Source organism: Phodopus roborovskii, unplaced genomic scaffold, assembly GCF_943737965.1.
Source record: "Phodopus roborovskii unplaced genomic scaffold, PHOROB, whole genome shotgun sequence".
NCBI classification, from domain to species: Eukaryota; Metazoa; Chordata; class Mammalia; order Rodentia; family Cricetidae; genus Phodopus; species Phodopus roborovskii.
Window position 1 is genome coordinate 9,057,560 of NW_026126410.1, and position 72,089 is coordinate 9,129,648.

General features: G+C 37.4%; 1 protein-coding gene across 1 annotated transcript; it reads left to right on the plus strand.

Moving 5' to 3' along the window:
• Window positions 1-7,363: 7,363 nt before the first annotated feature.
• Window positions 7,364-38,074, plus strand: Hpgd (15-hydroxyprostaglandin dehydrogenase). Its single transcript, XM_051182440.1, has 7 exons — window positions 7,364-7,492; window positions 7,716-7,839; window positions 12,005-12,111; window positions 18,381-18,477; window positions 34,246-34,322; window positions 35,515-35,678; window positions 37,138-38,074. The coding sequence occupies exons 1-7, from the start codon at window positions 7,400-7,402 to the stop codon at window positions 37,274-37,276; spliced, it is 801 nt and encodes a 266-aa protein (XP_051038397.1). The 5' UTR covers window positions 7,364-7,399; the 3' UTR covers window positions 37,277-38,074.
• The last annotated feature ends 34,015 nt before the right edge of the window (window positions 38,075-72,089 follow it).

A 72,089-nucleotide genomic window follows, 5' to 3' on the forward strand; every position in this document is an offset into this window, starting at 1 on the left:
TCATATTCTGGACACTTAACCTTTCCTCCATGTAATATTTGGTTGTTCATTTGAGCAGTCTAAACCATGGGTTAGTGTTACAAGGACCTTCAGAGATCTTCTCATCTGATAAGGATTCCAGAACACCCTCAAAATGAATGAAGACATTGTTTCTACCAAGCATCAGAAGGTCTGAAAACAATATATGTAATCCCTCAAATGTGGAAAACATGCATTTCTTTTCCTTAATCATACTGTAAAATTTGGAAAGAGTAATGTGATTATGCATCTCTGACCAAGACAGTTGAATTGCCAAATAGAAAAAGTGCCAATCCAAAGAAATTTTTCTAGGACACTGCCTAACAGTTCAAAAGGGATAAATTACTTCCCAAAGATGGAACAGCTCAGCCAAGCACAAAGAAATTGCCTTCCTCAGTTCTAAAAGGCAAATGTATGAGCTTACTGTATTATACACAGCATACTGTTTCCATTATTGTGAAAACTATGACGAACTCAAAGGCAGAATATGCAGATGTGAGTGGCTGATGATCCTCCCTTGCCTCTGCCCTGTCACGTCAATTTTTATGGTTGGCATCCTGTTGGTGCTTCCCACTGCCTTGCTTCTCTCCTGGATTGCAACTGAGTAAATAAATCACTCTGCTGCCTGTACCTTGATGGCAGTTACTTCCACAAGGGCCACCAGCATAAACTTGCAAATAACCAAATATGAGAAAGTTCTCTGGCTTTAAAAAGCCATTGGGTCATCTTCAGCTGTTGGCAGGTGAAACTCTGGAATCCATTTTCTTGACTCACACCATTCTTAGTGTGTTGGCCCTTGTTTTATTCTCCAGCACCATCTTACTATCCTCCAAACCCCCTCCAATTTTGCAATATTCTCTCACTGTCTCCAACACTGTAACCTTAGACTCCTGTTTGCACTACCCCTCTTCTGTCTTTCCTAACATCTGTTCCACTCATCTTTCCAGTTTGAGAATAAATAACACTTGCAAAGAACTGCCTCTCCCCCTTGCTATATTGACCTTTCCTACACAAAACCTAATGACATTTTACATGATATACTAAATCAATGTTGCAGCTGAGTCATTGTTTGCAACAGATAGTTAATACAGGGACACAGGTTAAACAAAATTATTGTGATAGTACTCCAGGTTACTTATAGTAGGTATGTTTCTTTTTCTCTTGATTCCTGTCAATAGATTAACACCATACAATCAATGGCTAATGGTGACTTTGACCATTCAGTTTTTCTTCTGTTTCCCCAACCTTCTGGTTCTTATTATTCATAAGATTATGTAATGTTTTGTTACTTTCAAACCATAAGATTAGTTTAATCATCAATGAGACTCTTTTTCCCAATAAATATTTGTATTGTTAAACAGATTTATAATTCCAGATTGACATTTGAGAAATTTTGTGCCTGCTATCTCAAAATTTGAAGCCTAAATCGCCAAAAACATAGAAAATGAGTATAAAGTTTAAATATGGGGCTTGTTTTTGTTTTCCTGATGAAATAACTTAGTAGCTCTTTAGGAAATCTACACAAAATATTTTTATTAAATTATATGTGTATCCCATTTCCTCCTATAACTCTTCCCAGATCCACTCCCACCTCCCTAATCCCTAATTGCGAGTACTCTGTTTATTCATTCTTACTTAACTCATAAAGCAGATTTTGAGCTCCTCATGTACTTCTGGGAACCAGGCCACAAACTTCATGGAATTCAACTCATCTTGGGCCATACCCTCAAAGAAAATTGAATATCCTTCTCCTAAGACCCATTCATTACCTGTCCATAGCTCCTCGGGTACAGGTGGGCCTTTAAGTTCTTATGTTCAATGCTGGAATCTGTACCAAGTAAATAAATAAATAACCAGCTGCTCTGAGCTGCAAGTCCCATGAATGTGGTGCCTCTGCTAGGTCTAGAAGACATCTTCTCTCTACCACCACCTCCCAACTTCTGACTCTTGAAAAACTTTAGAAAGGTGATTGATTTAAAATGAAAGCATTAGGACAGCCCCTAATCCAATATGCGTGGTGTCCATATATGAAAAAAAAATTGGCCACAAAAGGAAACATCAATAAGATATATACACTGTAAAAGGCAGCTGTCTCAAGCCATGTCAGTAGGCCTCACAACATTTTGACCTAGAACTAACAGCCTCCAGGACTGTGAAATGTAAATTTCTTCTGCTACTCCTCCAAATCTGTAACACTTTCCTATATAGTCTAGCAAACTAACACAGTGTGAAAAATTCGGAGTATCTTATTTGCAATCTGAACTTGAAACCTACCATTGTTATATGAACACCAATTTATTTAGAGTTTGCAGCTAATTATTGCCTCTAAAATCCAGAAATAAATATGACCATAAAGTGAGAAACGTGATATAAATAATTCATCACTAAGTAAGTGCCAGGCATGGCAGTGAGAGATTCAAGAAATGACTGTTTGTTTTCCTTTTAATGACTCCTGAAGCAAAATCGGAGAAGCTCTCAGAACTAGCAAAGGGAAGAAGAGGCTACATAAAACAACAACAACGAAACAAAACAAAAAACCTGGATGTAACACAGTGAGCACTGCAGAAAAGCAATGGCTTTGGGGCCACGTGACTTGTATAAGGGTCCAGATTTGTGTCAAACTTCAGGGTGACATTGAGTCAGGTCTTTGCCTTCTCTGGGCCTCAATTTCTTCATCTATAAAATGAAAATAAAGTTAATGTGATACGTGGAGATCAGGATTCACTAGACTAGTGTTATTAAAGTGGAGTTTATTTAGGGAAAGAGCTTACACAAAACAAGTGACTGTTGTGGAGTCCTGCTCCTGTGATGCCGACCCTGCCACCCTGAAGCTCACAGCGCAAAGAAGGGCCTCTGAGACCTGCTACTATTCCTTTTAACCGGTCATGTCTGCACCTGTGACCACCCCCTTATATTTACTTTATAAGGTTGATCTATGGATTAAATGGGGTATCTTACAAAAGTGCAGGAATTTACTAGATATTGAAAAGTAGCTTGTATCTGAATCCATTTTTCTATTGCTGTACCAAAATAGAAGAAGCTGAGTATATTATAAAACAATTTATTTAGCTTATCTTCTGGAAGTTCAAGGTTGAGAAGTTGCATCAATACAGGCCCTCTTGGTGGTTAGGACTCTGCAATCAAGAACAAGCAGGATCTCTTTTCTACTTATAGAGCCACCAATGCAGTGGTGAGGGATCCACCCTCATGACCTCTCTGGATCTAAATTACCTCCTGAAGGTGCTAACTACACATACTATTAACATATGACTTTGAGAGCTAAGTTTCCAACACAAGGATTCTAAAAAGACAAATGGATGCAGGTAGAAGAAGAGCCAAGCTGCCAGAGGTGTCCCAAATTGCCTTCATGTTTTCGCTCTTGATGTTGCTGCTTGTCTATTCAGTGACTAAATAGCCTCTTTCTGTACTTATTTGCATTGAACAAATAAAATGAAGCAAATGTATTTAGACATGACTAAATGCACTTATGATAATTTTATCAAAACAATTTTTTTTCAAAATGAAAGATTATCTACTCAAGAATCAGCCAGACCCAAGTCAAAGCTTTCTCCTTCAATTTCTAAATAAGTGGTGTTGCTATTGGACAGAGTTCTCCAGACTCCCCAAACCTGTTTCTCACATCTATAAAATAATCACAATAATAACTACCTCATATTTTTGCTGTAAATAATAGATGCAATTATACAGGTACAGTACTTAAGTATAATAGCATTTATATAACATGTGTTTGTGCACCAGTCACTGGCTTGTGCCCTTGAATTGTATTTAACTTACTATAGTCTTCACAACAGCTTTATGAAGTAAGTACTATTATTATCCTTGTTTTGCTGGTGAGGAAGCTAGGAATGGGAATGCTAAATAATTTGCTGAGGGTCACAAGTTGACAGATGTTGGACATGGCCTCAGGAAATCTGGGCTATTTGCTATTTTGAGATTTCTACCCCACCCTCCCTCTGTAAATGGTAAATATTCAATACTTACATTTTCCATAGGGGATAATTATCCTTTTTTGAAATTTCACAGCATTGTGTTTTTATTTTAAGAAATTTTGGTTAAAAATTAAATAATCAGGAGTATTCTCACAAAATTACATTAATGATAAACCTCAGATTTTTCATCTTTCTAGCCATGACTTAAATTTTTAGTAGCAACTCACTGTGGTGGTAGAACTATGTAGTTAATGTAAACACAAGTTAATAATGCAATTCACATACTTCATGGGGAAGTAGAAACACATTTATCAAAATCCACAGAGGAGGCAGGATATCTTTACAGAATAACAAACATTTTGGTATTTTTATTTTTTAGACAAGAATCTACCATGGCCTGTAGATATTTTTAAATTAAAATGTACCTTTCTTATAAAATATATTAAATTTTGTAAGTATTTTTCTAAAAATACTAATATTTTCTGATTTTAGTATGTGAAGAAAATCACCATGGTAGCTGAAATCGCAACATTCAGGCAAAATTTTCCATCTTCTCTTGACAAAACTCATGTTCACCTCTGCTTTTTCTTCACTCACCATACACTGAGAACACACACACTTGGGCCAGATAGGAAGATACTCAAAGAAAAAGACATAGCCTTCTTCTGTGCAGACACTCACATTGTCAACTAATTACAACCGGTGGAAAGCTGGATTTTCCAGAATAGGGATTTGACAGCTGAACATGAAAGCAGGAGAAGAAGATGGGAGGGGAAGGATATTGCAGTGAGCAAGCCTTGCAAGACAAGGACTTGAGGGTGGAGATTGGAATATGTTGTAACTGATACTGATTCCTGGAACATAGTAAGAGGCCAGCAGATAAATACACACCATTGATTACATCATGTACAGGTACCCTGGAGTTAAAGAATTTTCATCCCAAGAGTGGGGAAGAATGAGCCCATCCATGTCTTTAGAACTTTTCCTGGTTTTGCACAGAAGCCAAATTGAAGAAAATTAAGGGCAGATAAATTCAATACCCCTAAGTTCTGTTTGCTATCACAAAAGACAAAGTTCAAATGAAGCAATTGGCAATGCAAAATTGTAAATTGATTAAGGAGGCATCACAGGTCCTGATTTTGAAATCCTAAACCTTCTTTATGAAAATGAAAAAAAAAAAGTTCTTGTTTTCCCCGATCTTGCACATATGATTTATGAACAATCTAGAAACAATTTGTTAAGATTAGTATTTATTGTGCTATTATTCTGTGCCAGGCCCTGTGGTAATACCTCACATGCATTGCCTAATTCTTACTTAATAAATAAGGAATCTAAGGCGTGATAGAAGGAGCAACACCCACAAGGTCACTTTAAAACTCATCCATAGACCCTCAAACTTTTCGTCCTTGACATGGTCTTTGGTCTAAATCAACCCTGTGCTTTTCTTAAAGGAAAAATTCACTCACCTTCTAATCTCTCCAATTACAGCCCAGTCCATGTTCCATAATGATGGTCTTGGCTCTGAAACAATCTCACCCCTACTCATCTACTTTCTCCTAAAATTTCAGCTCTTCATACTGGGCCTTTTAAAATTATTCATACTAGCTATTATTGTGCTAGCAAATTAAAAAATCTTTTGTCAAACTCCACCCACCCACCCTATGTTCATCAAAGCACTGGGCATTAGTAACCACTTTTCTCTTCTTGGAAAATTTTTCTCCCTGTTGAGCATAGCAAAGCTGTTCTTCAGACATCATCACTCGTATTTCAGTAGTTCTTTTCCCATGCTGGCTAGTCTTTCCTAGGGAAAGGCCTGCTCTGCTCCTTTTTTTCTTTCTTTCCTTTTTTCTTTTGTAGCATGAATGTCATAGGCCACTGGTGCTGACTTTCTTTATCTGTCTTTCTTTATTTTTTTTTCCTTGTCTCTGCTTTACTACTTCAACATGAGCCCTCACGTGGCAAATTGGGAGTTTGGGAGTTTCCTGTGTTTCAGTGCCTGGTCTCACACCCATGAAGATATGGAGATATGGGAAGGACTAACTGGACTTAGTGGGTTACTTGAAAAATAAGAGGAGTGTTGATGGAACATGAAGACATTTAGAGGGAGAAAATAGGGGGTTGAGGTGGTCATATTCCCTTGTATACATGCATGAAGTCCTCAAGAATAAAGAAAGAAATGTAAAATAAGGTCCCTTCACTTCCTCTTAGCAGTACAACGCTGGAATATAAATATCTACCTATCTTCTCTTCTCAACACCTTTTTTCAAGACCGAGTTTCAAGGCAACTTTGAAACCAGTTGGCTCAATACCAACTCGGTTTTATGCAGCCTTCCCAAACACTTCCCTGAGGAACCAGCCGCATTCCCTAAGAGTTCCTTCTATAAAGAGGCAAAGTCCACACAGAACTCATTCTGCTGTTGATCTCCAGCTGCCTGGAGTGCTCAGATTTCTTTGTTTAGGAAAATAAATGTCAGTGAATTAAACTGACAGAATGTACTTTGAAGCCTACCACTGTGAACGTGGTGATAAAGGGAGAGGCTTAGTCAGTGGACCTAAGTTCTGGCACACAGTCACCATGACACATTGTGCTCCAGTTCCTGCAGAGCTGGGGAAGCCTCCATCCCAAGCCTGTAAACAGAGCCTCGTGGACCAAAACTTCCCAGTTGCATTAAAGCCACAATATACTAGGCTATCAGCGATGATGACAGTTTAAGCGAAAGAATGACTATGGACCATTTAAGATACCACACAATTGACACTAATCTGCAACAGGAGCCCTGAGAAGATTCTTAAAGCTCTAGCGCTGAAATATGACTCAGGGTTCTTTGGGGTCAGAGCAAAATTAAACTCTCATGTCCAATATTTGTACAAAACACCAGTAAAGATATCACTCACTCTTACCCTACAATAGTATTCGTTTATGAGATGTGAAGTTATGCAAAAACCTTAATACACACACACACACACACACACACACACACACACACACACACAGCATCGTCCCTAAAATTTTGCTTTTGTTCGTTCCTTTGCTTGCTTGTGGTTTAATATTGTTGAGGATGGGAGGAGAAATCTAAGTTCCCCAGTCCCTGGATTAGCTTTTGAGTAGTCCAAGAAACTTTTTTGAAAGTTTTTCTTCCTTCCTTTCTGCCTTTCCTCTGTCAGCTCAGCACCTTCAAGCAACCAGAGTCATGAGAGCAAGCAAATGCTACAACAGCTGAAAGCCTAGAGGGCAAAACTTGCCTCGGGTCTACCCGGGTGCTTGGGGGCAGGTGACACAGTGTCTGTTTCCTAGGCGCTGGTTTAAGAGTTTCATCCCCGCCCACTGGCAAGAGAGCTCCCAGCACTGGCGCACGAAGGGGACCATAAAAGCTGCAGTAGAGACGCGAGCGAGCAGAGCTCGCCCACCACCCGCGGAGCCGCGACCCACCATGCATGTGAACGGCAAAGTAGCCCTGGTGACCGGTGCAGCACAGGGCATAGGCAGAGCTTTCACAGAGGCTCTGTTGCACCATGGTGCCAAGGTAAGGACTTCTCTGTCCGCCCACACTCTGGAGCCCCTAGGGTGCAAAGTCCCAGATTTGCTAGCAGACGTCTAAGCCACTGGCAGAGAACCCGAACTTGGATGAATGCATTCTGAGGTCTAAGAAGGGAGCGTCTTGTTTATTCTATTCGTTGTTTGTGCGTCTACGGCTCTGTAGCAGGAACTGCACACAAGACCTGCTCCCTCTCTGTTCTTATTTGTAGGTAGCATTGGTGGATTGGAATCTCGAAGTAGGTGTAAAGTGTAAAGCTGCCCTGGATGAGCAGTTCGAACCTCAGAAGACCCTGTTCGTCCAGTGTGATGTGGCTGACCAGAAACAACTGAGAGGTAAGACATGGGAAATCTGTCCATAGACTGGGGAACACGCCTTGGGCAAACAGCAACCAAAGATTGCCAGGTAAGAGCCTAGGAGGCTGAGCTCCAGCATTACTCTAGCTCTCTGGAGAAACTGTGACCTTCTGGCTCCAAATGGATAGTTTGAACTGTTGTGTTTCTTTCTGATAATCCATGGCTGTAAAAACTAAGGGAAGACAGGACTGCCTAAGAAATGCTTTTATTTTAGTTACTTGGCAGCACATAATGTAATCAAATGTCTTTTGTGTATTCGAAGACAGTGCTGCTACAATAATTACTCAGTGAGAGGACAGACTGAGGAACTGTGGCAATAGCTCTCAGAAAGCTGGAAGTTGCAGAGTCAATGACAAGCAAACGTGGCATGATTTTCTCTTAAACATCCCAGAGTACAAGCACAAGGGTCACAGGCAAATTAAATGCCTTGAGCCAGATGTTTTCTCTGGGTGCCCCACCCCCACCGAAGGTGGCTCTTAAAATAATAACTGCGTGGTGTTAGAATTAAAGAAAAGACGCTATCGCCTTTCCCCAATGTTTTCCTGTTTTTCTGTGATCTCTTAAAATAGACATGTGATATATCAGGAAGAATATTGGCGTCAGCAATATACACTGGCTATGTATAGAGGGCTCAAGGAATTTCCATAAAGAAAATTTCCCAGGGGGGGAAAAAAAGAAAAAAAATATATTGTTGTTTCACAAGGTATTATTTAAAGGGATGGAGTAAATTGGTAGGCACATTTTCAATCCAGAAGTCAGAAAACTTCCACCAGATTCACTCTAGAGTTTCTATTGAAGGCACACTGAGGTCCTAGTTTTCTTAAATCTTAGTATATCTTGTGAGTAAAATGGACTGACCTGTTAGAAGATAATGAATCTAAAGATGTGGGAAATTGAATCAAATAGAATATCATTAAAATGTGAAAGTGATAATGTATCAGGCAATAGAAAATATGCATGAGTGGGACATATTTTTAAGATTAGTCATACTCTTAGTCTTACTCAAAGTCATAGAACATGCTTTGCCAGAGAATAGTTTTATTGATAGCATATTAATGACATTTAGGATCAAAGAAGACCCACCATTCATACTGCTGGAATCTGGACCAGTATAGATAGTTTATATAGCTTCATATGTAACATTTAATGTAAGTTACTTTGCCAGTATTTAAATTGAGTACCATGGCTATGAACATATTTATTAAGCATAAGTAATTGTAAAGGGAACTCAGACACATAAAACATAGAATTATAAGAAGTCCACTTGTGAAAGGGTGACAGATTCTCACAACTTCAAAACTTAATGCTGCCAGGAGACCTTTGAAACTGTTTAGATCAATTGTAAGAATATGGAGCTGAAATGGTTCTTCATCTAGACTTGTTACTGTACAAATTAACAAATGGAAAGAGAACAGAAAGTATAATAAAGAATACCATACCTTGTAAATTTCAGAGGGAGCTAAACTTTGAAGTCACAAGAGCCAAGATCTCAGTGACACATCCAAACGTAGATGGCAGATGGAGAGATGGCTCAGTGGTTAAGAGCACTAGCTGCTTCCATCAGCTACTAGATGAAGGCTCTAGAATGGCATATAAAGTAGTCATCAATCTCATTATTAAGGAAGGGCATTTAAGTTAGACAAGACCAGGCTGGAGAAACCCATAGAAACTACTGACCTGAACAAGGGGGAACTCATGGACTCCAATCTGATAGCTGGGAAACCAGCATAGGACCAACCCAGATTCCCTAAATGTGGGTGTTAGTTAACAGGACTAGGCTGTCAATGGGGCCTCTGGCAGTGGGTCAGTATTTATCCCTAGTATACCAATGGACTTTGGGAGCCCATTCCACATAGAGAGATATTCCCTCAGCCTAGACACATAGGAGAGGGCCTGGGCAGTGCTCCAAATGGTATGACAGACTGAAGAGACTCCCTATGGAAGGCCTCACTCTCCCTGGGAGCAGAAAGGGGATGGGATGGGGGTTGGTGGGGGTAACAGGGGAGGACAGGACGGTGTGGGAACTACTGGGATTGATATGTAAAACAGACTTGTTTCAAATTTGAATTTAAAAATTATATTTAAATATATATTTAAATATACATATATATATATATATTGTCTAGCTGCTCTTCCAGAGGTCCTGAGCTCAATTCCCTGCAACCATATGGTAGTTCACAAAAAGTAGATGGCACAGAACACTTTGGTAAACTTAAAACAGAAAAAAAGAAAAATCAGACATATTTATTTCATAACTTAATTGCCCAGAAAGTGGGGCTGTCCATGTAGAGGAAAGATCATGAAATCTAAGATAGAAGGAGTGGGGCAGATTAATATTCCTTGAGCTTTTCTGGAACCAATAAGACTTAAGAAATGGTTTTAAAATTCCACTAAAAAGTAAAACGCTTTCTTTTATTGCTATTATTCTTTTTGTTTTCCAACATGGCCCAATGAGTATAAAATGGTGCTTGAGCAAAAACTTTGACTTAGCGATCAACTTGCATGCTAATTGCTTCCAGCAGCATATTTGATGGTTGTTAATAACACAATAAATTTACTTCATTTAAGATAAAATTTGGATTGATCTACCTTTAAAGAAGCCCATTCGTTCACCTTCAGGTCTGGAAATACATTTCTGCCATATGAAAGAATAAACACAGTTGTTGTTTATAGTATGAAGTAATAGAAGTAAAATGAAAATGACCAAAGAACTTGTTAAATCTATAGAACTATATAAAAAGATGCTTTAAGAAATACGAGCTTTTTGTCAGGCTGTGATGATGCACTCCTTTAATCCCAGCATTTGGGAGGCAGAGGCCAGTCTCAAAAAAAAAAAAAAGAAAAGAAAGAAAGAAAAAAAGAAAAAGAAAAAGAAAGAAAGAAAAAACAAAAGAAAGAAAGTGAAATGAGTTTCCCAATACTAAGGTTACAAAGCCAACTTTGAATTGGCTATAGAAGGTTTACAAGACTTTGATATGTGCTTAGATAATGCAATGAGTGAGATTCAGGTCTTGGTGTGTACATAAACTTTCTCAATTCAAACATAGTTTGATACAAAGCCATAATATAAAGTAGTAATGATAATAGGAAGGAAGGATGAAATAGTAAACATGAATATAACATGAACATGATGACATAAACTGAATACAAAGTAAACTTCTACTTATTAGGACATCAAAGATTCCTGAAATATTGTTATAATGGATTTAAATGCATGAGTACTTGAGTTAGTTTAATGCTTCATATATAAAGTATAGCTTATTGACATGGGTTATTTGAGGGGCTAGGGGCATAATTCCTACGGTAGAGCAATTTTCTATAATGAATAGGCCTTGCTGCAAACAAACACAAAGAATGTGTGTTATAGTCTATACCAAAGAGTTACAATAATTTCTTAAGAAAGAAAGATATTAGCTGCATAAAACTGACCTCATGAGAGTTCATAGTTTGGGATGCTCACTTCTCTAACTCCATCAATTTATAGAATGCTAATATAAATTCAAATTATCTAAGTCAGATTCTGATTTAGTAGGCATGCAATAACTATAATGTTTCTAACATTTAGTTAACTAGGTGACAAAATTGATATACAGGCCATGTATGGAGAACCAGATTCATTACAGGTGTAATTCTTTATTCTTTGGTTTGTTTGTTTTGTTTTGTTTTTCAAGACAGGGTATCTCTGTATTTCTTTAGAGCCTGTCCTGGAACTTGTTCTGTAGACCAGGCTGGACTCACAGAGATCCACCTGCCTCTGGCCCCTGAGTGCTGGGATTAAAGGTGTGCCCCACCAACACCCAGCTATGAGTGTTATTCTTAATATGTGGTCAAACAAATTTAAAAATTCAGCCAAACCTGAAGGTACATACCTATAATTTCAGCAATGGAAGCTGAAGCATGAAGATTCCAAGTTTAAGGACAATCTAGGCAATTTAATGAGACACTGTCTCAAAATAAAAAGTCAAAAGATGACTAGGGATATAGCTCAGTGGTAGAGGGCTTGTCTAGTATGTGAAGTACTAAATTCAGTCTGTAGTACAACAATGAAATAGAATAAAATAATAAAATAAAATCAATGTCCTCTCATAGGAAATGATTTAAATATATATATGGGAAATGAAAATATCTGTCTCTTTTTTATTAGATACTTTTAGAAAAGTCGTAGACCATTTTGGAAGATTGGATATTTTGGTCAATAATGCAGGAGTGAACAATGAGAAAAACTGGGAACAGACACTGCAAATTAATTTGGTAAGCTATATTAACTTCATTTATTCACTAAACTATTCAGTGCCACTACTTTATATATGAAATTTTATTATTATATTTATAGAACATCACTTATGACCTGCCGTATAGAAAAGTGTAAGTTAGCAAAAACTGGCAAATATTCTTTTCATAAATATAAAGATACTTGATATTTGCAATTATGAAAACATGTCTTAAATATTAAAGAAGCAAAATAATGCAGTTCATTAATAATCTGAAATATGTGAATAAGTGAATCTGAAACTTCAGTATCTATAAAGTTTTATTAAGATACAACCCTGCAGTCATTGTTATGTATTTTATGTCTGTATTTTTTTGCAATAATGACAGACTGAATGTTATGGCAAAAACCTTATGGCTTGCAATGCTAAAAATATTAACTGTTTGGTCCTTAACCATGACTCAAATAATTTATTTGATAAACAAGTCTTAAATTCTTGAAATAGATCAGAAAAAACAAGGTTAAAGAGACAATTGTATCTTATTTTTAAAGTGATTTTTGTCCTGAAATTCAGTAATTCAGTGTGTGTGTGAGTGTGAACAAGAATGTTCTTGTGTGTGATATCCACATTTGAAGATGAGTTAGTTCTAAAGTAAATAATGAGTAAAATTTTAAAATTAGAGTTTTCAATTTATCCAATGTTGTACAAGTAGATAGATTATAACATTTTATGAACACCCTCAACATAAGGCTATTGCAGTTTAATAAAACCCAAACCTTTCCCCAGCATTGCAAGAAAACAAGAACAAAAACAAAACATAAGAGGTGTGTAGCTAAAACAAAATGTCAGATGGATTTTATACAGGGCCACCATACCTTGGCTCAAGTTATTATAAATTTGCAAAGCAGCCAAGCATCAAGTAGAGCACAGTGACTTGGTGTGTGGGAATATAGTGTACTTAGTGTACTATTTCATGACTTTCTTCCTGGGGATAATAAGCTTAAAAATTGGAGAGATGGCTCAGCCATTTAAGAGCATGGTTTTTGTTCCATTTTGTCTTGTTCTCCTGATAACTGAGTTCAGGGGTTATATATACAAACAGATATTATGCCATTGCCGTACATTCATCTGCAATGCATCCTCTTGAGAAACCCCATACAGCATAGTCCCACCATTCTCATAAAAATCTACATTAGATTATAACTGTTTTCAGATATATAATTCATGCCAGCACAAGTTAAGTTCTTTGAAGACAGAAAATTACTTTTTGTGTTCTTACTGAGTCTTGTACTAATTCATATGTCATAGTTGAATACGCACCTCTGTGTTTTATTAAAGTCTCTTGTGATTTGCCAAACCATTACTTACTGTTCTTTTTTACCCTCATGATTACACCAGTCTTCCCACATAGGAAAAGCACGCATTCTACTGTCTCATAAGTCAATTTTGATTTTCTGCCTTTATCTAAAAGCAATGCCAGGGTCATGTGTAATCCCTCAGAGCTCATGAGGAATGTCCTAGATAAAATGAATGTTTGCAAAATTCACAAATGATTGTTCTGGCAGTAGATCAATGGTAGGCAATAAATCCATGACAACAGATCAATAGATCAGGAGGATCCATTGAGGACCAGGAGGTACAAGGAAAAAGTATAATATCTGTTTCATATATATGAACCCTGAACTCAGTCCTCAGGAGAAAACCAAAACAAAACAGTGCTCTTAATGGCTGAACCATCTCTCCAGCCCCATCTAGTTCTTGTTTCTAAGCTTGTTATCTCCTGGGAAAAATAAAATAGTACTATACATCTTCACACATGAAGTTACTGTTTTTTACTTAATGCTTAGCTGCTTTGCATATTTGTAACAACTTTGATAGGTAGATAGAATTGCTTTGAATATTGGTAAAGCAATTCTACAATGTCATTCTTTTTAACATTTTGAAGCTTTAATCAACAAAAAATTCATCATCATAAATGAGAAAAACAATCTAATTTTGATACATAGTTAACATATATTGAATCCTTTACTATATGCAAATGAAAAGCAAAATATAAAGCTGTTGATGATTTTCTTTCTAGAAATACTAGTTGACTACTAATTTTCTCTGCGGTAGAAAAGGGACATATTTGGAAGTAATCAAAACCTAAGTTTAGTCCTTAATATAACAATCTATGAACTGCTTTTATATCTCTGATTTTGAATTTTATAGTTGTGAAACAAGTTAACTTTCCTACCTCTAACCACCATTAAGCTTAAATGGAACATAATTTGTGTGAAAAATAGAACACCATGTTATGAAAGAGACATTAAATAAAGCATATTTCCCCTCTAGTTATCAGAATATATATTTGTGCATGATCTCCTTTTCACATGAAGTGGATTCAACTGTCTTATTGTTCCTCTAATGAGGAGATGAATTAAGAAATAGGTAAAACTCTTGCTGATTTTTAAAAATAGTTTATTATGCATTCGTCAATGAGAGCTTAAGGAAAAGACAAGATACATGCTGTTTGAGTTAAGTCCACATGGAGGTTAGCCATATGGAAGTCAACAGACACATAGTGGGGAAAATAACATCAGACATAGCATCAAAAATCCAAAAATATTACACAAAGCATACAAGACTCTGTCCAGCACCCAAAGGACAAATGAACAAAATGGAAAAGAAGAATAAAGGAAAATTACTCCTGTCTGAGTCAGGACTCAGAAACATAAGCAGACCCAAACAGACCCTCATGGTGCCCAACTGGGAGCTGCACTTGGGGTGGAAATTCTTGGAGGGAAAAAATACATTATTTCATTAAAGGATGAATTCCCATTGTTCTCAATATGTTTCCTTTTGTTGGCTCTAAAAATATTAAGGGCAAAGAATAACTATTTGCTGCCATTGATACTCTATAACAATGGAAGTTCTAGTTGAAGTATATTAGGAAGACTTTGCTAAATTGCAAGTATCTCTAACAAGGTATAAGACATAATATCTAGCACTAAAACAGAAATCTTAAACATGAAAAATTAAACAGTGAAGGGAATTTCAGAAAAATAATCATCTCTATTAATATTCTTTGGGAATTGGCCTGGAAAAATATAAAGACCCTAAAAAGCTAAGTCACATGATATAGATGCTACAATATTGTCATTACAATGTAGTGTAAGAACCATAAACTATGAAATACCTCAGAGTTGAGGGGAATGAGATGAGGGAAATGAAGAAATGATAGATTGGGAATTTTAGTAGTGAAAAATACAAGTGGATGTCTCTCTGCGTGTGTATGTATGTATGTATACCATGTTATGTGTGTGGTAGAAATCTTGAGAGCAAACAATTAAAATATTACTACCTTTCTAGATGTTTTTGTTACTAGAGAGTTATTCCCAGTACAGAGGAATTGAAAGGAATGGATGTAAGTTAAACCACTGCAATTAGCAAAAACTTCTAATGCTTAGAATAGGTTTTAGTTACAATTTTATTATTATAATATATAATATAACATAAAAGTTGACTATTCATAACCAAAAGTATTGAATGAACATGTTGATTTGATCACTTTGTCAACAGTTCTGTATTTGAAATTAGAGAACCTTTTCTTGAAATCGAGAACAGAATTTTAACTACATTCACAATGTATCTTAAATAATGCCACAGACCCAATTTCTATTCTGTTTCATCCTGAAATGTCACATAATTTTATTTAGATACTTGATTCGATGATTCAATACATAATATATATAAGCATTTCTCAAAACCAAGAAATACTAACAAGAAATATTTCATTCTACGACTTTCCTAAAAGTACATTGTGTGTGTGTGTGTGTGTGTGTGTGTGTGTGTGTGTGTGTGTGTGTGTGTGTGGGTAGTGTGTGAAATCTGGAACAAGAAAAAGATTGTTATATTAAAAAAATGAAAATATCATTTGTACACAACCCAAACATCAGATAATACTTACTTGGCAAAATGCCTTAAATGAATAGAATTTTTTACTTATTTTTGTTTGTTGTTGTTCTAGAAAAAAATTAATCAGAAAAGGAGTTTCCCTGAACACTTACTAAGATAGTACTTTTTAAAATTAAAAGAGTGCAAACACTAATATGCGCTCTTAGTTTCAGACTCATGGCCTTTTGACCTCCTGTGCATATCTGTAAAGTATAGATATTGCAAGAATTAAGATGTCCAAAGTGATTTTTTTATTTTTGAAAAACTTAATCAGAAATAGAGAAAAGTTATTTTGAAGAATAGTAAATTCTTAGAAGTTAGAGTAAAAGTGAAAGAGTTTCCACTGAAGGAGACGACCATGAAAACAGTAGATTATCAGAATGAAACCATCAGTGAGATGGTATTATATATGTCTAAAGACTGTGTCCTTGTAACAGAAACTCTTCACTCCAACTAGAACTAGGAAAGAGTTATGTGATTTCCCCCAACCAAAGGGCTTGGGATTATCCCATACTGTTGATCAGTGCTGTCATCAGTCTAGTCTCTCTTCACTCATCAACCTGCCATCTTTTACTCAAGTTTCATCTTCATGAAACTAGTAGTATGGCCATGCTTCACAGTGACTGAACATTCACTAAGCAATGTTAAAGGAATAATGTAGACATTATTTTTTCATATCATTCTTAAAAACAACAAGAAAAACTTTCGCTAGTTCCCATTCTTCATCTCCATCTTCCCATCCTCAGGTCTCACTAGGAATACCTAGCTCATAATCTAGTTCCCCAACACAGCACTATAAAGGAGGGTGGAATTTCCCAGACTAAATTACATCAGCCGGTGATATAGAGAGGTGATTGTAGAGAGGTCACTGTTGTGGTCCATGGAGAAGACATATACAGATGTAAAATACATAGCTTATGCCTGTAATCTTAGCACAAAGGAGTCTCTTCAACAAGTGGTACTCAAAGGACTGGTGATATACATATAGAGAATTAGGTTAGATTTTTGTCCTTCACCCTGTATAAAAACCCATTCAAAATGTTTCTGAGACTTTATGTAAAACCTAAAACTATAAAACTCTTAGAAGAAAATACTCATCCAAGACTTAAAGATACACACATAGGGAAAAGCTCTCTGAAAAGGACTCCAGTCCTTGGGAAATAATAGTAATAACTGACAAGGAAGAGCTGTGAAAGTCAAAATTTCTGCACAGCAAAATAAACAACTGAGTGAAGAGGCAGTCTACAGAATGAGGAAAATTACTTCCTAACTGTTTATCAAAAGGAGGATTAGTAACAAGAATATATAAAGAACTTGATATGTCCTAATAAGTTGATTTTGTTTATTCACTAGGGTGCTCTAAAAATATTCTTGATGGTTTTGTTTTATTTTTATTAATTTATTAATTTATTAATTGTTTTGATTTCATAACATAGCAGTTTGATAAAAATCTACTCCAATCTGTCTTCTCCAACCCCTCACACCCCTACCATTTCTCCCTGCTGCACTCACAGCAGCTATGGTCACCTGCACAAGATCAAGCCAGCCAGCATTCCTGCACTGATCATGGAGGAACCCACAGTGTGGTTGATAAGTCTGCACTGCCTCATGTTGCTTGCCTTAGTAAATAAGACTTGTGATAAACCTTGTAACCAAGGTAATCATTTGCTTTGAAGTCAATTAAACTGGTGTACTGAATACTCAACTTGTTTGATTTAGCTTGCCTTTAATAAATACAACATAACCACTTAAGAAAAAAACTCAGAAGAAATAAAGCACAATCTCAAAGTAAAAAATCAAAAGTAAACTAACAATTCTCAAACTTCTAACATTCTTAGCTACCAGGAAAATGAAATCGACACAAAGTCAAAAGAAAGTAAATGAAATAATGTTTACAAGGATGTAAGGCAAAGGGAGATTTTATATACTGGTGATAATATACATGCTTGCAACTGAAAATTCAGTTTTCTCTAAGGGATTCTAATCAAAGAAACAAATTACTCTTAAGGGTAGGCTGCATGCCCAGAAGTAGATATGCCCAACAATGTTAAGTGAAATTATATGGAAATATGATAACCTACACTAATGTTAGGAAGGTGAAAAAAGAAATCAGGATCAATTAAAATTTTAAAGCATGCAAAAACTCATATTGATTAAACTTGCAGATATTCCTATATACCTGAGTCATCAACGTGTTTGGTATGCAGAAGTATGATAAAGACTAATAACTGTCAACTTTGTTGACTCCCCATGGGAGGCTGGTGGGTTGGGGGGAGAATGTGGAGGGGAGATTGTACTGTGGTTGGTATGTTAGATGAATTTTAAAAAAGACTAATAGTTGTATCACTTTTTCCATTATTGTTTCTGGATTAGGTTTCTGTTATCAGTGGAACCTACCTTGGTTTGGATTACATGAGTAAGCAAAATGGAGGTGAAGGTGGTGTCATCATCAATATGTCTTCACTGGCAGGTAAGAAAAAAAATCTTATTTTAACAGGAAATTTTTCTTATTGGTAGTTTGGATCAGAAAAGTAAATCTGTGAGATATATAAATCATCAAAACAAGATTGAATTGAATCTGATTTTTTTTGTTTTCTTAGTGATTCTTTATATTTTTCTACACATAATATAAAAAAATTGAAAAATGTATATGTTACTTCTTCTCGAAGTGATCTTTACAGTGGTATTGCTTCGTGTGTGTGTGTGTGTGTGTGTGTGTGTGTGAGTGTGTGTGTGTCTGTGTCTGTGTCTGTGTGTTTCCAGCTACTATTTTACAAATATTACTTTAATACTTCCAAATAGTAATACATGTGTGAAAACATTTGACAAAATAAAAACTACTAATGTGATACACACTATCTCTGGGCCCTCTGTGAATTTAGTAAGCATGTAATATTTTAGGACTTAACATCATCTATACTGGTTGGTGTATGCTAAGCTATTAAGCAATATCCAAACACACCCTTGTTTCAAGATATAATGAGTTTGGACAACATCTACATATTATCAAGAGCAAGACTTTTAGTACTGGGTGCCTAGTCTATATACAGAAATTTGGAAGAACCTGGTCTCACCTTTGTCATGCAGCTTCTGGAGTTGCTCTGCAGTTGGCAGACTCCACTCCGTCCAGTACAAGGAAGGCAGGCACATGGAGAATGCATCACTGCTTTTCCACTTCCTCCTTCCCAAGCCTTGGCAGACATTGTTGTGCTTCCACTACAGTACAAAATTTGACCTCCCTGTTCATCTAGCTACTTGAAATACCTTGGAAAATATACTTCAATTGTACATGCAAGAAAAATGGTTTCAGTGGACAGCTGTTCCTTTGCCATACTGAAGTCTAAAGAATTGAAGCTACACAAGTAATCCAAAAGTGGTTTTCATTCAGAGTAAAGTTGTTTAATGTCAGCTAATTACTTTATTCTTCAATGGTAGACACTAATGTGTGGAGCAACTCAGTTATGTAACTACACTTTTAAAACTCCAGTCAAAGATGGATATGTTGGAGAAACTGAAATAGAAGGAAAGAACGAGGGCATAGAGCAAGACATAGAGAAGGCATAGAGAAGGTTGCCAGTGAAGTCATAACTTTTTTTTTAAATTTTTTTATTTAATATAACCAAGACATTTAAATGAAATCAAACATTTATAGACAATATTTGGGAATTTGGGTCGTTCTTTCCAAACTACTTCCTGCTGGTAAGGGGCACTGTCATGGGGGATTCTAAGAAGATGCAGAAATCCTGGCTGTAGTCTGTAAGGCTGTTTTGTCCAGCTGTTTTGAATGTAGGATCACCTGGTACTCTGTTTCAGGCGGTCTGGCTTGATCAAACCACATTAGTCTGGAAGGAATCCACATCTTTTCATTTTCTGTGGAAACAAAAATAGAAATCCTTTTCCCCAGTAACTTGTCCTTGAACTTAAATTTTGGAGTCAAAGCATTTTTTTTAATTTAATTTATTATTTTACATGTCGATCCCAGTTCCCTCTCCCACCCTCCCTCTCTCCCTCTCTGCCCTCTCACATGCACTCTAACCACCCTCCCCTCCCATCCTCCCACCCCAATTCCACATGTAGGGGAATGTCATCCAGTTGGGGTCATGTAGTTCTGACAGGTCATGTGAAGTAGGGACTAGGGCTTCTTTCCTGTCTCTAGCTTAAGGCTGTTATCCCTCCATGGTGGATGTGTTCTCAAGGTCCTTTTGTGCACCAGGGATACATCCTGGCTCCACTGTCTAAGGTCCCTTAGACTGCTCAGTCCTTCTGGCTGAGACCCATATTCAGGGGGGCCTGAGTCAGTCCCAAGCTGGCTTCCCAACTATCAGTCTGGTGGCCCGTTAGCTCCTCCTTGTTCAGGTAAGCTGTCTGTATGTGTTTCTGCCAACTGGTCTTGTCCTCTCCATCTGCATCTGGGTTCTACTTTGATTCAGTGTTTATGTATGGGTGTTTGCTCCTGGTTCCAACAGGCATTAGTTGAGGGCTCCATGGATAAGTTAGTTGTTGATATCACTCTCCAGGAAGGGCATTTATGGTAGCTTTTCCACAATTTGAATTGTTAGTTGGGAGCAGTCTTGTAGTTCTCTAGACCTTCCTTTGTGTTCAATTTTATCTTCAACCCAATATTGGCTCCCTCTTTTATGTTCTCTCTCTCTCTCTCTCTCTCTCTCTCTCTCTCTCTCTCTCTCTCTCTCTCTCTCTCTCTCTCTCCTGTCTTCTATTCCTAACCGGGCTCAATAACATTTAAGAAACTTGATCACTATTGGTATAAACTCTGCATGTTCAACACATAAGGAGACCTTAAATTTCCTGCTTGGTCTCAATGTAGTAACTTCAGGACAAGAATGCACACACACACACACACACACACACACACACACACACACACACCAACAGTAACAGGGGTGTCAGGAGTGGCCAGCAGTAGTAATTTGGATGTATCTATGACTCAGTCAATCCCTGATTCTCATTATCAGTATTTTGAAAATTCCTCCAAGAATTATAAAAGCACCATGCATTTTTATAAATATCCATCTTTAGGAACTCTGAAATGAGACTGACATCTCATGTTTTGGGTTGCTTAAAGTGAAAATGACACCCTAATGTGGTTACAAACCTAATTTATAAAGCATTAAGGATAATTGGGTTACCTTTGCCCTATGGCATCTACTTAAAAACAGCAATGCTTCAATTCTAAGGACACACTAAAAGACCCTGTCCCAAATGTTACTTTTAAATAAAATGAGAGAGGTGAGATTGGCGAGTTGGCTCAGCAACTGCTCTTGCTTGGATCATAGTTCCCAGCAGCCTCATCAGAGTGCTCACAGTAATTTGTAACTCCACCTCCAGAGGATCTAATGACCTATTTTAGCCCCTGCAGGCACCTAAAAGCAAACAGAGCTCTAGCGCTCTCTCTCTCTCTCTCTCTCTCTCTCTCTCACTCTCTCTCTTTCTCTCTCTCATACACACACACATGCACTCTCTCTCTTTTTCTCACACATGCACACACACACACACACACACACACACACACACCCCTAAAAATAAAAATGACTCTGTATAAAAATAAATGAGATGGGAAGCCTGGAGTTATAGATCAATAGTAGAGTGTTTCCTTCGTATGCCTGAAGGTTCATACTAGGTTCAATTCCTAGTATGAGAAAGAGAACAAGAGAGAGAGAGAAACAGGGAAAGTATTCTGTGGATAGTCTCTATACAGCCAACTGAGTCGGCAAAGCTTGCAAACCATGGGTACTGCAGAAATATATATAGGTCCTCTTATCTTTGTGATAGTGAAAGTCTTGGGTACTTCTTAGAAAGCTTGGAATGGTTGACCCAGTTCAGCACTCTACGATAAATATTATGTACTATATAAATTAACTTAAATGCTTCAAAGAGCAGTAATAGGGAGAGATACAAGATAACATTACTGTTATTTTTCCAGGTAAAATATTTAAACACACAACCGGGAGCACTTGTTGAACATTAATTCTTTATTCATGTATTAGCTCTATTTCAGTATAATCAAATACCTGAGATAATTCACTCAAAAAGAAAAAGACTTAAAGGAAATAGGCCAGAACTGAATTCTAGAAGTTGTAGACCAGCTTGAGCAGATAGGGCCTTGAATCTGCTTATATGGGGAATGCATTTTGGAGGAGTGTGTGATTGATCAGAACAATAATATAACAATCCCTAACTATCAGGGTCCTCCAGTGTCAATCATGGGCATGTCCCCAGTGACCTCTTCAAGGTCTCCTCCTAAAGGATTTACTATCTCTCAGTAGCACCATCCTCAGGATCATATCCTTTACACATTAACCTCCAGAGGACATTGAGCAACCAGACTATGGCAATTTGGTAATCTCATAAACACTATGTTTGCCGTCTCCTCTAGTTCCAAACTTATACCTGTGAAAAAGAGTCCGTAGCCTCTGCTATGGACATAAGGGCAAGGCCAAATAGTTAAGTGCTATATTCCAGCCCATGCAGCCAATGCACAGCAGTGCTGGTATTCCCACCTGAAGTCTGATGCAAAACATATGAAATTCTAACCCTTCCTCATTACCTGTCTCAGATATACATGGATTATGAGTCTACCTCTGTATCCAAGATTATGAGCTTATGAAGACCATAAAGGAAACTGAAATCCTGCCTTGAATAAATCTCTTCACTTTGCTGGTTCCTCCAGGACTCATGGAGGTGGCAGGGAGGGTACTCTAATCTCCAGGCTGTGAAACTTCAGCTTTCCCTTCTTTGACACAGTGTCATCAAGAGGCCCTCAATCTAATGTTCATTTTGCTTTCTTGGCTAAGAATTGTGTTCATCATATCACACACCCTTGGAATTAGTTTTTTGTTTGTTTATTTTGTTTTTTTGTTTTTGTTTTTGTTTTGTTTGTTTGTTTTTTCCTATTTGAGACACAAGATCTACAACTATGTATGAATTTTTGTTCCTGAAGGTACTGTGGATTAGTAGAAATTCAATTGTTTTGGTTTTAAATTAACTTTCTAGCCCATAATGATGTTATTCCAAACTCCTTCTCCCATTGATTTTCATCCTAACATATAAGACACTGCATTTCAAAAGACTAAGCAATGGACTAACCTTCTCTCTGTCCACTCTGCACAGTTCTCAGCCTTCTCCTGTTGTCCTCTGCTCAACCAATGCAGCCTCCATACCTAGCATGCTTTATATCATTTCCTCATTTTCATTAGCCAGTCTCCTGCTACCACTCTTTCCACCCAGAGCTCTCCATAACATGACATCATCACTAAAGTTTTAAAGCAGTCTTGTATTTTATCAAATAATGCCTAACTCATACACAATAAGAGCATTTGATAAAATTTCAGAGTGTAATCTGAACATTTTAGAGGAGAAGACAGAAGGATGGCCAGTCTGAAGACAGTTAAGCTCCATATTGAGACCCTTGTCTCAAGGGGGCAAAAAAGTTTAAGCATGTAACCTCAATAGAAGACATATATATATATATATATATATATATATATATATATATGTGTGTGTGTGTGTGCGCGTGCGTGTGTGTGTGTGTGTGTGTGTGTGTGTGTGTGTGTGGTTGCAGGCCTATAGACACACACAGAGACATGTACACATAAACAAAAAGTATTAAAATAATGCAAGGTAAAAGAGGACCCCTTATTCATCATTTTCTCAAAAAGTCTATCAACAAATATATGACCTTGAGTCATAATACTTAGATTTAGGTCATCAAACAAAACCTTAGCGTTATTATTAAATAGAAAGTATTTTTATTTTATTTTTGGGATTATAATTACATACTGCCTTCCCTTTCTTAGCGTATACCCTGTTTTGTTCTCTCTCAAATTTATGACCCCTTTTTCATTAATTGTTGCTACATACATACATATATATATATATGTACATATATACACACATATGTGTGTGTACATACATATAATTTCTAAATATAAGTTGCTTATCTGCTTAATGCTACTTATATCTATGTTTTCGGGGCTAACAACTTGCTACTGGATAACCAATTGAGTGTTCTTCCCTGGAGAAGACTATTTCCTCCCTTTCAAAATGCTTGTAACATTTACTTCCTGTTTGTTTAACAGGCTTCCTTTACAAGATTTTGGCATTGGTTTTGTTCTTTCTGTTCACTCTAGCACATGCAGAGTTCCAAGTAATATTCAAGTCACCTGGGTCAGCCCTTACTATTTCTTATAGACTTACAGAGTACTTCATTGCCATATTAAAACCTCAAGTTGTCATACTAGCTTGGGCAGAGAAGTTAATGAGTAATGACCACAGATGCAGTTTCAAACACAGTTAATGGGTCTAACAAGCTGAGTGAGATGAGGTGAATGGAGGAATGAATGTCCTCCATCTGCATCTCCAGAAGAGGCTCTGGCCATTGCTGACCACATGGACTCTTCTATAGGAGATTTTGCTTATGCACACTATACAAACACTGATTCTCTCATACTCATTCTTAAAGTATTAAAAAAATGTTGGAGGGAACAACAGAAATGAAGTATGATTTATTGATGATAACCTGGGTAACTGTGCTGCCATAAGACACATCAAATGAGTTTCTTAGGATGGATGGGGAGATAGTTCAGTGAGTAAGACCATTTGATATACAAGCATGAAAACCTAAATTCAAATCCTCAGCATTCATGCAAACAAGCTTGGCATGGCCATCTATGCCTGTAACCCTAGTATTGAAGAGTCAAGACAGGAGGATGCCAAGAACTCACTGGCCAGCCAGCTTCCTCAAAACAGCAAACCAGATTCAGTAATTCAAATAATTCATTGAATTAGCTTCAATATTCACTGAAGTCACTAATTTCAAAGGAACCACATAACATGAAAAGCATTGTAAATATGACCAGTTACTTCTGCCTTAACTTGGTATGCCAGACTTTGTTAATGCCCCAAGGAAGTCCTTATCCCCTCTGAGGAGTGGATGAGGTTGGGAAGTGAGGGAAAGTGGTGGGGCAGACGAAGGAGAGGGAGGGGAACTGAGGTTTATATATAAGATGAACAAAAAATTAAAATAAAGAAGAATGACAAGTTATAATAAAAGAAAACTCATCTTGCAGTATTTTAGTGAATGGCACAGGGTAGATGAACTGTTCCTGCTATATGGAACTTAATTGTTCTGATGTACATTATCATGAGTATATGAGCCACACTTCCTCATTAGCACTGCCAAAACTCCTCCTGCTAGCCCAGAAAGACCAGTATCAATTTTGTTGTATTTAATCATAAAACAATTAAGAAGACATATATTAGAAAAGACTGGTAGGGCGACTTAAAGGCTTTTAATGAGGCTTTAAAGGAGTGAGCAGATTCACTGTTTCAAAGTATGGGAAATAGCCTTCTAGAACTGTGCTTCTCAGATTTTAATGTGTATAAATATCGATGCAAACTTTACTAAGGACTAGGATTGTGGGTGATCTCAAAACTCTTTTCTCAAGTAACAGAACATAGGCACTCACTGTGAGAAGCTAGCCTCCACTGTGACTAGGCATCTTCACAGGTTGGTCAAAGTGCATCTCTGTTTCTTCAGGCAACATCACAGTAGGGACTAGTCTTTTAGGAAGCAGAATTCTGGTGGAATGCTAGCAGCAACTTTCTGAGAATTAACCACTGGAAATATTCTTGTACTTATCTTCCTGGAAAGATTTATGTTATGAAACAGGTAATGATTATAAAAGATTCTGTCACTTTTTAAGTCATGCCATGCCTTCAAATATAACCTTATTGTAAACCTAGCAATAAAGAGAAAGGCCACCCAAAGGATGAGGATGGAGCTAACTAGGAGAGAAAACAGTTGCCTGGGTACATCAGTCCCTATGTCCTCTCTGAATCACAAAAACCACAAAACTGCCTTGAACAACATTTTCTGTCTGTGAAAAAAAAAAAAAAAACATACAATGAGGAAGTCCACAAGTTGCTTTGGTCACTTTTAGGTATTGACAGAGATGAATAGATCCCAACTACTTCTTCTTTTTCCCCTCCAATAAATAAGTAGAGATTAAAATATACATATAGCCAAATGGTTAATTTCCTTTGAGGTTGTGTAGAAAAATGCAGAAAATGATTTTCTGCCTCTAAAATTAGCATATTTAGATTAATAATTTATAATATGAAAATAGAATTTTACCTTTATGATCCTAAGTGGCATCAGTAATTTTAAAGTATTTCAAATTTCTGTATATATTATATAAATTATTTTATCATCTGATGTTATTTAGTGGAAACTTGAATGGCCATAGAAAATATTTGTTTTGTGTGAAGAATTTTTCTGTTTACTTTGTTGTGACCTGCACTGTTTTGGGAATGACCTGACTGGAGAGATGGAGAGTGAATACATGGAAAGAAAGACTGTGATTGAGTAGACCATGAGCTCTAGTAGTGGTGTACCAGCAGCCAGAAAACTAAACATGTCTATTATATGCAACTGAACCAGGAGGTAGGTTGGAGGGTCTCAGTAAGGGAGCAGATAAAATGTGAAGTTATCAAGAAGGAGGACACTGGCTGCCATACTTGCCAACACACTTCCAAGATCCATGATCAGAACCGGGAAAGACTTTGTCATTCCCTTGAGTCTGACCTGGCAAAGATCTTGCCATTCCATAGATCTGAAGCATTGGAGTCTTGATGTGTCTATGCTTATAGCTTAACTTCTCATTCATACAGAGGAACACTTACTCTTACCTACTGATTTCCTAAAAATCTTATTTATGTATATGTTGTGGTGTTTGTCTATACACATCTTAACTTTTCAGACAATATCCCAATGTACCTACAGCTATTCTAGTTAGTTGTTGATCTCACTCTCTGGGAAGGGCATTTATGTTAGCCTTTCCATGGAAGCTGAGATTGTTAGTTGGGAGCAGTCTTGTAGTTCTCTAGAACTTTCTTTGTGTTCAGTTTTTAACTTCAAACCAATATTGGCATCCTCTTTTATGTTCTCTCTCTCTGTCTCTGTCTCTCTCTTTCCTATCTTCTATTCCTAACCAGGCTCAATCTTCCTGGTCACACATGCCTTCCTCTCCTCCCCCTCATTTTCTCCTACTTCTCTCTCTCCATTCGCTGCCCCCCCACTTCACCTGAGCTCTGGGGGACTTGTCCCTTCCCAGTTCTGTGAGGGACTTTATATGAATCTCTTAGAATACACCTTGTATCCTAGTTCATCTGGTGATGTGAATTATAGGCTGGTGATCATTTGATCTAGGTCTAAAATCCATATATGACTGAGTACATACTGTGTTCCTCTTTTTTGTGACTGGGTTACCTCATTCAGGATGGTTTCTTCAAGTGCCATCCACTTGCCTGCGAATTTCAAGATACCATTATTTTTTTTCTGCAGAGTAGTATTCCATTGTGTAGATGTGCCACATCTTCATTAACCATTCTTCAATTGAGGGGCATTTAGGTTGCTTCCAGGTTCTTGCTATTACAAATAGTGCTGCTATGAACAGATGTCTTTGTTGCATGGATGTAAATCCTTTGGGTATATGCCTAAGAGGGGGATTGCTGGGTCCTGTGGTAAACTAATTCCCATTTTCCTGAGGAACCGCCATACTGATCTCCAAAATGGCTGTATGAGTTTGCACTCCCACCAGCAGTGGAGGAGTGTTCCACTTTCTCCACATCCTCTCCAACATAAGTCATCACTGGTGTTTCTAATTTTAGCCATTCTGGCAGGGGTAAGATGGTATCTCAAAGTTGTTTTGATTTGCATTTCCCTGATAGCTAAGGATGTGGAGCATTTTCTTAAGTGTCTTTCAGCCTTTTTGATTTCCTCCATTGAGAATTCTTTCTTCAGTTCTGTACCCCATTTTTTAATAGGGTTATTTGGTGTTTTGTTGACTAGTTTCTTGAGTTCTTTGTATATTTTGGAGATCAGCCCTTTGTCAGATATAGGATTGGTGAAAATCTTTTCCCAGTCTGTGGGCTACTGTTTGGTCTTGTCGACTGTGTCCTTTGCCTTACAGAAGCTTCTAAGTTTGAAGAGGTCCCATTTATTAATTGTTTCTTTCAGTGTCTGTGCCCCTGGAGTTATGTTCAAGAAGCGGTCTCCTATACCAATTTGTTCAAGGTTACCTCCTACTTTCTCTTCTAAGAGGTTCAATGTGGCTGGAATGCAGGGATGGTTTAACATACAAAAATCTATCAACGTGATCCACCATATAAACAAACAGTAAAAGAAAAACCATATGATTATCTCCCTAGATGCTGAAAAAGCCTTTGACAAAATTCAACACCCTTTCATGATAAAGGTCTTGGAGAGGTCAGGGATAACAGGAACATACCTAAACATAATAAGAGCAATATACAGCAAACCGACTGCCAACATCAAACTGAATGGAGAGAAACTTAAGCCAATTCCTCTAAAATCAGGAACAAGACAAGGCTGTCCTCTCACTCCATATCTCTTCAATATTGTACTAGAAGTTCTAGCTAATGCTATGAGACAACAAAAGGAGATCAAGGGGATCCAAATTGGAAAGGAAGAAGTCAAAATCTCTATTTGCAGATGATATGATAGTTTTCATAAGCGACCCAATAAACTATAACAGGGAACTCCTACACCTGATAAATACCTTCAGCAAACTAGCAGGATACAATATAAACTCAAAAAAATCAGTAGCCCTAATTTTTTCAGACGACAAAGAGGCAGAGAAAGAAATCAGAGAAACATTACCCTTTACAATAGCCACAAGCAACATAAAGTATCTTGGTGTAACACTTACCAAACAAGTAAAAGACTTATATAATAAGAACTTTGTGACTCTAAAGAAAGAAATTAAAGAAGATACCAGAAAATGGAAAGATCTCCCATGCTCTTGGTTAGGTAGGATTAACATAGTAAAAATGGCAATCTTACCAAAAGCAATCTACAGATTCAATGCAATCTCCATTAAAATCCCACCACAATTCTTCACCGACCTTGAAAGGATAATAATCAACTTTATATGGAAAAATAAAAGACCCAGGATAGCCAAAACAACCCTATACAATAAAAGAACTTCAGGAGGCATCACCATTCCTGACTTTAAGCTCTACTACAGAGCTATTGTTCTGAAAATAGCCTGGTATTGGCATAAAAATAGACAGGTAGACCAATGGAATCGAATTGAAAATCCTGATATTAATCCACGTACCTATGAACACCTGATTTTCCACAAAACAGCTAAAATTATACAATGGGGCGAGGATAGCATCTTCAACAAATGGTGCTGGCACAATTGGATGAGGGTGTGTAGAAGACTGCAGATAGATCCATGTCTGTCGCCATGCACAAAACTCAAGTCCAAATGGATCAAAGACCTCAACATCAATCCAGCCATATTATCAATTTTAAAGCACAAATCAGAGATTTCTGACAATGTTAAATAAAAAAATATTTCTTTTTATCAGTTTTAGTTAGTGTGTGTGTGTGTGTGTGTGTGTGTGTGTGTGTGTGTGTGTGTGTACACATATGAGTACAGGTGCCTCAGAGGAACAGAGGCATTAGATCCCTGAAGCTGACATTGCAAGCAGATGTAAGGGTCTGATATGGCACTGGGAAACAAACTGCACTCTAGTCAACTTGACAATGAAGATTAACTCTCATATTGATGGTTATCATGTGTGTGGAATCATTTTAAGTATACTATGTATACTGACTTACTGTAGACTCACAGTAGCTTTTATTACTACTATGGCTTGCATCAGAAATCACCATAATATGTAATACTTAGCTCTACAAAGTTGACATGGCTTATGGGCCATGGATTAAATATTTGACCTCAGTTGGCCAGATACCCAACATACAACCCACTTTGCTGTAATCCTTTTTGATATATTTAATTAAAATTATGGCATTGCCTAGCTTAGTGATACACTCCTGTCATCCCACCACTCAAAAAAGGTGAGGCAGGAGGATCATGACTTCAAGGCTAGTCTGGGTTGCTATATAATGAGTTCCAGGTTAAGCTAGAATACAAAAACCAGATCCTGTCTCAAATAAAATGAATCCAAGAATATCATTTTCAATGGATTTTATTTTAATAGACAAGTATTAGGCTGAAAAGAAATGGAAACAAAGTACAGAGAATGTACAAACATCTCTGCCACTACTTAGTAACAGTCTCCTTCACTATCAGCACCCATTCTACAATGGGTGTTATAATAACATGTGTTATAATAAATGAATATACCCTGACACATGTTTTACAGTTTATAACTTACGTTAGGATTCATTCTCCTACCTCCATCACCACCACAACCACCACAGGAACATATATTTGATCAAATGAAAAGGTCCTCGAAGTGGCTAAGGAGTATAGTCTTTATTTTCACCAAGCTTAACTGAAATTTAGCATTCCCTTGATCATGAAAGTAGACATGGTATTATGACTTCTTAATAATGTTACTTTGGTGTAGACTTGAACAGATAACACTGTTCCTGGCCACTCCCTTATCGGATATACTGCATTCACTTCCATTCATCCTTCCCCTATCCAGCCCTGGCAAACATAGACTATTTCCTGTCTCTATAACTTTGCCCTTTTTTAGGAAGTCATAGCTTGATTCATACTGTTTGGCATTTTTGCAGTTCAGCTTTCCTTCTTCGTAATAAACAGTTTAATTTCTGCCTCAGCTGTTCATGGTTTGATATCTCATTTATTTTTAGTGGTGAGTACAGTCTCCTATGCTTCATTTATTCATTTACTCATAGAATGATATCTCACTTGACTCAACTTTGCACAATTACAAATTAGACCACTGGAATCATCCATGCACAGGTTTTGTGAGAACATACGTATTCAATTACTTTGGGTCAGTGCCAAAGAGCACAATTGCTGAATTGTGTTGCAAAAATACATTTTTGTCAAAAACTGCCAAGCAGACACCATTGTGCCTGAACCAGTTTGAATTCCCACCAGCAATGAATAGAAATTCCTATTGTTCTGTTTTGCCAGCATTTGTGGCTGTTGGTGTTTGGATGTGGGCAATTCTAATTAATTCTTGCTAGAGAACAAGAATTTAAGTATGAAAATAATTTGTGAGTGCCTGTGTGCATGTGACAAGTATAGAAGAGTTGAAAGCATGTTATCCAGGGTACAAAGAGGACCAGAGACAGCACTAAAAGGTGAAGGGGCACCTTATTTTAGTTTATAATTTCCTGACATAATAGGTTAAGCATGTTTTCATATACCTCTTCTCCATATATATAGTATCTTCTTCAGAGAGGTAGTTTTTCTCTGTACTAAAAAAGTCTTTCATTTCTTTTCTGTTGAGTTTTAAAAATGTATAAGTATATTTGGTTAACAGTAGTTTATTATAAATTGTTTTAGAAGTATTTTCTCCCAATCTATGTAAAAGTTGTTAGTTTCTTGGGGTGGGGGAAAAGGACATATTTAAATAAGAATGTTTAGAAGTAACATTTTTATATAGTACTAGTCCACTCATTTTAATTTATGTATGTTTGCTTTGTGCTTAAATATACTCATGTAAGTATTGGAAATAATTCAGTGCAACCCAAATGTTGGCATTAGTATACATATAATTAAAATAAAGAAAACTGGCAGGCGAGGTGGTGGTGACTAAAACAAAGCTCTGTGTCAGGCATGCTTAGCAGATGAGGGGTTCTTGCTGGATAAACGAGAATAATTAGCCCCATCTGTGTGTTCCCACATGATACAGGAAGAGAGAAAATGGGAGGCTGTGTTTTTGCTAGGAGTAGATAAAGTCATGCAGAACAAGAACTACATAGAACAGAGGGTCAGGGACAAGTCTGTAGTTGTTTGGCATACTTGAAGATCTAGCCACGCAGAGAAGCCAATGCTTCCCAAGCATAACTGTATTTGCTGCTACAGAGGAAGAGATCAAGCCAAATGAAGCTTAAGCTACCATTGAATGGTGACCCAAAGTCACATTGTACCCACCCCAATACAAGTCTATGTGAGCACTGCAGATCAATAATCCCCCCTACCCATTCAAAGTATGGGAGGCAATAACTGCAATCAACTCCCTCTGTGTGATTAAAAAATAAAAATAAAAACTTGCTTTACAAATCTACAATTTGACCAAATGAATAACTGGGTGGGGGGGTAGAATCCTCTTTATTTTTAATTTTAACAGCACAAAACTGGAAACAGTCCACATATCTATTGCCAAGTGAATGCATAGTACAAATAAATTCTATATCATTCAATGGATTGCTGTCAAGCCAAATAACAATAATAATAATGATAATAATAAGATACTGATGAGTGAATCCCAACATAGTTATCACAAATTAAAGAACTAGACCAAAAAACACTTCAGTTATTACATATGCATAAAATTCTAGAAGATGCAGACACTAACGTAGAGCATATCAGTAGTTTCTTGGGTGGAGAAAGGAGGGCAGAGGGAAAGAATTAGGAAGAGCCACACAGTGATGAGCTTGCTCATTGTATTCATTATGTTCACACCTTCATTTGTTTGTACATGTATCATAACTTATCAAATTGCACACCTTAATAATATGCTATTTGTTTATGTCAAGTAAGCTCAGTAAAGCTGTAAAATTTTAAATATATGAAAACTTAATTAGAATGTTAAAATAATATTCATAAAACCCAATTCTAATTTTTTCAATGGGAATGAGTGTGGCAACTCTTGCTTTTAATTCAAGTACTTTGAGGGATGAGGCAGAAGGATTGAAAGTTCAGACCAGTTTATGCTACACAGAAAATTTGAGGCCAGTACATCCCTGTGTACCCAATGAAGGCATTGTAAATTCTTGCTGACTGTCACTGATATACGACATTAACTTGCACATTTCTCTGACCCAAAACAAGAGTAGCAATATGTTCCAGTACCTTGAGATCACTGGGTACTAGACGTGATTTGCCATTTCAGATGAATACATTGTGGGACCTTGGTTTTTCATTTGTTTATTTGGTTGGTTGGTTAGTTGGTTGCTTTATTTTTGTGTAGTTACACATAAAAACAAACAAGCTCATTGGCATTCCAGTTGCATTTATAATTGTACTTCTAAAGAAATGATATGTGCATTTTCTGCTTGCTCATGACCACAGCCAACAAAAAAATAGTTGACATATTTCAAGGTATGTAATGCCTTGAAATAGCTAGAGATCAAACGTTTGTCAATTCTAAATATTTGATAATACTTACAAACAATATCCTTGTCATTTTCATGGCTCTGTCAACTAGCCTATCTGAGACTAAGATTCACCTTTTGTTTCCTGCACAGCATGTGAGCACCATCCTCTAAGAACTACCTGTGTCCCATATGCCTGTAATAAATAGGTGATGCAAGGGACATAAACAGAACCATTTGGCTACACCCTCTTTTTCTCTTTATCTTACACTTCCAACATCCCTGTGTACCCAGTGGAGACATAGTAAATTCTTGCTGACTGCCACTGATATATGTCATTAACTTGCATATTTCACTGACCCAAAACAAGAGGAGCAACATGTTCTATTACCTTGAGATCACTGGGTACTAGGTGTGATCTGCCATCTTTAGGGATTTAAACTGAGCAAATATGCTTTATAAATGGAAACCTGGAAGGCGCCCAGGGAGTGGTTAAAGTCCACATTTATTGCTGAACTTTGACATAACACTTTCAACTGTATGGTGGTGTTATGTGACTAGTTAGCTGGGTGGAGACTAGCATATCTCAGCAGAATAGTTTAACACTCATATGACATTTGATATCAATCTCACAATAACCAGGGGCCATTCCCTGTTTCTTGACTGAGAGGAATTACATATTTTAAAAGAATTGTTAAAACTGGATCACTTGAGCCAGGCAAGGTGATACACACCCATAATCCTGGTACTTGGAAGGCTAAGCCAGGAGGATTACAAGTTCAAAGACAATCTGGGATACACAGGGAGACTCTATCTCAAAAGGAAAATGAAGTTAATGGAATAAAAAAACTCATTAGACATGAAAGTATAAAAATGACTAGCTAAATTTGACTGTTTAGTTTTGACAGACATGAGAAATAAGCTTGACATCACCAGTCACTCAAGTAAAATAGGTTGTGTGGGGTGGTTGTTTGTTTGGGATTGTTTTAGATTTTGCTGTTGCACAAGGGTGTCTGGTTTCACTCAAGTGTATTTTCCAGATTAATCTTAAATTGATGTGACTAAAATCCATTGTGTATGTAGTGTTTAGAATATAGTGCACTTTTTAAAACATGAACATATTTAGACTTTTTCTTTCTTTTTCAGGACTTATGCCTATTGCACAACAACCTGTTTACTGTGCCTCAAAGCACGGCATAATCGGATTCACACGCTCAGCAGCGGTGAGGAAGTCAGAACCACAGACTCTCTTCCTCCTTGCCCTCCTAAATGAAACCCAAATTTCATAGACTACAAGAAAAATAGTTAAAATTCAAAAACAAAATCTAGCCATAAGATGGAGGAGATATCTTACTTAAATTTTTATAACAAAAAGGTTTTGGTCACTTAAAAGAATAAACAAAGAATATACCACTGTAAAATAGGAAAGTGGTAGGTAATGCTAATGAATATTTAAAGATTAAATAATGCTCTTTGTTTTTAAAATAGTGCAATATTAATGTCAAGAGTCCTTAAATAGAACACTTAAATAGAATTTTGCATGCTGTTTGGGAAATGTTTTCTAAAGTACACACACACACACACACACACACACACACACACACAAAAAAAAAACAGAAAAGATAGTTGTGAAGTCTCTGATGGTACTGGAGAGAATGGAAGGACCAGAGAAATTATGTGTTTACATTAACAAAGAGAAAGTATTAGCAGAAGCATCAGCACTAATCATCCCCAAGAAGGAAGGCAGTCTTTACTCTTAATTTGGGTTGACTAGGCCTCAGAACTTAATTTGAAAATATTTCAGTGTTCTAGAAGAAAATAAACCATTACAAAGCAGACATTTCACATTTAAATTTATGACTATTATTCCAGTCAGCACTCGTTCACAGCAGTTATAAAGTTACTTGCAAATGCTATATTAGTAAATGTTGAGCCATCATTCCTGGAAGAAACAAAGGGTGAAGTTATTGAAAGCCTGAGTTCACAACCTTCTGGTCAAATACTCAGTATTCAACCTTGTTTTATGTGTATTTCTGTTTAATGAGAAGTAACCTTTATATATTGTAGAAATATTGAATTCACAAGTAATAGAACTTCTACAATGTTTGGCTCAAGAGAAATGTCGGTTGCTTAGCTTCAGGTCCCCAAAGAATTCAATAAAGAGAGCAGCTTAGATAATTCTCTAATCTTAGGAGTTTTCTGGTGCTTGTATTTTAAAACCATTAATACAGTGGAGCTTTCATGAATGAATTCTATGTGTTTATACCTTCTTTGCCCACTGGTAATTTTCCACATTTCAGAGCATATCTGATTAGTGTGCTTTGTATTGGCCTTTAGAGAACTTGTCCTTTCAGTTTATCCTTGACTATAATTCTACAAAGCTCCTGAAGCCTGCAACTGTGTTCTGATTGGCAGATGGCTGCTAACCTTATGAAGAGCGGAGTAAGACTGAATGCCATTTGCCCAGGCTTTGTCAACACACCCATCCTTAAGTCCATTGAAAAAGAAGAAAATATGGGCCAATACATAGAATATATGGATCAGATCAAGACTATGATGAAAGTCTATGGCATCTTGGAGTAAGTAGAACTTTCCACAATGGATGAAAGTATTATCTATACAAGCAATCAATCTTTCTAAAGTGTTAAATCTTAGAAAATGATGCAAACCTCACAGTTTGGGATGACAAATATTCTGAAAGGAAAAACAGGCAGAAGGAATAGGATTGTGTTTAAATGTCATGAATTCTGTTTTGAAAATAGACAGTACCTTCAGCATTCATCAGATTTCTTTTCTAAATGACATTTGTTCACCTTTCAAGACAATTAAAATTTATGTGCAACAAAGACTGGTTTCATGCACAGGGCCTAAATGGATCTGGGCCAGATAGGGTCCCAGCACTGAGAGGGAAAGGGACACAAGTCCCCATCCCTAACCCAGAAGGTATTGCCAATTGACAATCACTTGAAAATAAAAAACAGTTTTCTCCAGTGAAGTCTCGGTGGACATACAAATGACTCTTAAGACCAGACTTTATGCTCCAGTAGAAAGACAACACAAAACAAACTCAAAGGTACTTTTAGAGGTTGTCTCATAATGCTTTGTCGGGGCATTTCTTAAAACCTTATTTTGTATTTTTATAAGATTTCTGTTTGTGTCTATGTGTGTCTCTCTTGAGCTTTTTCTTTGGCTCTTTTTCTTTTGTTGTTTGTTTGTTGGTTCCTATTCTAGTTTGTTTGTTTTCATTTTGTTTAATTTTGTTTTATCATCATTATTTTTATGTGCCTTTTTTATCTGTATTCTAGTGTGATAGAGAAAGAAAGAATGTGGGTTTAAGGGGGTGGGGAAATAGAGGTGATTTTGAAGAGTTGGGGAGGAGAAACTATAACCAAATATAATGTATGACAAAGAATATTTTCAATAAAAATAAATAAAAAAGCAAATATATTGCCTGGCATAAGGGTACCTTTCATGAAAACAAAACAAACAAACAAAAAAGCAGATGAGGCTTTTGCAAGATGAGTTAGATGAGTTTTACTCAGCACAGAATTAAATATATTGTGCTGGAGGAATCAGAAATAAGATCAAATCTCAGGACCATGAACCTACCCACCAAACTTCAGAAAGTAGCAGTTTCCTTACATGTAAAGGGATAGTATAACTAATGTAGAGATCAATAAGATGATACATGAAATGCACTTAAAATGGTACTTGAAAAATTATCTTCGATAAATACTGTCAATTATGATCTAATTTCTCCTCCAATGAAGTTTCTGTTTAGAAAATCTGATACCTACTGGTACAGATGAGAAAATGATCATTTTTAACAATATAATTATTGACCTCAAATGCATTGCACAATGACCATTAAATCTCTTATATAATTTACTTAACATTTCAATAAATAAAATTTAAAGGTAGCAATAGTTAATGAAATACGTCTCCCTATGACAAGTATGTGGCTGCTTAAGAAAATGTTGTGAAGTTATTTAATTTCTTTCTTTAGTTTCAAAATACAAATGTTTCCTTCATTTTTAGCCCATCCATCATTGCCAATGGATTAATAACACTCATTGAAGATGATACTTTCAATGGTGCCATTATGAAGATCACAGTATCTAAAGGAATTCATTTTCATGATTATGACATCACACCATCATTTGTAAAAGATCCATGAACATCTTAAGAATCAACCATAACCGACAATAAACACAAGTGACTCACTCAGACTGCATCTTTACTAATATAGATTTTAAATGAAGTGATGTAGTATGAAACCTACCTTCATGTATCTGATGTTAATATTTTTCTAAATGATTAGTTAAATGTGTAGATAAAGATGGATGTATGACAACTTAATGAAAATACAGTGCAAACCCAAACTGGGTTATAATCTAATAATCTAAGGCAGAACAAAGGATATTCAAGAGATATTCTGCCTTTCAGAGAACATATTTATCACTGTCTCATAAATATTAATGGTTTTCAGAAATGGGATACTTGAATTATATGTTTGTACTTCAAAAGGGGGAAGCTAGTTTACAATGGAAATATTTAGTAATAAAAGAGTTTGTACATGATCTGCAAGCTAAACATTTCAACTCTTTGAAGATCTAGTGTAGGTGGGGAGACCAGTAGTTAGGGAATGAATTCCATTGTGACCATGCCCCAATAAAAAGCATCTGATGTATGGGAAAATGATACTGTTACTAACATTGAAGATTCACAGTTAAGCCTCAAACCAAGACAGCTTTTTCTTCCTTCCTAAATTTAGAAATTCAATGGATTCCGAAAACCTCAGGAATAAAACTTTTAATAGTTATAGCAAAAGGAGGAAACTGTAAAATTTTATATGTATTATATATACCTATTAAGAAATGATTCAAATGTATTTTTCCTGATTGTTTCTATGTTGATTTGCATTAATTTCAAAATTGCCTGTCTTTCAATAAAACTTTTATTTGAATTCACATAAATTTCATAGTCTTTTGTGTACTCCTGATGAGATAATAAAACCAAAACTAAAAATGTTGTTGTACATATACTAATAATCATAATAACACAAACTGATAAGTTGTTCTGCTTTGTTTTCTGCATTGTCTGATATTTAAAGATATTTAAATATACCCCCTTTGAGCAATGCTATTTAAGCAGTAAATGATAATAAAGGTGAAAGTACACAATGTTCACATCAGTCAGCACCTCAAAGAAATGTAAGAAATTCACTGTGTTTGCAAAATCCAGGCTTCTCAGCTTGGAACAAAATCCACCTATTTGAAATTGATAAGTACTTCCTTAATACTGCACTATTAGCACACCTTACATAATTTTAATTCTTCCATGAAGAACTACCCACTTACTTTTCAAGGAGTAATTTGAATATGAATGACTAGTCTGAATGAAGTTGCACCTAATATATTGGCATGCACCAGGAAACCAGTATCTGTGAACATCTAGTAGAAATGAATTACAATTAGACACCAATGCCTTTGCATATGATAGTAGTGACCAATCAGCAAGTACTACATGTATGTATAGTGTGCCTTACCTTGTATCTTTAAGTTACAACTTAAACTACTTATTTGTGAATAATTATTTTATATTCACAGACATCAATGTCAGTTATGATTTGAATTGATTTTTAAAAATTAACTATAAATATACTTAAAATCAATTATTACATACAACTGAAATATTATTATGTTAAACATTTACTAAAAATTTTATGTTCTATATGTAGCTTTAAATAAATCTACAATGTGTGTCTCCATGTGACAGATGGAAAACATAATTAAATTGAATGTGCAGTGGTTTCTTTAATTGCATGGTTTTCTTTGAATATGTAGTTTTAAATATTTTACGTATTTTTCTTTATGAGTAGAATTAGAATTCTTACAACAGAAAACCTACAAATGTAACCACATAAGAGAAACTGAGAACTTGATGAAGAGATATTGAAATGTCCAGTCACAATAATTTTTCTCAAATTAAAAATATGTTACAAGAACACAAGCATTAAGGTATTATAACTGGCATTCTGATAGCCAAGATGGTAATTAGTGGGTAGATGTAAAATATGAATATGCTAAACAAAATTATTCATGTCCCACGCAAGAAAGAATGAAAAGACACAATATTTTATCATACTACTTAAAGTGGCACTAACAGAACTTACAAATTGTTTATTTCTGGGATTTTCCCAGGTATAACATTTTCAAAGTATGAGTACTTAAACCATGGATAATGTAGAATTACTATATTGTAGGAAATACACGCCCAAGTCTTAAGGTCTTAACAAAACAGAATCACAACCCTTTTAGGCAAAAGTATTCAGTGTAGGTAATGATTCAAAGGTTCATATTACCTACTGTTCACAGCTCCACCATGGTTCAAAGTCTCATCTATTACGCAAATATAAACAAGGCACGCCTGGTTCATATTTAATTCGTTCTATTCTAGTGTGGTTTGAAAAGCTTCACAAACAGCCCCACCTATGAGTAAGGGTGGTATGGTGTGATGTTTTGAAATTCGATCCCAACTGTGAAGCCACTTTGCAGCAGCAAGGATACATTGAAAGCTGAAGGATGAGTCATTGATTCTCAGCAAAGAGCTGAAGTATCTAACAGTCCTCTCATGGTTTTAAGCTTAAATATAATACTAGTTTAAATCATTGTAATGTTTATAATTTGTGTTATAATTTTCTTGATGATGTGACACTGAAAAAATGAAAACTTAAAGGGATTTTATTTACATCTATAGCCTATTTTTTTTCCCTTGGGTTGTTTATTTTCTTAATTTTTTTAGTTATTTTTGTATACTTGATATTAATCTTCTGTCATATATACATCTGGCAAAGATTTTCTCCCATTATGTAGGCTTCCTTGTTACTCAATAGACCATTTCATTTGCTATACAAATAATGGTCCCAGTCCCTTCCGTTAAGTCCTCATTGGAACAGCTTTGTAGATTTCTTAGAAGAGGTCTTATAGCTCAGTCCTCTATCATCTGTTGGAATCCACTGGATTCTACAGCTGTGATGCCCACTGCCATTGTTGCAGTTACAAGTATGAGTAAAAGTACAGAAGACCTTTAATGGGATGTTGAGCAGTTGTATCCCAGGGACTGGAGAAGCAGCTAATGGAATAATAGAATATTCCCTTTGTTTCTCCAACTATAGCCAGTCATTAGTTCCAGTGTGGCTCCTAAACTGCCATCATACCTGATCAAATTCAATACTTAGTAACAACAACAGGTGTACTAAAAATCTAAAAATGTATGCCAAGGTCATTGTCATCAGGATGTCTCAGTGGGAAGAATTACTGATGGACCTGAGACTCGGAGATCAACCCCAGGACCACAATGACAGGAGAGAATAGATTCTGTGAATTACCCCAGACTTCCACATGCACACTCACAAATACACACACACACACACACACACACACACACGTATACACACAAATTTAAAAAAAAATACAAGTTCTAAAACTTATATTGAGTGGGATTTCTCAGTCTTACAAAAAAACACCTATCAAAAAAATTGCCATGCTAAATGATCAAATGTTAACAATAAAAATAACTTTCTGTAATTGGGAAAAGAACCAGAATTCCCGCTATCTCCACTTTTACTCAATATTCTAGTTTAATTGGGCAAGGAAAAAAATTCATTGTGAAGGGAAAAAGTATAATTATTGTTATTTCCACTGGATGAAACTATAATTGTTAGAACGTCCAAAATGTTTAATTAAATCCAAGAGGGAATGATGAGCTAAGCAGGTGTGTGTGGCTTTCACATACCTAGGGGATATTGCCCATTCAGTTCTTCACCCCAATAAAGCAAATGTCATAATAAAATGAGTCACATGAGTTTGTTAGATTGCTTCTGCTTATAAAGTTATATGTACACTTTTATAGAACATTAATTCTACAATACTAATGTGCCTTAAATGCATATATTAAAAGGCTTCATTTTAATAATGATAAAATGTCAATGGTCACTTGAGCCATCATGAGTCTTCCATGAATGTGAATGAGTTTGCTGATGGAGTCTCCAATGCAGGTTAATAGCAGCTGGTGGATCTGGGTGTTAATTACTGAAGGATACTAAAGGTGTTAGTTACTGCAAAAAAAAAAAAAAAAAAAAAAAATCTCTTAAAACAACAATGTATTTTGCTACATCAATTTGTACTTCCTAAAGATTTTGTTGACAACACTAGGACTTCTAAACCATTCAAGTAGTCATCCTGGAATAGCTCCTCAACCAATCCCCAACCATCACAACAGTCAGAAGCAGATAGACAAGTTTTACATGACACTTTTCCTGAGGAAACATGAAATATGAGTCAATTCACCCCAGAGAATAAACCAGAAGTAACGATTACGCTGAAGCCCAACTTGGTGAATCAATTAGTTTGTTGATATTGCTTCCAGGAATGTGGGTGAAAAGTTACCTGTAGAAGCAGGGATGATTCAAATGCTGTTGCATCGCTACTGAAAGACCCACTCCAGCTTGGTGGGTTTTTGATGACTCATGAAACCTGGAACCCTGGGACTCTGTGTATCTTAAGCAAATCATCATATATAGGCATGTTTTCTGGGAATCTCAATTCATGGGAGTCTCCCCGAGACAGCTGAACTGGACAGTCTATTTCCCTAGATGTTTTTACTGTGTTTGTAACCTAGGGGAGGGGCTTTGCAAATCCTGTACATTTTAATTCTCATGAAACCCATAAGTGTTTTATTTTAAATGTTTTGTCTCTCTCTCTCTCTTTTGAAATGAGACTATAATTATAGCATTTTCCCCTTCCCTTTCCTCCCTCCAAAACTTCAATGTACTGCCCCATCCATCTTGATCTCTTTCAAATTCATGACTTGTTCTTCTCTATTTGTTGCTACGTGTGTGTGGTGGAGGAAACATTCCTAAATACATAAAATACATAGACACAATCTACTCACTCTGTGTGTAACTTCAGGGCTGACAATTTTGTATTGAATAGCCAATTGTTCCTCTCTTACCTGGGAAGCCTGTTTATCTTGCTCACAACAGTCCTAAGTTACTTAAAGGTTTTTTTTGTTGTTATTGTTGTTTTTGTTTTGTTTGTTTTTGGGTTTTTTGTTTTTGTTTTTTGGGTTTTTTTTTTTTTGCCTAGGGTCACTGCCTAACTCTGTTTCCACTCACTGCCCCCAACCCTTGCTCCCAATATGCTGAGATCTTGTGCCTTTCCCCTTCTGTGGGGACAATGTAGGTCTCTCTTAGCATCCTCCTTGTTTCCTAGCTTTTCTGATGGTGTGAACTGTAGGATGGTAATCCTTTACTCTATGTCTAAAATCCACATATGAGTGAGTACATACCAAGTTCGTCTTTTTGTGACTGGGTTACCTCACTCAGGATGGTTTCTTCTAGTTCCATTCCTTTGCCAGAGAGTTTCAAGATTTCATTTTATTCCCCCTCTGAGTAGTATTCCATTGTGTAAATGTACCACATTTTCTCCATTCATCAGTTGAGGGACATCTAGGTTGCTTCCAGGTTCTGGCTATTACAAATAATGCTGCTATGAACATAGTTGAACAGCTGTCCTTGTTGTACGAGTGTGCATCTTTTGGACAAATGCCTAAGAGTGAAATTGCTGAATCATGAGGTAGACTGATTTTCCATTTTTTCTGAAGAACCCCCATACTGATTTCCAAAGTGGCTATATGAGTTTATACTCCCACCAGCAGTGCAGGAGTGTTCTACCTTCTCCACATCCTCTCTAGCATAAACTGTCTTTGGTGTTTTCGATTTTAGCCATTCAGACAGGAGTAAACTGGTATCTCAGAGTTGTCTTGATTTTCATTTCACTGATGGCTAAGGATGTTGAGCACTTTCTTGGGTGTCTTTCAGCCATTTAAGATTCCTCCATTGAGAATTCTCTATTTAGCTCTGTACCACACTTTTTAATTGGATTGTTTGGTGTTTTGATAACTAGCTTCTTGAGTTGTTTGTATATTTTGGAAATAAGACCTCTGTCAGATGTGGGGTGGGTGAATATTTTTTCTCATTCTGTGGACTATTGTCTGTGTCCTTTGCCTTACAGAAGCTTTTCAATTTCAAGAGGTCCCGTTTATTAATTATTGATCTCAGTGTCTGTGCTACTGGTATTATGTTCAGGAAGCAGTCTCCTGTACCAATTCATTCAAGGGTACCTCCCATTTTTTCTGTTAAGATGTTTAGTGTGGCTGGATTTATGTTGAGGTCTTTGATCCATTTGGATTTAAGTTTTGTGCATGGCAATAGATATGAATCTATCTGCAATCTTCTACATGCCAGGTTCCAGTCATGCCAGAACCATTTGTTGAAGATGTACAATTTTACCTTCTTTGTCAGAAACCAGGTGTTTATAGGTGTGTGGGTTAATATCAGGGTTTTCAATTTGATTCCATTGGACTTTCCATCTGTTTTTGCACCAATACTGAGCTGTTTTCAAGATTATAATTCTGTAATAGAGCTTGAAGTCAGGAATGATGATGCCTCCAGAAGTTCCTTTATTGTACAAAATAGTTTTGGCTATCCTGAGTCTTTTGTTTTTCCATATGAAGTTGAATATGAAGTTCTTTAAAGGTCTGTGAAGAATTGTGCTGGGGTTTTGATGGGGACTGCATTGAATATGTAGGTTGAATTTGGCAAGATTGCCATTTTTACTATGTTGAATATACCTATCCAAGAACATGGGAGATCTTCCCATTGTCTGATATCTATATATAATTTCCTTACTTCAGGTAAAGACTACTACACTTATGGGAAAGAAGAGAAGCCTTCTTTTGTGTTATTGGTAGGGATGTCCAAGACACTCCCCAATATTGTAAATTGTTACCATAAGGAGATAGGTATCTGTGTGTGTGTGTGTGTGTGTGTGTGTGTGTGTGTGTGTGTGTGTGTATCATGAGCATCCTAACAATATGGAATATTGCAACTTGAAGAAAATTGCTACACAAAAATGAGTGAGCCACAATCAAAGTTAACCAAACCTGACTCAAAGCAGAAAACTTTCTCTACTACATTAAACCCAAATCCTCAACATACAGAAGCAAGAAAAGAAGGTGGTTGCTTGAATCCCTTTGCTACACAGACAACACTACCTGAAATGAGAAGGTTTGACAATGAGATACCGTACGGAGCCTAACAAAAATCTTAAAGCAAAAGAAAGCATGTAAAACACAATACAGTAAGTAACATAAAAACTATCAAGAGAAATCTGACACTAGGGAAATGTACAGAGATCCACAAGGTTGACCCCAACAAAGAATCTAAGCAATAGTGGAGAGGCTATCTTAAATGCCCTTCCCTGATAATGAGATTGATGACTACCTTATATGCCGTCCTAGAGCCTTCATCCAGTAGCTGATGGAAGCAGAAGCAAACACCCACAGCTAAGCACTGAACCGAACTACTAGAATACAGTTGCAGACAGGGAGGAGTGATGAGCAAAGGGTCAAGACCAGGCTGGAGAAAACCACAGCAACAGCTGACCTTACCAAGTGGAAGCCAACTGACCCCATTCATGAAGCTAGAGAACCAGCATTGAGCCAAACCAGGCCCTCTAAATGTGGGTGCCACTTAGGATGCCTGGGCAGTGTATGGTGTCTCTGACAGTGGAAACAGTAATTATCCCCAGTTCACAATGGACTTTGGGAGCCCATTCCCCATGGAGGGATACTCTCTCAGCCCAGTTATAATCTAGGCCTTCTTCCAAATGATGTGACAAACTTTGATGATCCCCCATGGAAGACCTCACCTCCTTGGGAATTGGATGGGGGGTGTGGGATGGGGAGGTTGTGGGGGGCATGAGAGAGAGGGAACTGGGATTGACATGTAAAATAAGATTGTTTCTAAATTAAATAAATTAATTTTAAAAATATCAAGTACCACTTGATTTTTACAAGTTCCTTCCAAGAAAAGGTTCAAAGAAACAAGGGGGGAGGAGAAAGGAAGGGGAAACAGAATTTTTTGAAGAAAAAAAAAATATTTAAATAAAAATAAGATCTACAGATGAGGGAAAATACCAGAGAAATTAAGGGTATGAAAGGAAATGAGAGAGAAAATCAGAAAGAATAATGAGTTTAAGTAACGGAAATCATGACTTCGAAGGAAAAAAATCCATAAAACAGAAATTACATCAACAACTAACTTATCCGCCATCATGGAGCCCTCATCTAGTACCTGTTGGAAACAGAAGCAAAAACCCATAACTAAACACTGAGTGGAACTAGAATCCAGATGCAGAGGGTGAGGACAAGACCAGGTTGCAGAAACACATAGAGACAGCTGACCTGAACAAGGAGGAGCTAACAGGCTCCCCCAGACTGATAGTTGAGAACTAGCATGAGACTGACTCAGGCCCCCCTGAATATGGGTCTCAGCCAGAAGGACTGAGCAATCTAAGGGACCTCAGACAGTAGAACCAGGATGTATTCCTGTTGCACAAAAGGACCTTGCGGACACATCCCCCATAGAAGGATACTGCCTTAACCTAGAGACAGGAGAGAAGTCCTGGTCCCTACTTCAAATGACTTGACAGATTTACATGACCCCACCTGGATGCCATTGCCCTACATGTGGCAATTGGGGTGGAGGATGGGAGGGGAAGGTGGTCAGGGTGCATGTGAGGAGGCAGAGAGGGTAAGTGAGAGGGAGAGAGGGAGGGAAGGAGGGAAAGGGAACTGGGATCGACATGTAAAATAAAAAATAAATTTAAAAAATGTAGATAGGAGTAAATGGAAATAAAGTTTTCTAAGGTATTTCTATTTATCAGTACCTTGTGATGGTAAACATTCACTTTCAACTTGACTGGATGGTCAGTAGGGAGGGGCAGTTTGCCCAAGCATCTGTGCAGGCATTTCCAGGAAGGATTAACTTAGAGGTGAAAACTCACCCTGAAACATGGTTAGCACCATGCCTTGGGCTAGGGTCCTAGACTAAGACCTGAACATCAGCATTCAACTCTCTGCTTCCTGACTGCTGATGAATTCTGATTGTTCACTTCATACTCCTGCAGCCATGCCTTTTCTACCAGGATGCACTTCAGCCCCTCAAGACATAAACCAATGTCCTTTCTCTTGACGTTTATTGCCTGGCATTGGTCACAGCAACCAGAAGAGAAACAAATAAAAATCCTTAATGAATGTTAAATATTACCAAGTCAGGAAATCCTAGTATATGGCATGAAAATAAATAGTACAAGCTTTCAATTCAGGAGAAATGGTAATAACACTTACTAGATGTGTCAAAAGAATGAAAGAAAGAGCTATAAACAGGTTCAGCAGAAAAAAAAATGTAGACAGTCCTTGATATATTGACTTTCAATGTACAGTTTTCAGCTTTATGATGGCCACAGGTGATATACTGTAGACAGTGGAGCACAGAATAAGCATTGGCGATACCCGGATTGTCAGTGACAGATGCCTACTTTCTTCAACAGAAGGAAAAGAATGATGCCTAGTCATCTGGAATGCCAGAGTGAAGAGTGGTCAATCACCCTGTGATTCTGTGCTATTTTAGGGGGAGCCAACCTCCACCTGAATCCCTCCCTGTCCCTGCAGTGGACAGAGCTGTAGCCCTGAGTTCTGTTTACCAACCAATGAGAATAAGTAAATGTCATTTACAGTTAGACTTTTTTTAAAAATCATAAAGCATGGCTCTGGAATTTTGGTACTACTTGGCTTTCATTTTAACTATTATAGTGTGGGCTTGTCTCCAACATATTTAATATCTGAGTTATTTTGGTAGGAATATCTTCTGATGTGTATAGCACTACTTTCATTGAGGCAGCGCCATGACAATGGCCACCTAGGTGTCCAGTTCTCTAAGTAATCTGGCAGACCTTTTCTGTTAAGTTATAGAAGCCACTTAAATGTAGGTTAATCCAACATGTGTGTCTATTTTATAGTAAAGAGTTATGACATGCCAACTGTTCCACTGTTTCTACCCATGTGGAAATGTGGGAACAGGAAGTTTTCTATCAGGGAAGGGGAATGTTTTGAATATCAGTTGTCTTAAGTAAATTTCATTGTCCTTATCAGATGGTCCCTTAACTACTATGTGAAAACACAGTTACGTTTTTCCTCTTCCTGTATCTTATTCAGCTAGGGGCTAGTGTAAATGTAAGGGGATAACACAAACACCTAGGATTTTATAGGGATGAACATGGTACAATTGAGGCTTATGAGGTCATCAAACCAGAAGGTATGATCTCTCTAGACTTAAGCTCTTACCATTTTCTCTCTGACCCACATCCAATGTACTCACAACAAAATCAAGTACTCACAACACTCTATACTCACTAAGACATCTTTATTTTTCTTATAATTAATCTCAAGTTTTTAACTTAGTCAATGAATCCCAGATACTGTTATTGGAATCATTTCATTTATCTTACTCCTTTTATTGGGTAGTCTCTCAACTCAAAACCTGTCTGCTATTTATAGAAGCATGAAACTGAGCCCAGACATACATAGTCAGATCACAGGTCAGTCTCTTGTCCCTGTCAGAGCTACTACTTATCAAATTACATGCTTCTCACCCTGTAGTCTGGCTTTGCTCACTCTATTTCCTTTGCCTCTGAGTCTTCCCTGCTGTGAAGCTGGGAGCAGGGGAGGGGGAAGGAAGTCCTTTCAACAAAAGAAAATAAGAACTGAGGTGGAATAGGGTAAGTATATAGACTCTAAATTAGAGATACCTAGAAAAGAACTGGACATTTCTCAAAGAAATATGCTTTTACAATTTAATCTAGCACAAAAGCATAAGGAATAGATGTCTGGATTCAATTCTCAGCCCACAGATGTTCGCAATCACTGTTCATTCAGATTCAACTGAACAAAGAGGAAGCTTTTCATATTATAAGAATAGCACTTGAGATGATGAAGCAAGCCTCCCTGTGGGGAAGTCTTGTCCCATAGTGGTGTATTAGCAATTCACATGTGCACATGACTTGTGGGTTGATCTGGACCATGAAGGAAGGAGTTGAGTAGTCATGGTCTGAAACAGTACTGTCATCATCCAGACACAATTCTTTCTTCTTCTAAAACATCACAAGGCAAACTCCTAGGATGCTGTGCAGCTTCCATTCTGCAATATAATTTCACGCACAGCACGACAAAGCACTGTTGGTCTCAACTGCCCGTTATCTTTATTTATCTTGTTTCAGATTTGGGGTGCATGACTAATGAAAATGTGAAATATTCAACAATTCTATTAGTGTCATTATGCTAAAACATTCAAGTCCTGAAGACAAGAAGGGAAAAAAACAGGTATAATAACCCCTGGAAGACCTCTACACTGCACATGCACACACACACACATTCACATAATATTAAAATATAACTTGATGAGGGAAAAACTCAGGCAGGGTACAAACATCAATTTCTGAGAAAAATGTGTTCACTTTAAGACTCTAGGTACTTCAGATATTTCTATTGCAAAGGTCGGCTCTTTCATCACACTCTCAGCTTCTTATGCTTCCTTATTAAAAAGGGGTGACAGTAAGTGAAGTATTGATATTCTATTCAGACATTCTGCATATAACTGAAGTCTACATTTGCCCTTTCTGTGCAGCAAATAGAGTTCACACATGTTCCTTCATTTCAAAATATGGACTTTATAGTATGAATGCAGACAAAAAAAAAATCCCCATAGCTAGGATCAGAAGAACAAGAGCCATGTCTTAGCTTGACATGATGATCCAATCTGCATATTGATTAACTGAATATGTTGGCCACAGTTACTGTGGCCAAGTCTAAAAGCAAATCAGAGATGACTGTTCAGCTAAGAATTGTAGATACCAGAAAGCTCAATGTTATTTTTAGGTATATAATCCATGGTAGCAGTAAAACTGGACTCTGCTGATTGATGACTATGGGTCCATATTTCCCTACCAAGCAAGGAAATTGTGTGTGTGTCTGTGTGTGTGTGTGTGTGTGTGTGTGTGTGTGTGTGTGTGTGTGTGTGTGTTTAAGCTTTTGGTCATTTGAGTTGTCCTTATTTAAATGTGATCATCTAAGGGTAGGAAAAAGATGAGGAAAATATGCACTTTTATTATTCCTTTCATTTATTAAGAACAAAATCAGAATAGAGATGCCATCAAAATAGCTACTGAATATTAGAAGATGTAGTAGAAGTTGAATCTAGACAGCCAATGATGTATATGATCTGAAAAGGACCCTGAATCAAATCTAGAAAAACTGTAAAGATAATTGATATTTAGACAGTAACCAAATTTGTTGTCTCTTGAGAAGTTTATTATTTTTCAAATGTGTATTTACACAGCCCTGCTTTTGTTTTTGGATAAACACTGCAAATCTTAGACAAAATCACATGGACTCAAAAAGTTTGGCTGGATATAATTGTGGTTCTTTTCCTCTTGAATTAGTTGTACAGGGCATCTCAGAACTTCCTCATGTAATGGAAGTTGGAGGTAGCATTTATTATATATTAAGTTCCATTTAAATGGTATACTTTAATTCATAACTTAAGTCTGTATATCCAGTTCTATAAAATAAGTGAAAATTTTGTTACTCTAGAAGATAAGCAAGGAAGTCTCTTCACCAAGTCAGATGTTAATCATGCACACTGGCTCTTGTTGGATAAACACTGACCTTCATAACTCTATTTTTCTTTAACTATTCAGAGATTCAAAGAATAAGTTCTACCCAAAAGAATTTTGTGAATAATATTTGGCTATATTCTCAGAGTTTATTCCATTTTTTACTATCTGACTCAGATTTTCCTTTAAAAATGATCCTTCCATGTTGTGCTACAGCATGAACTCTTGTGAAGATTAACTCTATCCCAGCTTTAAACTGTGGATATTTATTTTACTTAAAGCAGAATGGTTCTATAGTGGCTTTTTTCTAAACCCAGATTAAACCACATATCCTATTTTTTTCAGGCACAGCAATTGTCCCAGTTAGAATATATCTCACAATGTTGGCTCAGTGTTTGTATAGAGTGATGCTTTGATTAGCAACTATTAATAATCACTCTGTGAGTATGATAGAGGAATTCAAATGAAAGAAAGAATTCAGGAGAGGTCACAGCCAAAAGAATCCAGGCAAATGTAAATCTGCATTAATCTAAGTATGTCTGGGCTTTACAAGTGGAAGCCAATAAATCTGGTTCATAATTTATGCTAATTTGACTTGGATATCTGTTAATTACAACAAATATACTGCTGCTACTATGTAAAATATCTGGGCAACTATTCATAACCAAGGAAAGAATAATATACTTTAGTAAAGGTTAAATTAATGCTTCTCTGGCTGGAGTGGCCTATGGGTTAGAAGGGAAGAATGCCTATTAAAGTTGGGGCTAGTATAAAGTGATGAGTGTGGGAAAGAAAGTTGGAGAAGATCTGGGTGATAGACTGGAGATAGGGGCAGGGATGGAGGGGAGGACACAGAAAATATTTTGCTACAGAGGTGGGAATAGTACTGGGGGGGGGGTATTTGGAGACTAGGGGAGAGAGAAAGGTGAAGATTTGCAGTTAGCCTATCTGTTTCCTTGGCCTGTGCATCTGGGGTGGTCCCAGGTAAGAACTGCTGGTATTGGAGGCTGGGTAAAGGAATGAGTGGAGAGAAGGAAAGTTGGAGACGGACCCTTGTGCTACAATGTGCAAAAACTAACTTGAAGTGGATTAAGGTCTGAAATGTAGCTCTCAAACCACAAAACTTCAGGAAGAACAAAGAAGAAAAGTTCCTTGACATTAATCTAACAGTAACTGTTGGAGAGGACTCCAAAGGGACTGGTACCAAAGGCAGAACAAACAGGTTAAGACTACTTCACATTAAAAACTGCTATAAAATAAAGGAAGCAATTGGCAAAATGAAAAGACAGTGCATGAAATTAAAGAAACTTTTTATAAACCATAGATCTAATAGTGTCAATATACTAAATCCATAAAGAAGTCACACAGCTTGATAGAAAAAAATAGTAAAAGAATGAATTCAAACAAAATATAAATGGTTAACAAATCAGAGAAACGGGTCTCTAAGATGCTCAGATAACAAAAATGTTTGTCAAAAAGAGTGATTATCTGCCTGAGTTTGACCTTTGGGACCCACATAGTAGAAGAGAACTTATACCCACAATTGTCCTCTGATTTCCACACATGCATTGTGGCACAGATGCATGACAATCATTTGCATAAATAAATAAATATATTTTTATTTTTATGTAAAAAGAGTAAATCTTCTGTATAATCTACCAATCTCTTAAAATGTTTTATTAATTGCCAGGCGATGGTGTCACATGCCTTTAATCCCAGCACTCGGAAGGCAGAGGCAGGTAGATCTCAAGGTCAGCCTGGTCTACAAAGTGAGTGCCAGGATAGGCTCCAAAGCTACTAGAGAAATTCTGTCTTGAAAAAACAAACAAATTATCAATTTTGTTAACATAAAAAATAATGGATTTCACCATAGCATATTCATTAATTATCAATATTTTTTATTTATTTTATTTTTAAGAATTTCATACATAAATAATGTATTTGCATCACTTTCCTTCCACCCTCCAACTTCTCCCATAGTCCACTACTCTCCCTCGAAAACTCATGATTTACATATACATATACATATATTATAGAGATATAATATAAAATGTCCTGCTGAGTCTATTTAGTGTTTCTCATGTGTGTATGTGTTTACAGCTGGCCACATACAATTAAATAACCTATCAGAGATGGCTCTTCTCTACAGAAGATATATTATCCCTCTCTCGGCAACCACTAACTGCCTCTGCCCTTCATACAAGGGTAAGAATTTGTGAGAGTTCTTTCCACATTGGAGGTGTCAAATGTTGGTATTGTATGGGTGACCATATTATTGCATTTTCATGAGTGCAGCTCCCTATTAATCTTAAATACAAAAGACAGTATCTCGTAGAAGTTTTGTTTCTCTGACATTTACAATCTTCTGTGATTTTCCTTGAGCCTTCAGTGTAGGGATTGAATTGTAGATGAACCAATTGTGAATGGCCCACCAATCTTAACTCTGGGTATATATACTATACAAATGAAATGAAGTTAATATCTCAAAGTGATAAGTGTGTCCTCTATTTATTAAAGTATGATTTCCAATGGAAAAGAAAAAAATTATGGCAATAACCTAAGTGTGTATTGACAGGTTAAAAATGCACTATGCAATATTATTCAGTCATAAAAGCAAGGAAACCCATAGTTTGCTTCAACATGAATGAAATTGGAGGTCATAATGACAAGTGAAATAAGTCAGACACAAAATAACAAGTACTTCAGGTTTTTTACACTCATGTGTAGAATGCAAAAACAAACAAACAAGCAAAAAAAAACATGAACTCCTAACTCTTATAGGCAGAAAGAGGAATCCTGATTGAAAACAGCTAGGTTGTAGAGAAAATTATGCAATATGGTTAAAGACTACAAATTTTCAAGAGGAGTAAGTCCTGGGTATTTAGTGCATATCAGGTGATTACAGTTAATAATATATCATGCACTTGAAATTAGATGAAAGCATAATTTTAAAGTTCTTATTCATCCCCAGCCCCAAACATTAAACACTCATGAACACATAGACACAGAGAGAAATGATGACCGAGAACATAATTAATTTAGCTGTGACTATCATACGTATAGTAATTAGTTTCCTATTTCTGTGAGAAAATACCATGACTGTGGAAACTTATATAAGGAAGGATTTATTTGGGCTTAAAGTTCCAGAAGGATATGAGACCATCACCATCAAGTCAGGGGAGCTTGGCAACAAGGAAGCATGGAGACTAGAACAGTAAAATTAAAGCTTACTACTTCTCCTTTTTTTTTTTCTTTTTTTACATATAGATCCCAGTTCCCTCTCCCTCCTATCCTCCCATGCTCCCCAACCCCCCTCCCATCTCATTCCCCATCTACTCCACAGGGAGGGGGAGGCCTTCCAAGAGGGATCATCAAAATCTATCAAGTAATTTGGGGTAGGGCCTAGGGCCCTCCTCCTGTCACTAAGTTAAGGGAATATCCCTTCATGGGGAATGTGCTCCCAAAATCCTTTCATGCACCAGGGATACATATTGGTTCCACTGTAAGAGGTCCCGTAGATTACCCAGGCCTTCTAACTGAGACCCGTTTTCAGGGGTGAAGGGGTCTGGTTTAGTCCTATGCTGGTTTCCTAGCTATCAGTCTGGGGTCCATGTTCAGGTCAGCTGTCTCTCTGGGTTTCTGTAGCCTAGTCTTGACCCCTTTGCTCATCACTCCTCCCACTCTGCAACTGGATTCCAATTCAGCTCAGTGTTTAACTGTGGGTGTCTAATTCTGTTTCCATCAGCTACTGGATGAAGTCTCTAGGGCAGCATATAAGTTCATTATCAATCTCATTTTCAGGGTAAGACATTTAAGGTAGCCTCTCCACTATTGCTCAGATTGTTAATTGGGGTCATCCTTGTAGGTCTCTGGACATTTCTCTAGTGCCAGTTTCTCTTTAAACCTATAATGGCTCCCTCTATTATGGTATCTCTTTCCTTGCTCTGGTCTATTCATCCCCCAACTCAATCTTCCTGGTCCCCCATGTTCTCCTCTCCCCTCCTCTTCTCCCCTTCTCTTTCTCCTAACTCTCTCTCCACTCTGCCCCCCCACTCTGTTCAGGAGATCTTGTCCTTTTTCCCTTCTGTGAGAGATCTTGTATGACTCTCTTAGGGTCCTCCTTGTATCCTAGCTTCTCTGGAAGTGTAAATTGTAGGCTAGTGATTCTTTGCTCTGTGTCTACAATCCATATATGAGTAAGTACAAACAATGTTCATCTTTTTGTGACTGGGTTACCTCACTCAGGATGGTTTCTTCTAATTCCATCCATTTGCCTGCAAATTTCAAGATTCCATTGTTCTTTTCTGCTGAGTAGTATTCCATTTTGTAAATGGAAACCACATTTTCTTTATCCTTTCTTCAGTTGTGGAGCATCTAGGTTGCTTCCAGGTTCTCACTATTATAAATAATGCTGCTATGAACATAGTTGAACTGATGTCTTTGTTGCATGGATATGGATCTTTGGGGTATATGCCTAAGAATGGAATTGCCAGGTCCTGTGGTAGACTGATTCCCATTTTCCTGAGGAACCATCATACTGATATCCAAAATGGCTGTACATGTTTGCACTCCCAACAGCAGTGGAGGAATGTATCCCTCTCTTTACATTCTTTCCAGCATAAACTGTCATTGGTGTTTCTGATTTTATGTCTATCACCATGCACAAAACTTAAGTCCAAATGGATCAAAGACCTCAACAAAAATTCACACTGAACCTCTTAGAAGAAAAAGTGGGAGGAACTAATGAACAAATCGGTACAGGAGACCATTTCCTGAACATAACACCAGTAGCACAGACACTGAGATCGACAATTAATAAATGGGTCTTACTGAAACTAAGAAGCTCTGTAAGGCAAAGGACACAGTCAACAAGACAAAATGGCAGCCACAGAGTGGGAAAAGATCTTCGCCAACCCCACATCTGACAGAGGGCAGATCTCTAAAATATACAAAGAACTCAAGAAATTAGTCACTAAAACACCAAATAATCCAATTAAAAAGTGGGGTGCAGAACTGAATAAAGAATTCTTAATAGCGGAATCCAAAATGGCTGAAAAACACTTCAGAAAGTGCTCAATATCCTTAGGCATCAGGGAAATGCAAATCAAGGCAACTCTGGGATACTATCTTCTGTCAGAATGGCTAAAGCTCACTTCTTAAACTACAAGCACAAAACAGAGAAAAAACTAAAAGTGGTGAACTATTTAAACTTTTAAAAATTTGCCATCAGTAACACAATGCCACCCTTCCTAAGTGTCACCAAACAGTACCCCTAACTGGATATGAAGTATTCAAATGTTCAAGACTATAGGGCACATCACATTTAAACCACAATAAGCATATTAAATCATTATATTGTATACCTTGAAAAGTGTGATTTTCTTTATAAACTAAGTACTTTTAATCAAAAGAGTATCAACTAGAGAAAACATAACCAGTTAATTAAAATCACACAAGCTTGATCTTGTGTATGTGTAGTAGTCAAAATCATGTATATTTTGTAAATTACTGATACTAAGATTGAAGAGTATGCCCAGAAAGGGGAATGACTAATTTTTGGATTTTACTTGTTCTAAAATTTTCTACTAACCAGCTTCTCTATTACATAATATTACATAAAATATCTAACCTTGTTAATTCAAGTTGAGACTTTGAAAGATCTTAGCATTCAAAACCACAGTCTTTGATGGGCAAGATAGAAGCTATTATTTTACATTAAACATCTTAGCACACATTAGTTTATCAAAGTCTCCCAAGTAGAGATAAGAACTCTAAGGAAATGGAATCCAAGGTTTATTAATTGGGGGAAGGACAAGGAAGAAAGTGTTCTGGGACACCAGAACTTTAAAAGGAAACAGATATGAGTAGGACCAGATATGAGCACAAGCACAGGGGTAGTAATCAAGTCACAGATTCAGCTATTAGCATTTCCTAGTGCCAGCCCTGGGTCTAGAATGGTGCTACATTTCGTGTGAATACTTGGACTCCTTATTTATATGAATATGAACTCAGACACCAACAATTGGCAAGGCAGTAAGAACACGTTCTAGAACTAGATATGAAAGCAAGCCAGAAGCTTGCCACAAACAACCTGAAGAGACACGGTGTTCTAAAGCTCAAATCTCCCCTCCCTACTCCCTGTCCTCAGCCCTGAACCCGCCCTGCAACAACATTCATTGATTTTCCGTAGCAATCTGTGTTTACAAGATGTGTGCATGACTTCCGATGCATTTTTCATCCAATTTGGAAATTAACCAGTTTCATAACACTATACTTGTGTCATTGGAAAAATAAAAACTGTTGATTCAGTACTAGAACAGCATCTAGACATAACTGAAGCTGGTTCAGATTGTAGTCAATAAATTTCAGTTTAAAAAAAAAAAAAACAAAAAAACAAAGAAGCCTTTCTCTTCCCTCCCAATTTGTTACACTTCAGCTACATCTTTTGCTGCCCTTTTTTTTTTTTTTTTTTTTTTTTCTAGCACATCAAATGAATTTGATTTTGGATCAGCTATTATCCATAGTGTAGTTTGAAAGAAAATCTTTGTAAAAATCACTTTAGGAAAACTTTTTTTCCCTAGAGTAAAGATCTTAAAAATAAATGTTTGGGGCTGGGTGTGTAGTTCAGTTGGTGAGGTATTCTCCCAGCACCCATGAAGTTAGATACCCCAGAAGTACACAAACTAGTGGTGGCTTGACCTGAGAGGCAAAGACAGATGGATGGGAAATTCAAACATATCCCCAGTTGCCTACAGGAGGTTGAGGCTTCCTGAACTTGTCCTCATCTGTTTTCATGTGTCTATTATTGTTGCTCTTGTTCAGTTCAATCAATTCCCCCAATACAGAGCAAGCGCCAAGCCACCCTGGGATATGGAGGTATATGAAAAAAAACATTTCAAAAGAAAAAGTAATCATTTTTGTCTTTTCTAAGACAAAAATAAGAAAAAAAGAGAAAATGAATTAAAGTATGAAACTACTAAAACTTTATTTCAATCTAACATTTTATTTTCAAGATACAATTTAAGAAAATATTTTGTGGTGTAAAATTATAGCATTAAGGGAAAATGATGCTGTGTAAAAATGTTAGAAATAAAGTCTTCCTTTATGTGTGTAGCTTATGGTGTGGTTTCAGGGAGACCACTTAAACCTCATTTGAACTATGGAACCAATCTGCCAGCAGAATAAGTTCACATGCTTCCTTTTTTGAGGTGCTGACCTTCTTTTCTTATTTTGTTTAATCAGGAAATATTTGCACTGCACTGTTTAGGATTCTAGTTTTCAGATCATCTCCTTTGCCAATAACATCTCCTGACCTCTTCGTTCTGGCAAAAGTAAACTATCAAAGTTTCTGAGGACCTAAGAACTACAGAGGTTGCATTTCCCTCATTATTTATTCCACATCCCCTGTTCCCAAGCTACAAATTAGTAATGCAATCCAGGAAAGAAACTTGGAGCTTCTAAAGCAAATTGAGTGGAACGTAGAATCCTAGACTCAGAAAACAAAGGACTTTTTGCAGAGCTGTGTATGTTACTCATAATTGTGCTGGCAAAAAAAAAAAAAAAAATCCTTTACACCAGAAAATTGGCTCACACATAGTCAGTTGCCAGTCTCCAGTCTCACCATGTTCCATCACCAGTCAATAAGCATGTGCCATCTCATAACCAAGATCTATTTTAAGAAGATGAGTGAAACAGTTATTTCCCTCAAAAACTCTCTACTTCCAAATAGACAATTTGGTTGTATAAGTGCCAGCATTAAAATGCAGTACTTGAGTACTTGTTGAAGTCTTAAAGAAATAAGAAATACCTGTCAGTATGAGGTAAGTTCCCAAAAGTCATAGATGAAAAATTACAGAAGCCATAAAGAGTATTGAATATGCTCATATTTCTTAAACTCATCTTTTTCAAAGAAGAGACTCATGATAGTTTATTAATTCAAATCTTTATTATGCTTACTTTCTAATAGCTCCAACAACAGTGGACAATGTTTAAAGATACATAATTTATTATTTATTTATTTATTTGTGTGGTGTGGTGAGTGTGTGTGTATGTGTGTGTGTGCGTGTGCACACACACACACATGACCATGGAAAACAGAAAAGGGCATTTGATCCCTTCCAGCTGGAGGTAACAAGTGCTTGTGAGCTACCACATATGGTTCTAGGAACCAACTTGCTTTCCCTGTAAGACTAACAAGTGTTCCTAACTGCTGAGCCACCTCTTCAACCCAGACAACACCTTTAAGTTGGAAAAATGCTCAATTGCAAACCTCATTTTTGAATGTAAGATATAAGGCATGTAGAATACATGCATTACCTGTGGTTTCTTCCTACCTTGCAATGTATACCACCACTTTGGGACATGACTCCTGACCTTAACTTTCTACTTTCTCACCACTGCTCTGAACATTGTCAAAAACATCTACCAAATTATTTGAGTGGTGGAAAAATTACTTGACTGAGGCAAATTTTTAAAACTGCAGCAAATAGCTTTGTTTTCCAATCTAGTGATAAAAATGGATAAAGCCTTGGGTTTGAGACATCTTGCCCTTAAAACATCTAAGCATAATATTTTTGTTTTTGTTTTTAACATATTGCCTAATATCCCTGACATACTTAGAATCACTTGACTCACTAATAGCTGAGCCTGGAACCTAAACCTCCCATATATGCCAAAGTCCAGTCTTCTGTGTTGATAGACAGGCCAGCTCCTGAGGGTTCTTTCTCAGTGTCCAAGGCTTCAAGATAATAGCAGAAGGTTATTCCACTTTTTGAGCTTTCCCCCAGGTATGAGTTCTGTTCCTTTGTGACAGAGCCTATTTAATTTTTAAATAAAGCTCTATTTTTTTTCCTTCACAGTTATCACCAGGGGAAAGAGCTGTCGCCTCCAGGTCTGACATTAGGCTGTGTCACTTGTCTAGATAGACTTTGCCAAGCCCTAGTTATGTTTTTCCTGATGCAGCTAAAAAGGAGGACCTTATCAACAGCTCAGTCAGGAAGCCAGGCCTGGGTGGCAATAAATACAATTCTATGTACTGTATGTAAATCATGATTTAGCTAGGTGTGATGACATGCTTCTAGTCCAAGCATTCAGAAGCAAGGTGATAAGAATTTCAAGGGCAGACTCAGCTACGTAGTGAGATCCAGGGCAGCCTGACCTGCATGAGACTCTTCTCAAATGGGGGAAAGTAGAAAGAAAGAAAGAAAGAAAGAAAGAAAGAAAGAAAGAAAGAAAGAAAGAAAGAGGGAGAGAAGGAGGGAGAGAATCACTAACTTCTTTTTACCTCAATTTTAATACAAAAATGGAATGATAAAACTAATAGTGACTATTATGGAGGAAAGAAATGTAGTGAAAAAGAAACTATATGCCTTTAGAACAATATCGAAGTTTTGTAAATGCTCAAACAATTTCATTTTTTAAAAAATTCTGGACCATTTTCAGTGTTAGCTACACTCTATTTCTAACTATCCCAGAAGATTTCATGCTGAGCTCAGAAATGCCAACCAGCAATGAATCTGTCTTCTTCTTCCCCTCCAACCACCTGTCCAAACATACATTCCCACTTTCTCCCTGCTTCTCCCAGACACTCAGACATGATACAGAGAAACTCAGCAGAAATACTTTGAGAAAGAAATGTATTCAAAGTTGAAATTATCTTAAAAGTCTGGCCCTTTTGTAATAGCATTAACTAATAAAAATCATTCATTATTTTCATATCTTCTCACATTTAAAGGGTGTGTGTGTGTGTGTGTGTGTGTGTGTGTGTGTGTGTGTGTGTGTTACTCTGGTTCAACTCACAGTGTTCTACTTTACAGAAGTATGAAGACATATACATTCTGAAGGAACTAGGCTTCAGATTCTCACTTTTGATCTCTTCCCTGGTAGCATTTAAGTAGTGAGCAATGCCCAATGCTGGGCAGTGAGCCAGGGCTTCCAGTCAACCCGGAATCATGCAGGTAAGTAGCAGACACTCCTCATTGCACCTTGTTGCTCATCTTCAATGTTTAATTGTTTAGTGTATTAAATGTGGCTGTGAATTGCAGACTTCAATTTATCATGGGTTTGTTAGTGTGTTCCTTTTCCATCATGAGCCAAAGAGCTTGAGAATCCCGAGACATTAAATCATTGAGCATTAAGATTGCTCAGTGTTAACGTAATGACTGTTTAAATGATACATAGAAGACATTGTTAAAAGAAGTATGCATTTCACAGGTCACAAGGATTTATTTTACTATTTTAGTTTTACATATGGTGTATTATGTATGATACTAAACTTTTTAAGTCTTTATATAAAATCCTATTTTAATACTTCAATTCTATTGTTTTCTAAAACATGGTTTGTTATTGTTAAATTGTTTGTTTAGTCAATGTGAAATAATGGAGCCTGGTAAGACAGCTCAGCAGGTAAAGGCACTTATCACCAAAGCTGATGACTGAAGGACTTGAATTCAGTTCCAGGACCCACATGGTAGACTGAGAGTAATAATTCCCCCAGATTGTTTTTTGACTTACACACACAATGGAATAGGTATAATTAAAAAAGAAAATAATCCTGGGACAGACAGTAGACTTTCTAGGGGAGGCCTTGCCCTCTCTGAAGAGCAGACAGAGGTGGGGAAGGAAGGTAAAGGAGAGGGAGGAGAGATGGGAGGGGAAAATGGGATTGGAATGTAACAAATAAATTAGTAAGAAAAAAAATAATCCTCCTCTAAGGATTCCTTCAATCTTTCCAATTTAAGGCAGATACCATCAGACAAGAAAGCAAATTCCTTATCCATCTATTTATCTAGCTAGTTATCATTCATACATACATTCATTAAAAAATAAAATCAAGAAGTTTTAGGATACTATGCCTCATGTTAGAGAGGGATCTCCATTTGGAAGGGTTAAGGAGTTTTATAAAATCATATACCACTAGCTACATATTGTGTGTTCAGATGGTGCTGAATGTCTGCATTGACTGAAGCCTTTACACTCTTGATTTATTTAACCATCCTTTCCCTTTTCTTTTCATTTTAATTCAGATTTTAGTTTTTGTTATTGGTTTATATGGAAGACTTTGAACATTATCTGTTTGCAGATAGATATCCTGGAGTGGACATTAAGTGCCTCAGAGGCTAGAGCCATAGCTGTGATAAGTTACATAAACATATCAGCATATCAGTCATTGTTTTTAAAAAGTTATTTTTGTAGTATGCTTTTATTTTTCTTTTCTGGACAGAGTTCCTAAGTTACCTGGTGTGTTTTCTGTCTTTTTTTTTTTTTTTTTTTTTTTTTTTTTTTACATAGCAGTTTCCTCCACCTTGTAACTTACATGAAAACTGGATGTTTGGCTGTTCCTTTCTGCCTTGTACTGTTATCCTTTTTCCTTTAACCCATTCAGACATCTGCAAGCAAAGTCCAAACCTAGCAGCCCCTCATGATATGCAGCAAACAATTGAGACTGGTGATGGCTTTCCTTGTCTCCCCACTTCACAGGAAGCAGGATCACTATGAAAAAGAGATGGCAGAGCAACAGCTTAGAAACAAAAACTATCCATTTTCAGTGCAAAGCAATCAAACACCTCTCAGATCCTCAGAAGCTTAGCCCACCTGTACTGGATTTCTGCTGGAGGCAGACAAGAATACATTTACAAGTTGAAACAATCTTAAGAGGGCAGGGGAGAAGAGCAAGTAGTTTGTGAGCCATTGAGTCAAGTTTGTACTTTGAAGCTTAATAAACAAAAACAGCAACAAGTGCTCACAGTGTAAAATGGCTTCAGGAATGTAAACAATGTTAAAGCAAAGGTGCTCCAAATCCTGGCTTCCCTTCTCATCCTAAGAAGGTTGTGCCTTGGCCTAGTGCAAGACATGGGCACCAAAAGAATGATAGGATTTAACCAACATTTGCCATCTGATGCTTTATACAAGAAAAAGGCATGCAGTCCTGGGTAATGTGGGACTTGAAGGAGAATAGCATATATAATCACTTAAACATGCATAAATCAACAAGATACTACTCAGGTACAACAGAATTAGAAATAAGAGCTGCAACAGCTGATGCTCTTGCTTCTACTTTAACAGAGGATTGTTCTCTACAGAATAGCTATGTACAGTATTTAAAAGAGCCTCTAACTCACAAAGATACTTTTATAAACAACACAAAGCACTAGGTCTATAAATCCACAATCATAACAAACATTTCTAGTGACTTGACTACCTAGCAGGCTTTGGAAAATGTCCCAAAACACTATTTATCAGGAGACTTTTCTAATTCTCAGAGTTGAGGAGATTTTTTTTTTTCTAGCCCATTTCACACTGCATATAAAGGGTGTTAGTACATGTGAAAATTACCCTTAACAGCACACTAACTTCTCCTTATTGATCTCTGTGGCCTGGCATGTGATACTTAGGCTAGTCCTCTGTAGATCAGGTTTTACATGTTTTGGGCTTCAGACCCACACTGGAAAAGCCAGAAGAGCTGTCTGTGACCAGCATTCAAAGCTCTTCCTGCTCTAAATCCTTTCTAGATAACAGGAACCTGAATGACAAGCTTGGGCTTGTCCAGTCTGAAGCTTTAGGTTTTCTCAAGCCATTTTTCTAAAATCAGAGGTCATTTTGAAATAACAATTTCAATGCTTGGCTCTACAAGAATACCAACAGAATATCGCATTATAACTACCTCCATGTATGTCTTCAAAATGCCAGAGCAGATGTATTTTTATCAGGCCTGGGATAATATAGGCACTTTTCCAAGTCTCTGGATTAGGCTGGGTATTCAGTTCAGTGGTAGAACATTTCTCTAGCTTGTGCACAGGCCTCAGTTCAGGCCCTAGCCCCATCCCCCCTCGGAACCTTTTTTGGAATTTCTGTAGAAAGCATTTTAAGTCACAGGTTGTTATATTTTTATCTAAATGAAAACTTCCTGAACACGCTTCCAGTACAAGATTTGCTATGATAGGTTTTTCCATCTCAAAATGAACTTGATCTTTAATGCACACCTTTATGTGGGGTTTACAAAAGAAGGTTTTGAATTCTGGAATGCTGGAATGGAACTTGATTCATGGCTTCTAATAAAGACATTTTAATCCCCCTGCCAAGTTCAGCAACAGGCTTGCCAGAACATAGAATCTCCAGTAAGCCTACTCCTTAATCTTGTGTGAGAAAAGAAAACAGGCCCAAGGGCAGCAAGAATTGGATATGAGAGTCTGTCTCCATTCCCTTCTTCCTGTAAAGGGCATCACCCAAAGCAACACCGGCAATATCTTCTAGTGTTCAGAACATTCACAAGTAGAGAGGGCTTCTACTTACATAGGAAAGTACTGTTAGTAAACTATACTATTACTGTATTTTCTCATCAAATAAAGATAACTTTTGAGCTATTTTTTAATACCTCAATCATTCTAGGTAAGTAAAAAACAGCTAGGCTTGGAAGGTTGACAAAAAGGAGAAAGATCAATCAAACTGATAGGCAATAAAATATTCAACTGTAATTGGCTTCCTGATTTGTTTTTGTACTTTTGTTGGAATATGGGTGTGCCTGGCATCCTGGGAATTCACATTTCAGGCAAAGTAATAAACGTAGACAGTAGAGACCTGATTCGAAAAAGCTAGCAAAGGACTTTAGTCTTCGATGTGTTTAACTTTGCCTGGCCACCCCACTCCCTGCTGAAGATGGACATCTCCACTTATCTAATTATCACCCAATTTAATTAAACAGAGTAGTGCATTGTTCAGTTCTTTTTCATTGTACATACCAACCCCAGTTCCCCCTCCCTCCCTTGCCCCTGCCTCTTTACCTCCCCCTTTCCCACCTCTCATCCATTCCTCAGAGGGGATAAGGACTTCCTTGAAGTGTCAACCAAGTCTGGCATACCAAGTTGAGGCAGGATCAAGACTTTTCCCACTGTATCAAGGCTAAGCAAGGTATTCCTCCATAAGGGAATGAGCTCCAAAATGCTAGTTCATGTACCTGGGATAGGTCCTGGTTCCACTGCCAGGACCTTCCCACAACAGATCAAGCTTACATGTGTCATCCACATTCAGAGGATCTAGTTTGACCCCATGCAAGTTCCCCCAGCTGTCAGTCCAGAGTCCATAAGCTCCCACTAACTACAGTCTGCTGTCTCTGTGGCTTTTCTTATCATTCTCTTGACACCTCCCCCTACACACACACACACTTTGTTCATATGATCCCCCTTCCTCTCTTCAACTGAACTCCAGGAGCTCATCCCAGTGCTTTGCTGTGGGTCACTGCATCCACTTCCATCAGTTACTGGATATAAGTGCTATGATGACAATTAGAGTAGTCACTAATCTAATAAAAAAAATGGCCTGTTTAGGCACTCTCTCCACTATTCCTAGGAGTCTTAGCTGGGGTCATGCTTGTGGATCCCTAGGAATATCCCAAGTATCATGTTTTGCCCTAACCCCATAATTACTCCCTCTATAAGATATCTCTTTCATTTTTCTATCTCTGTGTCCCTCCCTCAACAAGGCCTACTCAGTTCCTCATGTTCTCATCCCCCATCACCTCCATTCTACCTCCTCCCAGTTTACCCAGGAGATTTTAACTGTTTTTCCCTTCCTGGACTGTTCCGAGCAATTTTTCCTTGCTGGGCTTGTCTCTGAGCCGTGCCAGCCCCAAATAACACACAGACTCTGTATTAGATATACAGCTTTTAGCCTGTTACGAGCATTTCTTATTGGCTGGCTCTGTCTTAAATATCAATTTATTTCTATTAATCTAAGTATTTCCACATGGTCTCATCTTACCGAACAGAGGGTGCTGGCCTCTCTTCTATCAAGTCTGTACATGCAGACTCCTCCTTACTGCTTCCTCTCTCCTCCTTGTCTCCTAGCCCCACCTATCTTGCTTTCCTATTGGCCAACAGTGCTTTATTCATTAATCAATAAATTAATGTACAGAATGATATCTCCTATCACTGAACCCTCCATGTGTGTCCCTCTTAGGGTTATCCTTTTTAACTAGTATCTCTGGGGTTGTGGATTGTAGCCTGGTTATCCTTTGTTTTATGTCTAATACCCACTTATGAGTAAGTACATGCTGTGTTTGTTTTTCTGGGTCTCAGTTACTTCACTCATGATGGTGTTTCCTATTTCCATTCATTTGCCTACAAAGTTCAAGATGTCATTGTTTTTTGTTTGTTTGTTTGTTTTTGTTTTTTGTTTTTGTTTTTATTTTGTTTTGTTTTGTTTTGTTTTTTTTACTGCTGAGCAATATTCCATTGTGTAAATGTACCACATTTTCTTTAGGGAATTGCTCAACATCCTTGGCCATGAGGGAAATGCAAATCAAAATGACTCTGAGATACCATCTTATACCTATCAGAACAGCTAAGATCAAAACATTAATAACAGCATACACTGAAAAGGATGTGGAGTAAGGGCAACACTCCTCCATTGCTGATGGGAGTGCAAACTTGAACAGCCATTTTGGAAATCAGTGTGGCAATTTCTCAAGAAACTGGGAATCAATATACCTCAAGACCCAGCGATACCACTCTTGGACATATGCACAATCATACCACGAGAACATTTGCGCAGCAATGTTCATAGCAGCATCATTTGTAGTAGTCAGAACCTGAAAACAACCTAGATACCCTTCAAACGAAGAATGGAAAAAGAAAATGACCCCTCCTGGCAGGCATCACCCTCTGGGTGGAGTGGGGAGGTGGGATGGGAGGGTGGTCGGGGGACATGGGAGGGAGGGTGGTCGGGGGACATGGGAGGGAGGGAGAGAGGGAGAAAGGAAGGAAGGGAGGGAGAGGGAACTGGGATCGTTTCGATATGTAACATAAGAATAAATAAATAGAAAATTGTTACATTGCTTGTTTCTTAAAAGGAAAATGAAATCAAGATTTTCTAGAGAATAGTTATGTAAGAGGATGAGTTACTGGTTCCAAAGAAAATCAATGAGGTGAAATCAACTCCTTTCTTTAGAAATTAAAACTTGTCATACATTTTTTTCGTTGTTCATTCATTTGATCATTTGCTCTGGTTATGCAAAATAGAGATTGCTACTAGTTTTTTTTTAACTTCTTTATACTAACCCACATAGTGACCCCCAAAGAGCGTATGTCCCTAAGAAAATAAATAAGACATGATAAAAATCTAGGTAATGGTACAGTAGGATGGGAAGACCAGAAAATAATAAGGTAAAGACCATCTGAAAATTCATGTGATCTGTGTTCTTCCACTTTCAAAGGGATACACATATTGCAGGTGAAATTGACTAAATTACCTGGTAAGGTTTGATCAACTATGGTGCTGCCTGAAAACAGGAAGCTTTATTACTTGGATGCCAAACCCTTGAGTTACTTGAAGGAAGTTAACACAGCTCACATATGGCTTTCAGCTCAGAAAGTTATTCACTACAATATGTTTCACTTCAGTGTAGTCCCAGAAGGACCAATGTTTTAAACAGTGCTGACTCAGGGACACACTGATATGTTAGATATGGAAATCATTGCTCCAATTCCAAGCCTAGAACTGTATAGTGTCTAATGATTAAATTACTAAAATATACGTGGTAAATTTAGATGGCCAGAATTTCTTCCTCTTAAAAAAAATGTAGGAAATGTATCAACCAATGCAAAAACAAGCTATATAAAATTTTGTTAAATTAATAGGCTTCATTAGTTTAAAATGGATAATTTATACTTGAACCTTTATCATACTTAGGGATAGTGTATATTATATAAGCACTCACAAGATTTTGGTAAAATACCACATAACTCAAACTGGTATCTTATCCAACAGGAAAAAAAATTCTCTGAAAGAAAAACCTAAATTAAAAAAATGCAAAAGGAGAAGTATTAATGAATATTCATAAATAATGACTAGGTAGAAACTAAGCAAAAAGGATATCCAAGTGACTCTCAACATAGCTGGAGTATGTACTACCGTAAAGTTTGAGTCATTAAGTACAAAGTAGAAACAGATGGGACCATTTGTACTTAAAAATATAAAAAATATATAAAAATATTTATATAAGTATTCTATAGTGTTCATAGGACTTGCTGTGACAGGTATTAAAAAAAAAGTGTAATATAATGAAATGAAAGAAAATTTTCACTGTTTTTCAAAGGAGTTGATCTTAATCATCCAAAGTATGGTTTGGAGAAGCCAAAGAACTATACATGTGTTTCTCTAGAAAATACCATTTTAAAAGACTCTCTTATGGACTTCAGCAGTATTACATTGGATTAGCTTCATTCACTTTAAAATGTACACAGTAACAAGACAAACAATGCTGCTGTACTTTGGAGCCATAAACTTAAATGAGGCATTATGGACTTTGGGATTTAGTACAGGAGTTTCAGGATATTCAAGGTTCACATTTAGTTTTGTATATATACATAAAAAACACAGGCCGAAGCAGCAGCTACAAATCAGAATTAAGATTCACTGTTCAGTTTCTGATTTAACAGAGAAGGCCAGGGTTGTTAGAACACTAATGTTACTAAGTGCCTTTGACAGCAGGAAGTCAACGACCTGTATCCTATCATCACAGAAAATCAAATTCTGGCAAAACCAAGAATGAACCTATAATTACATTTTATTACCAAATATCCAGCAACAACTCCATTCAGTCCACAGTTTGATTTCCATCTTCTACCCAAAGACAAGTCTCACAGAACACAACACAGGCTGCAGACACTGCTCAGGGGCTAATGCACTTATCCTGTAAGCATGAAGACAAGAATTTCAATCTTCAGATCCCATCCATGTTAATGCCAGTAGACTTGGCTACCTCATGTCATTCTGGAGCTTAGAAAACAGAACATGCCAAGTCAAGCTGAGGGCTAGAAAAGCCACACCAGGAGACCCGTGTTCAACAGAGAAGCCATCCTTCAGTGAATAAGATGGAGAGGGGCTGGGAGAGACTCCCAAAGTCAACTAAAGGATGTCACCTGTACTCTCACTCACATGTGCATGCACCCATATGCTTGTGAGTCACACACATCCATGACAGAAAGAAAATAAACTCTAACATGCTATTGAAGGCATTTAGATCTTGCTATCTAAATGTACTGTGGCATGTTGGTTACTTTTGAGTTGAAAGTATTCCAGAAACAGCAGGTGCTTAAATGGTCTCTAAAGCATGTAATAATATTTCCAAGGAGGAAGACAATGTCTCTATAATGGAAAGAGAATTCTGTGCCCTGAAGACTACTGTTGATACCAAAATGGAACTATAGAGATGATCTAGTCAAGTAGCCTTTCTCTTCCATTAGCATCCCCTACACAGTGCCCAATTATTTCCCTTCCATATGGAAATTATCCATCTTTCTGTTTATTTATTCATATGTGAGTTCTCAATTCTGTTTTCTCATATCTTTGTGTTTTGTCTATGAAGGTGAGAACATTTAAGTATTGAAAATTCTGCTCACCTTTACCACCTGCCTAAGGACAAAATATCCTCAGCCTGTCTTCCTATGTACCATGTGGATCTCTTCCCACCCCTCCCAGACATACCACAAACTCCAACCATCTCTTCCAAGTGTGCTTGGATGCCCCATCTTTAGGCAGAGAGCTTATTACCCTGTCCCCAACATCTTCCTCCAATTCTGTCTATTCCTGTGGTACAAACCTAGACTCATCTCCAGAGAGAAATATTGAACTTGTGCTACCAACACCATTATCAAAGAACTCCCCTTCCATAGGAAGGGGCACCAGTTCCATATCACCTACTCCATCAATCCCTGCCACCTGCATGAGGACTTTGTGTCATCTCTGCTCTTCAGGTAGGGATCCTGGACTTGCATCACAGCTACCTCCACCTGCCTGCACACATCCCCCCCCCCCCGCAATTCCATGCATATCCCCCAAATTCTTGAATATTGGCTAAGAGAACCTTCTAACTTTATAGGTCTTCTCCTGGTTAAAATTCCCACGTAGCTGAAACTGAGCAAATAGTGCTTCCAAAACACTATTTTAACATCCACACCGAATTGCCCAAAGAATGTATCCTAAGCCCCATACATGTGGTCAAGCATTTAACAAATTGGGATGTGTGCTATTTCAAGTTAAGAATTTATGGTTTCAGGTTAGTTGGAGCTGAAAAATAAGCTGTGATTAACAAGAGACAAGCATCACTGAGCTGAAAATTTCAGGGAAGTATTCACCCAGAGTTGTGATCTAGAGGAGCCGAGGCTGCATCTCAAGCTGGCAGCTGAACTTTGTAATGTGTAAGAGTTTCGCCATGTGTTACTAAAACATATATATATATATATATATATATATACATATATAAATATGTATATATGTGTGTGTATCTTATTTTACATATTATCCCAGTTCCCTCTCCCTCCCGTGCCCCCCAACCCCCTCCTATCCCACCCCCACTACTCCACAGGGAGGGTGATGCCTTCCAGGAGGGATCATCAAAATCTGTCAAGTCTTTTGGAATAGGGTCTAGACCCTCCCTCTTGCCTCTAGGCTAAGGGAGTATCCCTCCATGGGGAATGTGCTCCCAAAGTCCTTTTGTGCACTAGGGATACAACCTGGTTCCACTGTCAGAGGTCCCTTAGACTGCCCAGGCCTTCTAACTGAGACCCACATTCAGGAGGTCTGAGTCCTTGTTGTATGAATGTGCATCTTTTGGTTATATGCCTAAGAATCTTGAGATAGACTGATTTCCATTTTCCTGAGGAACCACCATACTGATTTCCAAAGAAATTGTACAAGTTTGCACTCCTAACAGCAGTGGAGGAGTATACCCCTTTCTCCACATCCTATCCCTCATGTCTCTAGGCTAAGGGAGTATCCATCCATGGGGAATGAAATCCTTTCATGCACCACAGATACATCCTGGTTCCACTGTCACAGGCCCCATGGACTGCCCAGACCTCCTAACTGAGACCCACATTCAGGGGGTCTAGGTCAATCCTAGTCTGGGGTTCATAAACTCCCCTTGTTCAGGTCAGCTGCAGCCTGGTCTTGACCCCTTTGCTCATCACTTCTCCCTCTCTGCAACTGGGTTCTATGAGTTCAGCTCAGTGTTTAGCTGTGGGTGTCTGCTTCTGTTTCCATCAGCTACTGGATGAGAGTTCTGGAATGGCATATAAGTTAGTCATCAATCAGGGAAGGGCATTTAAAGTAGCCTCTCCACTATTGCTTAGATGGTTAGTTGGGATCATCTTTGTGGATCTCTGAACATTTCCCTAGTGCCAGATTTCTCTTCAAACCTATAATGGCTCCCTCTATTGTGGTGTCTCTTCTCTTGCTCTGCTCTATTCCTCCCCTGACTCAATCTTCCTGCTCCCTCATGTTCTCTTCTCCCCTTCTCTTCTCCCCTGCTCTTTCTCCTCTCTCTCCACTCACTGCCTCTTCACTGCTGCCCTCAATATGCTCAGGAGATCTTGTCCCTTTCCCCTTCTACAGGGGACCATGTATGTCTCTCTTTGGGTCCTCCTAGTTTCCTAGCTTTTCTGGCAGCATGGACTGTAGACTGGTGATTCTTTGCTCTATATCTAAAATATAGAGACTACATACTATGTTCCTCTTTTTGTGACTGGATTACCTCACTCAGCATGGTTTCCTCTGGTTCCATCCATTTGCCCGCGAATTTAAAGATGCCATTTTTGTTTTATTTTGTTTTGTTTTTCCCTCTGAGTAGTCCTCCATTCTTTTAGCCAAAGCCTTGTTCAGTCCAGGCTGGCTTCAATGTGCCTATATCACAGAGAGCAACTTGTATCTTCTGCCCCACTTGTCCCACCCTTGAGCACTGAGATTACAGATGTTCACTGCTAGGCCCAGTTTGATGGGTGCCAGGGACTGAACACAGGGCTTTCTAAATGCTCCGAAGCACTCTGCCAGCTGAGTTACTTCCTCTGCCTTATGTCAATCTATTTCATTTTCAATGAATCCCAAGACATACATACAGAATGTGCAATACCAGTGAGAACATATTTATTTACCTTAGTGGACAGTACTGACTAGCTAATTAATCATTCTCTTAAAGGTACCAGCAAATCTCCGAGGTTGGGCAAAGGGAATTGCTTGTAATTCTAATGCCTGCCTACTATATATATATATATATATATATATATATATATATATGTATACGTATATGTATATGTATATGTATATATATATATTTTTTTTCTACAGAGACAAGTAAATGCTGATGTATTTTCATTAAGTCTGCATTTTAAGTTTTACTAAAATTGGTGATGTTACCTGTGAAACTTGTAGGTCTTCCTTTGATTCTTTTATTTTAAAGAGGACTTACAAGAAAGCTTGAGTTCATCTCAGTATTTATCTGTGGTTCTTTGCTTCTGCCTCCATCAGCTGCTGGATGAAGGCTCTAGGATGTCGTATAAGGTATTCATCAATCCCATTATAGGGGAAGGGCATTAAAGGTAGCCTCTCCACTATTGCCTAGATTCTTACTTGAGGGTCATCCTTGTAGATCTCTGGACATTTCCCAGTTGTAGAGAGGGAGACGTGATGAGCAAAGAGGTCAGTACCAGGCTAAGAAAACCCACAGAAATAGCTGACCTCAACAAGTGGGTGCTCATGGACCCCAGACTGACACCTGGGAAACCACCATAGGATGGAACCAGGGTGTAGTTAAGAGGCCTGTGTAGTCTATGGGGCCTGTGGTAGTGGAACAGTATTTATTACTAGTGCCCGAATAGACATTGGGAGCCTGTTCTCCATAGAGGGATAATCTCTCAGCCTAGGCACATGGGGAAGGGCCTAGGCCCTGCCCCAAATGATGTGACAGATTTAGATGATTCCCATGGAAGGCCTCGCCCTTTCTATGGAGCAGAAGAGGTATGGGATGAGGGGAGCATGGGAGGATGGGAGGGAGAGAGAACTGGGATTGATATGTAAAATAAGATTGTTTCTAATTTAAATAAAAACAAAAACAGGAAAGAAAAAGAAATGTGAAGACACATGTATACAAAAACAAGAGGCGAAGAAGAAGAAGAAGAAGAAGAAGAAGAAGAAGAAGAAGAAGAAGAAGAAGAAGAAGAAGAAGAAGAAGAAGAAGAAGAAAGCTTGAGGATAATTCCCTAGAGTTTGAGAGAGAAACAAGACAGGTAAGCTGGAAATCTCAGCATCCTCCAGAAGGGAAATGAAGAAGAGGAAGACAGAAGTGCAAGTCTTTGAGTTGGCAGATCCAGGAAAGGAGACCATGAAGCAGTCACATTGTAGAGGGGGAAGGGAGAGCTTCCAAGAAAAAATGAGAAAGTGATGATTGCTTGGATACTTTTAGCTAGTGTACAAAGAAAAACAGATAATAAGAAAGAAGGAAAAAAGAAAGAATGAGAAAGAGAAAGAGAGAAGAAAAGAAAGAGAAGTGGAAAATGAAAAGAAAGAGAAAAGAAAAACAGCAAATGTTTTTTTGTAACTCAGAAATATCTGCAGGACCTGAGGAGGAGGGACTTCAGAGAAAGA

What these genes read in the sequence shown, in the direction of transcription:
- Hpgd (XM_051182440.1), top strand. Translation starts at nt 7,400, where the DNA reads ATGCATGTGAACGGCAAAGTAGCCCTGGTGACCGGTGCAGCACAGGGC. An exon ending in TGACCAGAAACAACTGAGAG is followed by an intron (nt 7,840 to 12,004) that starts GTAAGACATGGG and finishes CTTTTTTATTAG; the next exon opens with ATACTTTTAGAAAAGTCGTA. An exon ending in CAATATGTCTTCACTGGCAG is followed by an intron (nt 18,478 to 34,245) that starts GTAAGAAAAAAA and finishes TTTCTTTTTCAG; the next exon opens with GACTTATGCCTATTGCACAA.